Genomic DNA, 71,768 nt, shown 5'->3' with positions numbered 1-71,768 from the left:
AAAAACAGAAGGATCAGTTTATAGAATAGATGACAGTATCTTTTAGTCATAGACTCATAGTCTGAATCGTCAACCAACGGAGCAGATGAACTAAATAAGGAAATCACCACAGATAAAATAATTAGGAAATCTTCAACATATTTTATGTTACATTTATAATTTTAATTCCTAATACAGGACATACTCACTTACCTAAAAACTAACAGTCAACTAGTCCCCAGCAATTTCCAATACCAATGTAATTCAAAACTAATAAAATTTGCCTATATTTAACTGTTTTATACTTGTATATTTCTTCCCGTCACGTAAGTCCTATTATATAATCATACTCTTCTAAGATCCAATAAATGGATAATCTACTAAATTTTCGTTACTTCAGAGGTGATTCCATTTCTTCAGAAGTGGCTTCCAACAATCCTTCGAAGAAAGTAACTATGCTATTCTTCCAAGACAGCAACAATCATGCTTTTGAATACAGATGAATACACAGGTTTTTTGAAAAAGAACAGCCAAAAAACCAGAACTTGAACCTGGATGTTATTCTCAGTCTAGTGTATATATTCCATTTTCCAAGTATCCTAAATAAGTAGTGTATTATGACAAAGCTGGTGACCCTAAAATTAGTGGAAAAGAAGCAGATGAGAATATACTATGACCTGTGAATAAATTTAGGTTAAATCATGTAACACATCAAATTGAGGTGATGGGACATGTTAATATGAGGGAGTGGATTTCAATTCAAAGTTAGCACACCATATAATGTCCCTAAATCCATAAATGGGTGGATAAAAAGAGGTTGGAGGTTAAAGAGTGGTGATCAAAATAGATATTGGAGTAACATTAAGAAATTTACTAAGAGATTTTCATCACTTAATATGGTTTGTTATGGTGAATGAATAATGAGATTACTAAACAGCCTAAACTAAATAACTCCCCTCCATATATGGGAAATTGGTCAATTAATAGTTAGTTGGATTTCCCACCTCTAATGACCCCATTGTAATCAAAAGATGAGAATATGACATCTTCATCTCATCCATGATTTTTTATTCCAAATCCCACCAACCAAACATGGGAATTATCATTCTAGGATACCATTTGCTATTCCCATCTCTCTATTCCCACTAAAACAAACGGCCCAGGTAAGAAGTGCCTCGACAGGAATCAAGCCTATACAACCACAAAGGCTTGAAATTATATGCCCAAAACCTTTAACCTGGATGATGATAGGGTCTACTTATATACTGAAAAGGCACACTCCATCAGGCGCTTGCAACTAAATCTTATTCAAAGTGACTACGTCGTAAAGGAATGATGACAAGTCCACACTCAACAACAACGAAGGCTACGAAGCCTTAATCCCAAAAATGCATATACCTAATTAGCTTCGCAATAACATTGCACAGAAACTCTACCATCAGGAAAAACATCAATAAATAGAACCGATTACATTTCAAGTATCACTCCAAATTAGCAGAACAAGCCAAAGTTTCACCTACATTGTGGCCATGTGCATTCTTATATAGCCAATTATATTAGCTAAGCCAAATAAAAAAAATTCCAAGACTAGCTGAATCTCCAACATATCTTTTAATTTTCCATGCCAGGAAACTAGGAAGTTTCTTTGGTTCTTCCATAGCTTTCTAGGTATCAACTCGAGTTAGTCTATATCAACCTCAACAAAGATCATAATTAAATTGTAAATAACTCCACAAACTCATCGATTCCAGGCCATCTCCTAATAAAATAGAATCTTCATAAGGTCATTTTTTACCGTTCCATCATGCTTTTTATGTCTTCAAAACAATAATCTCCATAATCACTGTTCATGTTCAACAGCCAATTATCATACTAAAAATTGAATTCTAAGAAGTCAATACAACTAAGATTCTCCTTTAACCTCTCCTTTCTACTAAGCTGGTCTAATGCAAACCTGCTATCTGTCCATTGGACTGGAATGCTCAATCCGTCTATCATACGCCTGGTTTACCAACCAAATCCAGCCACTTACATGTCAAACATATCACAGTTTATCACATGCTCTAGCACTTACCTACTCATTTTGTACAACCTGTCATGACTTATGACCAGCAAGGATTCTTAGAATCTGAAAAGTATGTCAGATTATTCTATATACAACAGATGGGCCCAAAGTAATAGAATATTTCCCTTTCTTGATTTGACATCATAGTTTACCACATGATTACCATAGTTATCTTACACATCCGATATTCCAATGCTCTTAGCACAATTTTATACTTTAATAGGCGTAAAAGGTAACGAGAACATTTCAAATTAAAGCATAAGTTTTACTAGTGTAAATCATTGCTCCACAAAATTTGATCTCCATCAATTTCACCATCCTGAAACTCTAAATTTTAAATCACAAAGCACAAGATTCTTTATTGAATTTTTTTATTCATATTCAAACTTAAACAAAAAGCAATCAATGATACAGATTACTATCTAAAAAAAGGTTATAGTAACTGTTCATAGTAACTCACATATCATCAGAATCTTCAATAAGGCTAAAAAAAGGATGGGGTCTACAAATTTGCAGGTCAATCACTACACCAAACTATCTGTAATTTTTTACAATTACCTTCAAATTTCTCACAGTTTAACTGATAAATTCATCATATTCCAATAAACAAAACTTATCAACAAATCATTCTTCTTAATTTACACTCAAATGAACTTGAATAGTGTATATAACCCTCAAATCTGGCAAATTTACAATCCGATTGAGAGCAAATGATTACTGACACTACTAAATTGCATTCAAACAACAAATCCCAGAAAATTCAACATCAATTTCGCAACAAAATCAAGATAAAATCAAACATAAAATGATAAGAAGTTTCACCTGTGAGGCACAAGAGTGGCAGGAACACCATTTTGAAGCCGGATCTCAGCAGACTCAGCAGCATTAACAGAAGGAATGTTGGCATGTGTTGTCAGAAGAAGGTTCCGGTGAATCAAAAACCCAGTTCCAGAAGCTTCTCCGCCGCCACCGACGGAGCTTCCAGAGGCAGAAGAAGCTGAGGAAGCTGAAAGTTTCGCCATTGCTGAGCTTTTAGAAGTAAAAATGGCAGCTTTAAGTCTTTCAGACTTACCCCCACCATTGCAAAAACACCAAGATTCACTCAACACCCTCATTTTTAGCCAACTTTTCACCCAAAACTCAAAAAATTGAAATGGGGTTTTTGAGATACAATGTGGGGTAGACCTTCAAATTAAGGGTTAGATCCAAAGAATTTGGGGCATTTTGAGAAATGGGTAGTTCATCAAATTTTCTCTCTCATCCCCTTTTCAGCTCAAATTGGAGTTACTGGGATTAAAATGGAAAGAGAAAAGAAGAAAATTAATTTAAGGAAATAATCAGAATAAAGGGCAGCAGAATAATGGAATATTAGGGAATGTTTACAGTAGATAAAAATTGAAACTTTATTTTAAGTTTTCTGAAATTGATGGACAAAATATGAAAGGAAGACTGAAGAAAGGAGAAAGGGGATTGTGACCTTGATTGGATAGTGAAGGGTACCAACGTGAGTAGTGAAGAGTGAGACGTGCTATGAACTAAACTCAATTTTACATCGTTTTCTTTTAGATGTGTGGTAATTTGATAAAAATAGAAAAATATGAAAAATCTTGAGTGGAGCCATATTTTCCACTTTTTTTTAGTATATAGAAAACCGAAATGCAATATATTTATCATCACTCGGTCTTCTTGCCGACTGGAGGTATAGGAAGCTTGTTATTATCGATCAAATATTGGATGGCCTCCTTTAGCTTCCAACAGCTCTCAGTAGTATGACCCCTACCTTGATGGTACTTACAATGTGCATCTGGATTCCAACTAGGCAATCTCTTTTCAGGTGCGGGATCTTGAATAGGTCTAATGGGAGTAATGAGCCCCTTAGTATGGAGTCGATCGAAGGCAACATCATAGCTCATCCCAATAGGAGTGAATTCTTTCCTTAATTCTTTCTTAGATTCTTGGTTATTCATGGCTAAGACTTCATTGAGGTCAAAGGTACTAACATTGTTACTAGAGTGGGTGCTTTCAGAAGAAGAAGGATTGTCGTTCTTCTTTCCTTTCCAGCCACTGTGGTTACTATTGTTAGTAGCTTTTTGTTTTGCAAGGTCATCTTCAATCTCTATGCCTATGTCGTAGACTGCCTTGAAAGTGTTCAAGTTGTGTTGATATCTCAAATGCTTCGAATACTTCTCTTGTAAATTCTTGATAAACAACCTCACAGACTCATTCTCAGTAGGGACTTCAATCATATTAGCGGAAGTTTCCCTCCACTTGTTGAAAAAGGAAGTGAAACTTTCATTTTCTTTTTGTCTTAGCATCTCAAGCTGTCTATGGTCAGTTTCAACTTGAAGCATATATCTGTTTTTTTTTTTTTTTTTTTTTTAGTATAAAGCTAAGTATTTATTGATATTGAAGCATTTCATTTTCATATAACTAAGTTTTCCTCTATCATATATCTGTTTTAAACATGCTTTCTATTTCTTAAGGTGTAGAGTGAAATAAAGTGCTACCCTGAAAGACTGAAAAAAATCACTTTAATCCATCTTCTATAAAAGCAAAATCTTCTCCTCCTTCATACCATGACTCAATAAAAACAAAAATAAAACAATCTTCACACAAAGAACCACTATGATCAGCAAGCTCCGGCGGCACAACAAACGCGACGAAGTGAGCATCTAGAAGAAAAGTATTAAGTCACTTGCAGAACAAAGTATAGCTCCGGAAGAAGTACACCCGGCCCCTAAACTACACACTTTGAAGCCCCTAAACTACTTGATTAGCCCGCTCAAAGCGCCTGTGGAGTGAGTATAAGGGCCATCAAGCTCCAAAGTTGTTGCAATTTTAGTATTCCACCCTTCAATTCACCTAATTGCATTTAGGGTAAGTTTACAAATATAAAGTGAATTTGCTTTACTTCAACTATTTTTGATCTGCATGCTACTGTACAGACTACTACAACACAAAGTTATTTAACGCTTTTAATTTAATACTTGTAATTTTTATCTGATACATACTATTGCTAATTGTGTCCCACATATATGGCTTACAATCTTAGAATGGAATGCCAATATTTTTGTACGTACGTGTTTATTAAAAAGTATTATTATTATCATATCTTCATCATAACAATTATAATTAGGAAATTTTGCATTAAACCACCTTTTATAACCCTTTAATTGCAGGAAACCACCTTATAAAAAAAATTTCGCAAAAACACACCTTAATCGTAAATTTTTTTGCAATCACACACCTTTTCCCGGAAAATACCCATTGACCTTGTATTCCGGGGTTGACTCGACCACGTGCCTCGCACGTTACACCCTAAAACCACTAACCCTCCCTTTTCCGGCGGCCAACCAAATTCCCCACCCCACTGCCGGCGAAGGCGACCACCTCCCTACCTTAGTGCCGGCGTTCTTGCTCCCTTCCCTTTCCCCCAACCCACGAATTCTCTCTCCTCCTCTTCCACCTAACCACCATCACTTCCTTCACTCTCACCACCCGAACCCAAGATCCACCACCACCACTACCCACTTTCCTAAAGCGCCGCCCACAAATTCTCTCTCCTCCTCTTCCTCCTAAAGCGTCGTCGTTCGATTTATTGCCCAGACCCAAACTCCGTTGTTCGTCAACCGCCATGGATGTTGCACTTCATGAAGGTATGAGAATTGGGTTTAGGGCTTGAGGGTTGGGTTTAAGGACGGGAATTGGGAAAGGGAGGGGATGAGGTCGTCGGCGACGAAGGAGGGAGGTGGTCGCCGGCCACTGGAAGTGGGTGGCTGGGGAAAAGGGAGGGTTAGCGGTTTTAGGGCGTCTCATGGTCGAGTCAACCCCTGAAAACCAAGTCAATGGGTATTTTCCGGGAAAAGGTGTGTGATTGCAAAAATTTTTACGATTAGGTGTGCATTTTGCGAAAAAAATTTTATAAGGTGGTTTCTTGCAATTAAAGTGTTATAAAAGGTGGTTTAATGTAAAATTTCATTATTATTATTATTATTATTATTATTATTATTATTATTATTAGATGTTTTAATTTAAGGAGCTTCAAGATCTCTAAGTAAAGCTAAATGTATCAACGGAGTACTATAAAACGATGATAATATTTACTATTTTACTTCTAGCTCTTTTTCTATTCTTGAATTTTAAGTGATAAATCCAACCTTAAAGCCCAACGTGAACAACAAACAGGGCAAATTTTAATATGCACCATGGTGCATATTAAAATGTGTGCACCACCATTAATAAGAGGCCACGTGTTTTATAATTTGCCAGCACAATACCAACATTATTCTCTATCCCCATCATTTTCTCTCTCCTCTTTTCTCCTCCTCTCACACTTTCCTCATTTCTGATTTCTCTCTCCTCTTTCTTCTCTTTAAACTATTTTCTCTCTCTTAAATTCATTCATAATTTTGTTTTTGATTTAATTTTTTCATCACCATTGTTGTTCGCCATAGATCGAGATCCTTCATTTCTTCCTCTTACAATTCCTAATTTTTGATTTCTCTCTCCTCTATTTTTCTTTTTCTTAAATTCATTCATTAATTTTTTTTTTTGATTTAACTCCTTCATCACCATTGTTAATCTCTATACATTAATTAAAAAGTTCGTTTTCTTCAACCTTCAATTTGAAGCTTTGTTAATGGAGTTTTCCAATGAAATGAAGTTAAAAATGGCGGATTTGACGAGGAAGAGGTGTTTAAGACGACGGAGATGATCATTTTCCGATGAGATTCCTTAATCTAAATCACTATGGTTAGGTTTGAGTTTCGAAATATGTAGCTTTCATATTATTTTTTTTAGTGATATTTGTGTATTCTATTATGAACAGTTCTGTTTTTTGTTATATTTTGGTATTTTGAACCTTTTTAGTTAAAAATATGAACGTAGGACACGTTTCCTATAAATAAATATTTTTACAAACCTATATTTTTGGATTTATGAACATCTTAATTATAATTTTGAACAAGTGATACATTATTTCTGAACTTTTTTTTGAGATTTATGTATTTTGTAATCACTCTTTTTTTAAAAAAAATGGCATTCTGTACTTTATAAGGTGCAGAAGTTTTTGAAGGGTGTTCAGTGGTTTGTGGTTGGGGTTCAGAAGTTTTTGTAGGGAGTTCAGAGGTTTTTGTAGGGTGTTCAGTGGTTTGTGGTTGGGGTTTAGAAGTTTTTGTAGGGGGTTCAGAGGTTTTTGTAGGGTGTTCAGTGGTGTGTGGTTGGGGTTCAGAAGTTTTTGTAGAGGGTTCAGAGATTTTTGTAGGGTGTTCAGTGGTTTGTGGTTGGGGTTCAAAAGTTTTTGTAGGGGGGTCAGAGGTTTTTGTAGGGTGTGCAGTGGTTTGTGATTGGTGTTCAAAAATTTTTATAGGGGGTTCAGAGGTTTTTGTAGGGAGTTCATTGGTTTGTGATTAGGGTTCAGAAGTTTTTGTAGGGGGTTCAGAGGTTTTTGTAGGGTGTTCAGTGGTTTGTAGTTGGGGTTCAAAAGTTTTTGTATGGGGTTCAAAGGTTTTTGCTGGGGGTTCAATGATTTGTAGTTGGGGTTTAAAAGTATTTCGAAGGGGTTCAGAGGTTTTTGTAGGTTCAGAGGATTTTATAGGGTGTTCAGTGGTTTGTAATTGGGGTTCAAAAGTTTATATAAGGGGTTCAGAGGTTTTTGAGGTTTTTATGTTATCAGAAGTTTTTTGGGGCTTTTTTGTTGCTTCTATGGTCTTATAAGAAGTTTTTAGGGGCTTTTCTTTTGCTTCTTGTGCTTGATCTGAAGTTTCAAGTAGCTAATTTGAACAATAAATTACTTACACATCTTCATCCTCTTCTGTAGGAGTAGATAATTTAATTTTGATTTTCTACAAAAAAAAAATAATTCAATAAAAAAAAATCAAAAAGACAATTATACAGTAGAATATTGTTTCAATTTTATAATTTGTTCATTTTTTTAATGATGTTTTCGTGTGTTTTTCGTCTTTTGCCATGGTGGATTGCAGGTTTTAGAGAGAGAAAAATGGTGAGTGGAGAGAGAAAATACAAAAAGAAATAATTGAAGAAGGTTTTTAATTTATGAGAGGAGAGATAAATTTTTTAAAATGAAGTAAAAATAGATATGGCGGATAGAGAGGAGGAAAAGTTAGTTTTTTTTAAAACAAATTGAACTACATGTGGCCTTTTTCATCTGGGCTTTCTCTATTGGGTGCAAATTGGGCCTGGTGCACCTATTTCTAGGTGCACCATGGTGCACATAATACTAATTGAACAAACAAATAAATAAAATTTTTAATTATTAGTTTTAAGAGAAAATATAATTGTTGCGATTTAGCTATACAAAACTAATGGATAAAGAGTTACAATGAAAATTGAGAAGTTAATGGTTGAGTAGTACAACATGTTGTAATACACTGAGAGATTAGCATTTGGAGTTTTCCAACTCTCATTAACTCAAACATTCTATTATTAATAATATATATTGGTGACACTTTAAGAAAGTAAAAAATTCAGAATCAATTAATTGTATTAATTATTCAATTCATATATAGACTATGTAACATTGGCTTAGCTTACGACCTTACTAGACGGGATCTGTTCTATAGGCTCGTACCTTTGTATCCTTGAGTACAAATACATAGAACATTGGCTTAGCTTGTTTTACTTGATGCTCAAAGTTGTAATTTCTGACATTAATACTTTAAAAGGAACAAAGAGTTGCTCAAGTATTGTTTTACTTGATGGAGCAGTTTAGATGATGTTAATTCGGCATGGCTTAATTAATAATCTTAAATGTAACATTAACAATTTTGTACATGTTTTAAAGATAGACTTGAGTTTAGATGATAATTTTTCTACGATGTTTTAAAGAGTTTCTAATCTAAATCTAAAGCTAAAAGTAATATTTTACTACGTAAAAAGGATTATACGAAGTACTGTAGTATTTTGGCTAGTTTTGAAATGGATATATGCGGTGTTTAAGTAAATATTTTCATTTTGGTAAATAATTTCTCTAAATTAGTCACTTAATAAGTAAAAAAGTACAGTAATATGAATATTTATTTTCTTTATTATTTAAATTTTTAAAGAAAAATCATGCGTTGAAGCATAAGGGGAGGGGCCATTATTTCAAAACGATTATATATTCCTAATATTTGTAATTTTGTAGTAAATGCATGTACGTACCAAACAGGCAAACATCATTAACGTTAACCCATTAACCAAAAATTTGCTATTTTCCCCCCTGGTCACCTTCCTACATTTCCCTTTTTATAAACTCGTTATAACATATCTCATTATCGATGACAATGTTGGATGTTGACAAGTGGATTGGCTTTTTCTTTTTGATATAGCATGGGAGGATCAATCTATAAAAAAATATTTATTTTACCAACTTTCTCTTTTTTTTTGGTTCACTGAAAAAACCAAGTTAGGCCCTGTTCTCTTCACCTTAAAAAAAATAATATTAAGTAAAAATAATTTCAATTCAGTAAAAATAAGTACAGTTCAGTAAAAATAAGTTCAGTTCAGTAAAATTAATTTCAGTTCAGTAAACATAATTCAGTTCAGTAAAAATAAGTTCAGTTCAGTATATTTCAGTTTTCTTAAAGAAGAATTATAATAGATAATCAGTAAAAATAATTTCAGTTCAGCAAAAAAAATTTCAGTTCACTAAAATTAATTTAAGTTCAGTAAAAATAATTTCTATTCAGCAAAATTAAGGTGAAGAGAGCGGGGCCTTAGTACCTTTATTATTACATATTAATGGACAATTTGTCCATAGTTACATATGGAGCAATAACAGAAGGAAAAAAGTTTTCCCACACTTGTTCCGTTCCGAAAGGTACTAAACTAGCAAGGTGATGAACTACGCTATTACCACCCTTTGTACATGAGACCAATCCAAGAAACAAAATCAAAATCAACACAAAAAGAATAGACATTATCTAGAATGGAATCATGATTAGTGAGAAAAGTAATCGCTTTTGATAGACGAGAGAACCACTTCGCTATCCGATTTCACCGTACCACAACCTTCTTGTAACCATAGCGGCGCGCAAGCTTGATCCCAAAGTAGATGGCCTTACATACACTCAGCAATTACTGGTGACCTGTAACCTCACCATCAGCATTCCTTACCACCGCGCCCAAGCCAATCCAACCTTCATCCTTCAACTAACCAGGTGGGGGAGGGCGCCAATGCTTTGGGCTCTTTCTTTGGCATTTGCTGGCAGTACCATAGATGAGAGTAGTATATTTATCACAATCCTCCACTAACCTCTTCACTCTCTCGCAAACTACAAGGTGAGGCACCTCTCTATTGTTAAACACCGACCTTGTCGTTCCTCCTACTCCAAATGTACCACATTAGAGCCACCCCAACAAGGCATCTTTGAAATCAGCCAAAGGATCAACAACACGCAAATCAGAGCAGTCACATATACTTTCATTTGCAGTATGTTTCATTGTCGTCATCCATTTTATTTTCTTGTTTTTTCACTTTCAATGTTATCAAATATGCTTGATGTGAAATTATATGCTATAGTTTTATTTTGATAAATATATTATATAATCAATCTGAACTTCATTATTATAATGTTTTTCGGTTTATCTATGTTTAGCAAGGTTAAGCTAATTTAATCATGCAAGCTCTAATATTACAATTATTTTTTCTTCGTATTTTTCATTGCAGATCAATGACAATTATGACTCGTAAGACTATCATCAGCACGACGATAATGATAATTGCGCAGATATTGGCAAGCATGGTTATGCTGATGCTCAAATACGAAACTCAAAGAGGAAGCCAACTTAGAGTTATGGTTGCCTATCGCCTAATTTTGGCAACCACACTCTATCTGCCTGGTCTCTTACATGGATGGTTGCCGGACTAGCCTTCCTATGTGGATTTTTTGGGTATGTTTATCATTAATATTCAAAGAAATTGAACTTTAGTTGTATGGTTTATTAGTTTTATACAGAGAGTACTTCTAGTAAATTAAGGCCATGCATGTGTGTATGTACGTAGGACTTATCTAATATCTGTAATCATTTGTTGTTACTTGTTAATCATTGTTAAAGAAAATAAATTTGAATAAATTAAGAGGAATTGTGTTTAAACATCAAATATTGTATATTAAGAGGAAGATGTGATCATGTGAATGACTGATACTTCATTAAAGTTCGGATGATAAATTGTGTGAAAAAAAAAATAGTTCAGATGATAAAAACAATTGGAAATGTATTTCTACTTTATTGTATATATCACCAATCACCCATTAACTTTTGTATGTACTTGCAATAGTAATTACATTAGGATTACCTCTCCTGAGCAAATTAAATTGCACCTAATGTTTTTATCTTATCTTATAAAAAATGCATGCCAAAATAATGCTTACATTTTAGGAAACTTTGACTACAGAGCAAATTAAATGTTACTTACTCCACCTTTTTTTTGGGTATATAATTATAACAATGCAGTTGATAAAGACTAAGGGCCTGTTCACATTTACTTAATTTCAGTTCAGTTCAGTTCAGTTCAGCTCCAATCAGTTCAGTTCAGTTCAGTTCCAATCAGTTCAGTTCAGTTCAGCTCTTAATTTCCCTCTCACATAAAATATTCATTTCAGCTCAATTCAGTTCAGTTCAGTTCCAATCAGTTCAGTTCAGTTCAGTTCAGCTCCAATCAGTTCAGTTCAGCTTAATTCAGTAAATATGAACAGGCCCTAAATAGTCCTTTCAAAAAAAAAAAAAAAAAAAAGACTAAATAGTCACACGATGCCTATTAAGTTACTAGATCCCACATACACTCGAGAAGTCAAGAATGTGATTTTTTTTTTTTTTTTTTTTTTTGACGGCAAATATGATGTAGTGTTGGCATGTTACTGAAATACATTCCAAGTATATGGCAAATTAAAAGGCCATTGAACATGATTATAGGACATATTTTCTTAAATTTTTTATAACTACCTACATGTTGCTTTATTTTGTACTTTAAATTCTTCTTTTCCCAAATAACTAAAGATTTTTATATATATATATATATATATATATATATATATATATATATATATTTTTTTTACCACAAAAATTTTTTTTTGTTCCTTTCAATTGAAAACTGTGAATATTGTCCTCATGTGTATTGATTGTTGCGTACAAGCTTAGTTATTTTGTGATATTTGGATTTTTTTTTTTTTTTTTTTTTTTTTTTTTTTTTTTTTGAGAAGTATATTTGGATTGTTACATGTATATAAATTAGTTGAGGGTAGTGATGATAATTAATGGGTAGTTATGTCAACTTGATAGTGTAATGTAATGTATATTGGAAACCAAGTATGGTGCAGTGGTAGTCATTCCCTTTGTTATTTAAAATAAATAATTGTTTTCCTTTGCAACATAGTAAGTGTGAGGGGTTTTTATTCCATGCATTCACCTTGTTTCCATTTCTTAAGCTCATTCCCTTACCCTTAGTTAAGATAAAAATGGTCCACAGCTTTATTATGATCGATAGATTAATATTATACTTATATTAATTTGCAGCGTAGCAGTTAGCCAAAACTTAATAGTGGTTGGTTTACTACTATCTTCAGCAACAAAAATTGCAGCAATTTCAAACTTATTCCCAGCGATGACATTTATATTTGCCCTTATACTCAGGTATGTACTTATCACTCTTCTATTTCATTCATGTATTGTAATAAAGATAATTTTCTATAATTAGGGAAAATGATCTTTGTTAGCATACTAATATCAATATATTTAATTAATTGTTACTAAAAAAAAAATATTTAAACCACATTGTCTAAAGTGCTCAAAACCAATTATTACTTTTTAAATATCAGTTGTCATAATAATCATCAATTACATCAATCAATTACATAATACTAAAGGCGAAATTCAGAGGGACACTTGTCAACATATTATTAAAAGTTAACTCTCCAAAATTACTTGCAATAAAAATTCTTTGTTATAGAAAAAGAAGGTTTCTACAATTGTACCTAAATTATAACAATTACTTTGTACAAAATAAATTAAACTTCCTTAAATCAAATAACCCATTATAAATATTACATGTGTTTAATTATATTCTTTCGCATATTTCTAATTTTTAAAATTATATTTCATACTTTTTAATATTAGGTGAATCTATTCATAATTTTTATACTGTACCATTATTTTTGGTCAAATTTATTGTTGTTATAAATATTTAGTGAACGTGCATTGCACGAGGATTAATCTAATTACTAATTTACTACTTCCTCAGTCCCTAAATTACATTCCTACTTCTCTCTATTATCTGAGTAATCATTGCACGAGGAATAAATGTTAGAAGTAGGAATGTAATTTAGGGACGGATGGAGTATATACGATGTATTCTTATTTATCAATTTTATGGAGAAAAAATGAAAAAGACACGATGTTTATTGGGCTCTTCTTACTACTTAATAATTATCTCATTTTTGCACTTTATTTTATTTTCTACGAAATTGTTTAGTTAAAACTAGATTAAGCCCCATACAACGCATGATTTAACCAAATATTATTAAGATTTATACTATCTGTAGAGCAAAATTTTCTTACAAAATTATTCTCTTTATAAAATATACGATAAGATATTCATATTCTATACATTTTTTATAGTTTATTTAAGGTTGTATCGTACAATGTATGCATGTACTTATATATTTTGAAAGTAAAATTATGAATTTCTTAATAATAATAATAATAAAATAATAATAATAATAATAATAATAATACATGATTAATTGCTTGATTCTCTGTAAGTAATTACAAAAACGTTCTACTGAATTTGGTAGAGAGAATTGCATTGCATTCAAATTATTATTTTTTTCTAAGTATAAATAAATATATAAAGACAGAAATAAAATTTTATACTCCGTATTAAAGAAAGATATATAATGGTAAAGTAGGACAAAAAATATGATAGTGAAATAGATATTTATTTCCTAAAAAAATTTGGAAAAAGAAAAACAAAGAAATCACTAAAGAGTCTTGACGGGAAATCTTTTACTAGGGAGTTAACACGTGTCATGTATTATTCGGCTTTAGTATATAGTTTAGTTATAGATATGGAAACATTATTGATCATAACTTCTTAATCACATTTTTCCATAATTTATGATGCCCCTTTAAAATGGTGTGAACCAGCTTTTTAAAACCCCTAATCGCAATGTATATAATAGTGAATGAGAAGATGAAATCGTGACATAAGTTAGTGAAAAAATATGAGGGAGAGAAATCATATACATTAGTACTCTCTCTGTCCCTAAATAAAAAATTCTCTTTCTCTTTATTATATGAGTAATAAATGTTAGAAAGAGGTTTTGTATTAAGGGACGGAGGGAGTATTTAGTAATATGCTTTTAGTGATAATAAATGATAAAAATAAAATGTTGTAACCAATAGGTTGTAGGAAAAATTATCATTAATAATACTACTCAAGAGATTTTTTAAAACAAGACAACCTTATAATTATTCCTGAATATTCCAACCTTTGGGGGTGTTAACTTTAAACAAGTTAAAAAATATGTAACCTACTAAACCGTTTATCCTAACACATGTTGTAATGTAATTGGTCTAAATATTAGTTTTTTTTTTTTAATAATTAATGTAGGAATATGACTATCCTTGGCTATTCACATTACTTCACATAGTATATATACAAAGATCGTAGGTAAATGATGTCTAGGGAATCATTACACAATCATTAATAGCAGCCTAGGAAATAATATATGCATAGGCTAATACACCCCCGTAGTCGCAGCGGGAGGTAATCAAACGCTGAGGCTAGATCGAAAGTCTTCGAACAGAATTTGTGGCAGCCCCTTTGTGAATATGTCAGTGAGTTGACATCGAGAGGGAATGTGAAGAGCACGAACTTGACCACGGGTTACCTTTTCGCGTACTTAGTCGATGTCCATTTCAATGTATTTAGTACGTTGGTGTTGAACGGGGTTGCCTGTGAGGTACACCGCACACACTTACATTGTTGTAGTACACAACCGTGGCTTTCTTGATTGGGCAGCGAAGTTCGAGAAGAAGGTTGCGAAGCCAGCATTTACAGCAACCACATTAGTCACTCCACGATATTCGACCTCGACACTACTTGAGCGAGATAGTGTGGGTTGTCGCTTTGTAGACCAAGATATTAAGTTATTTCCAAGGAAGACACAATAGTCGGACGTGGAGCGCCTTGTATCTGGGCAGCCACCCCAGTCCGCATCTATTTAGGAAAGAAGACCCGCAAGTGAGGATGGATACAAGAGGAGACCGAGCATTAAAGTGCCTTGTAGGTACCTCAAGATGCGACGCAGAGCCTTCATATGGTGTTGGCGTGGGTCGTGCATGAAGAGACAAACTTGCTGCACAGTGTATGATATCTCTGCTTGAGTAAAATTCAGGTATTGCAGGGCACCTGCCAAGCTACGGTAAAGAGTGGCATTGAGTTTGGCCTTGGTGTCGACAGGGGTGGCGGAGGGCTTGCAAGAAGACATGTTAGCCCGAGCAATGATGTCTTTGGCATAAGATTGCTAAGATAAGAAGAGCCTATTGGAGTGATGAGTAACCGAGATTCCAAGAAAAGAGTTGAGCTTGCCTAGGTCCTTTATCGCAAATTCAGAATGTAATTGAGACATTATGGATTTGCAGAGAGTTTCGGAGGAGGACATGAGCATGATATCATCCACATAGAGAAGGATGTAGGCGACTGGGCGATGTGCTTGCCGTGGCAGTAAATGAAGAGTGAGTGGTCAGATTTGCTATGTATGAATCCAATTTTCGACACAAATGCGGCAAATCGTTGGTACCACGCACGAGGTGCCTGCTTGAGGCTATAGAGGGATTTCTTGAGTAGGCAAACGTGACCCGGTTTGTCTCGATCACGGATTCTGGGTGGTTGGTGCATGTATACGGTTTCCTCAATATCACCATTTAAGAATGCATTTTTCACGTCCATTTGATGAATGGACCAAGACTTGGAGAGAGCAATGCTAAGGACGGTGCGGATGGTAGTCGATTGGAATGGGCCGCGAGCTAAGAGAGGTGGGGGGACTATTTTATTGGGGAGATGTGGGTTGGGCCTCAACGTGAGGAAAGTGAGGAGGCTGGTTAGGAGTGGGATTTGAGTGGTTAATTGGCTGGATCGAGTTGTGGCACGGTTTGGGCCGTAATGGTTGGCTGAGTCTGATTTGGAGAGGATTGAGAGCTCATGTGGTGTAGAATAGTTGGGGAAAGGCCATGATCCAAAAAATCTTAAGTATTGGCAGTGGGTGTGTGAATTTTGGAAAGGGAAACTGTGTTTCATCATACATAACATGGCGGGGTATGAAAATTTTGTGAGTGGACATATCGTAGCATTTGTAACCTAAAAATACACAAGGGGTAAACCGAGCTTGGAGTTTGTGTATGGATGTAGAGGGGAAGAGAGAGTAGCAAAGGCAACCAAAAACTCGAAGCTAAGAGTAGGACGGGTACATTTGGTAGAGGACTTTTGTTGGTGAGTTGAGACCAATGGTTTTGGAGGGGAGGATGTTGTGTAAGTAGGTGGTCATTCATAAGGCATGGTGCTAAAAGGAGGGGGCATGGAGGAGTGAGCAAGGAGAGTACGTACGAGCCATGTTGTTGATGGTTCGAATTTTTCTTTCCGTCTTACCATTTTGGGGTGAGGTGTGAGGACATGAGAAACGGAATAGCATACTATTTTGTTCACAAAATAATCAAAAGGGACCATTGTCATATTCTTCCCATTATCACATTGAAAACATTTAACTTCCTTTTCAAATTGAGTTTTAGCATATGCACGAACTTGAAGGAAGTGTGAATGAACTTGAGATTTTTTGCATAAGGAAAATGTCCACAAAAAGTTACTAAAATCATCCAAAAATAACACATAATAGAGATGGCCGGCCGAACTCAATTTCGAGGATGTCCAAAGATCACTATGGACAATGTCAAATGGCAGAAAAGTGCTAGATTGAGATGAATAAAATGGTAGTTTAACATGTTTTTCAAGAGGACAAGAAGAACAAATAGTAGCGTTCGAAATTCTATTATAATCAACAAAATTGTTCCTCTTAAGAGAACACAAAATATTAGGACTGGGGTGCCCTAGTCTATCATGCCAAAGTGAGGAAGATACGGCAGCAAAGGTTGAGGGAGTAGTAGCTTGAGAGATGTCGGTGGAGATGGGATATAGGTCGTCGGAGCTATCACGTCGCATACGAGTTGTCCCGGTCAGAAGGTCCTTCACAGAAAAACCAAACGGGTCAAACTCAATAGAAATCCAATTGTCACTAGTGAACTTTAATTAGCTTAAGGGCATGAAGGACACCATTAAGGGAAAAGGAAGGATGAGGAGGGGGACGAGAAGCACAATTGACACCACGAATTGGAATGGCATGCCCATTACCAACAATAATATTTCGTTGATTGCTCAAAATTAAAATAAGAAGAGAGAGTACCTTGGTGAGAGGTCATGTGAAACGTGGCGCCGGTGTCCATGTATGACCTATCATCAGGTGGTGTGAGGGAGAGAGTGTGCATTGCCGCGTCGATGTCCTTTGGAGCATAATCAACAATTGATGGAGCTTGGGCAGAGAAGGCTTGTTGGCTTGTTGATGTGGGCGTGGGCCAAGGCCTCCCTGCTGACGAGGCCCAGTTGAGCGAGGCTAGGAAGTAGGGTAAGGGCAAGGTAGCATCGCCCATTGCTGCTGGTAAGAGTGTCCATTCGGTTTTCGGTTTGGATTTAGCCCAAATCCAATCCGATTCGAAATAAATTTCGGTTTTTAATTTTCAAATCCAATCCGATCCGAATTACTTACCAAATCCAATCCGATCCAATCCGAATTATAATTCGGTTATTTGGACCCAATCCGAAAATCCGAATTAAAATACGTCGCTAACTTTTTTAGGTCTAATGCGATTATAAAAATAAAATTACAATAATTAAATTTCAATTATTGAAAGTATAGTAGTACATGATTTATACAAGTATTGAAAACATAGGTTTACATGATTAATATTATATTAATATAATAATCATAAACATAGTTTTATATGTTTAACATTAATAATATTTTTTGAAAAATAACGCTTTCATAATTCGGTTATTTCGGTTTTTTGGATCCGAACAAGGTCATCCGATTCGATCCGATCCGAAAATCCGAATATTCAAAAAAATTCAATCTGATCCGATCCGATTTAAAGTTTGGATCCGATCCGAATTGATAATTTGGTTTGGATTGGATTGGATTTCGGTTTTTATCCGAATAACGGACACCCCTAGCTGCTGGGACCAAGTGGGGGGGTTGTTGTCACGGTGCCCAAGGAGCCCAGGGCTGCCAGTGTTGGTTGCTGCTGCCCTGTTGCTGGTTGTTGTGTGGCCCACCGCAGTTGTTGTTGTTGCGGCCCTTTCCACGGCCACCACCGCCACGGTTGCGGCCACCGCGACCATTCCCTCGATTGTTGCGATTTTGAGAGCGGTTACCATCCTGAACAGAGTGCGATTCCTCGTGAAATGAAGTGAAATTGTTTCCAGTAGCATAATGCGGCTCCGGTGGTGAGAGATTCGCTTGCGGCTTGAGTAGCATAACGAGATTCTTCCAAGGTAAGCATCGACCTTGCCTTGTAGAAGAAAGGCAGGGGGTCAATTTGTTGAATAATTGATGCAACACCATCGAAAGATCTAGGGAGACCACGAATTAGGGTGAAGAAGAGGCATTGATTATTCACCAGTGCTCTGACATTCGCGAGTTGGTCGACGACCATTTTGACATGTTGACAATAAGATGAGACAGAGGGATAATCTTTCATGTCAATGGCAGAGAATAAACCTTCCAATTGAACCGCACGGGAACTTTGTTGTCTTGGAAGATATCACGAAGTCTTTCCCATGCCTGTTGTGCTGTGGAATCAGGTTCCAAAATAGTTTAAAGGAGGTCGTGAGATATAGTTCCATATATCCATTGAAGCATAATTGCATCAAGACGGGACCGAAGAGTCGGGTCGGCAGGTTCTTCTTTGTCATCTAGTGGGAGGATGTGGTCGAGAACGCCGTAGGCCTGTGCGTGAATCTTGAATAATTCAGCCCAAGAGGAGTAGAGCACGTTTTTCATCTCCAATGTTATTAGGATAAGGCTTTTGATATTGTTCACCGCAATTGCAAGGTAAAAAGCAGGGGTTTTTGGTGGGTCAGAAGCCATGGCGGCGGGACAAAGAAGAGAAGAAGGTGAGAAGTCAAAGAGAAAAGAAGAGGATCTAAAATAGCCTGATACCATTTAGAAATATGATCCTTGGCTATTCACATTACTTCACAGTAAATATATACAAAGATCCTAGGTAAATGATGTCTAGAGAATCATTACACGATCATTAATAGCAGCCTAGGGAATAATATATACATAGACTAATAGTTAATTCCCAGCCACCTTAACTCCAATGATCACCACGCACCCAACCCTCTTCCCCAGCGAACCCCCCTCCCTCACTGAACCCCACTCATCCAACCCCCTCCCTGGTGAACACCATGACGCGAGCCCCCCTCCCTTGACGATGTGAGCCCCACCACGACGTAGGGGTAGGGGCGTTTGTTAAGGCAAGGGAAGATGGGAGGTTATTAGGGGCTGGAAAAGGGAAGGGGGTGGGTTTTGAGTTGCTCGGGTGGGTTTCATGAAGGGGCTTTAATATGGGGGAAGGGGTAGGATCAGAGCTCGTGGAGGGTAACGTGGAGGTTTTTGGGGCTTGTGAAGGGGTGTAATTTTTTGAAATAATCCCGCCCATATATTTATTTTAAAAAAGGTTGTCCAAGCCAATTCATTTAGCGGGTTAGGTTGGACGGGCTTAGTGAGTTGTCTTGTCCTTAATAACTTCTAAGTATATACCAGAAGCTGTATACTTAGGAGATGGTTAAAATAATCTATAATGAAATTACTCAAAACCTATGAATATAAAAATAATTATTAGGTTTTGTTTTGTTTTGTTTGATTTTTTCTAATGTTTGAAATACATAATTGTATAATTGAGATATTAAATAAATAGACAATGCATGAATACAAAACAAAAATTAGGGTTAAATTTTTGTCAAATACTTCTCTAATCTACAACACTGTATCAGTTACATCTCATATTGCTTTGACATCATTAGCTATGTGTTACTTATTACAATTAATTTGGAATCTTGTATCAATATTTTTATACAATAAAGCTTGTAAGTTTATTATTATGAGTTTCTTTTGATTAGGCGGGAGAATTTGAACATTCATAGTTGGCTTTGGAGATCTAAGTTAATAGGTGCGATTATATCCGTTGTTGGAGCTATGATCCTTGCCTTATGTAGCGGAATAGCTCTAGACTTTACACCACATGAGCTGCATGCACCCGAGGTTATCCACATATATCACAAGGGGCAAGAGCCACATGTTTTGAAATACCATGATTGTTTCGGTATCCTTGCAGCCATTGGTAGTTGTTTCTTTTTAGCGTTATCAAACATAATTGAGGTATAATAGTGTCTTATGCTTAGATGTAGTTAATTTTAACCCCTCTATAAATGGTAATTGTGTTTCTCACATGATTCAACATGTATTTTTCGATGAATATCGTAGGGAAAGTTATTGGAACGCTATCCAGATTCTGCGAGAGCTTTAGGACTAATTCTGGGAATCGGGGCGGTTCAATTTACTGTATATGCTGCAATTATGGATCAGAAGATGGAATATTGGCATATCGACTTCACCATTAAGAGCACTATGATGTTCTACTTAGTAAGATTTTAAATTTGATTCTTTTTTAAAATTTAAGTTACTAAATATGTTAATTTGATTTCTTAAAAAAAAAAAAAAAAAAATAACCTTTTTTATGATTAATCATCTAATTTAAATGTTTTTTTACTTTTCAGGCGATTATTTCTTCCAGTTTGATGATGATTCCGACCACATGGTGCATTGCGGAAAATGTTTCTTTTTTTACCGCAATGTTTAACCCAATTGCACTCATCATAATCGCTATAGTTAACCCATCTATGTTGAACGAGGACCTACATTTAGGAAGGTACATAGCTTTATAGCGTTTTTAGATTATATAAATTAAAAATTAAAAAAAAAAAAACAAATTTCTCATAATATTACGTTCATGTTTTTGCAGCTTGATAGGACTCATTGTAATCATCATCGGATTCTATCTTGTGATTTGGGGTAAGAAAGTTGATAACAATACTTCCCCACAAGATGAAGATGAGGAGAGGGCGTAAAAAAACATCATTTGTTTCGTGATATTTCAAGCCATTCCGAGTGTTGTGGGTGGCAAATAGGTTGTACTCTTTTCATGCTTTGCAATATTTAAGACATGGTAGAAGACTAGTAGTTCGACTATGTATGTGATCTACCCTAACTCTACTATAAGCATATGAATTGTATTTGGTGGTTTGTTGGTTGATCAAGTATATATCACTTGTATTAAGAAATCTGTACTAGACTTTGTAGGTACTAGATAGTAGTGACGTAGTGTAGTACTTTGTATGAAACGCAAGATACCTAGATAATTGTTACTTACACAAACATTGAGATATGTTCATTTATCTATGCTTTATTATTAAGCTCGGCTATTACTTACTTTAAACATTTTCCTACCAAATTATCCTTTAATTTTTCAAACTTGGTAGTTGAAGACGAGGTGGAGCCACATAATCGCAACACAATTATCATATTCGAAGACATTTTCTTCTGAAATTCATTAACAACATCATTGAAATTAGTTTAATTTTAACACAATTATCATATTCTAAGCCTAATTTTACTATCCAATTACAATTTCAAAAAAGCCCCAATTAATTTTGACTACCAAGAACCCTAATTTTTTTCCTTTGAATTTGGGGTTCATTTAATAAGTCATGTGCAATTTCAGTTACGCTAAACAATTGGAACATAATCACGATAAGAATTGCAAAAAAATACAAAATACATCATGGTCTGTTTGGGAATTGTCATTTCATTTCAAATCTTGGAATTGTCCCAATTAAGCTGTTTGGAAACTCAAAGCATTTGGAATTGAAATTGAATCAATTCCACATACTTATCAAAAATAGCTAACACCAAAGAATTTGAAATCCATCTTAAAAGTATGTCATTTCAATTCCAAGTGATGTCTATCTATTCACCTTCAACTTCTTCCTCTCCTCCATTTTTACCAGGTAAGCTATTCACATACTCTCTCTCCTCTCTTCTACCATATGAACGATCTCCTTCATAGCTCCATCGCTTGATCGCTTCAACCTTCGATGTCGGAAGAAACTAGGATTTCCACTTTCCGAAGAAGCAATGATGAGATGAACCTTAACCTTAATTTCACCGAAGAAGACGACAGTGACATACACATTCAGGAACAAGGAGAGATTGTTGAATCTCTTATTGGAGATGAAATTAAATTGGATTTTCAATTTTTTTATTGGAGTTCAATTGAAATGGATTTTCAATTTTTTTATTTTTACAATTAAAAATAAAATAAAATAATAGTACAACACTTTGTCGCCATTATTGAAGTGCCATTGGAGCTCTCAGTGTTGCATTCGAGTTTGTATTTTCGATCGCCATTGTTGAACTGTCGTTGGAGTTCTCGAAAGGGACGGCAATGTTGTTATCATTTAATTTTGTTTTTTTATTTATTATTATTTTATAAAAAATCAATTGAGAATCCAATTGTGAAATTAATACTCAAGTCTATCCAAACAATATAATGAATTTGAAATTCTAGAATTAAAATTCCAGCAATTTCCCAAACAACATATTTGGAATTAAAATACTAGAATTTCAAATCCAAGAATTGAAATGAATAATTTGAAATCAAATATTGATTCCCAAACACTGCCTCATGGAATTTGCGTACCTTCTTCTTATTTCTTGTTGAACAACCGACTTGATTCAAAGACCACAAATCTGGACGAATTTGATGTATGATAGTTAGGGATCCATCAAATTTAAGGATTTGGGAAGAAAATCGCATAAAACAAGCTCAATTACACCTTGATTTTGTAGAAAGGAAGAAGGTGGGTTGAAATAGAAAAGGAAATCGAGAGAAATTGGAGAAATTTTTAAAAAAGTATCCATTATTGTGGGCCCCACAGTCAGTTTCTGTCACCGGAGATAGGATTAGGTGGTAAAACAATTTATTTTTTTATGTGGTGGTAAAATAAATCTTATTTTTTTTTGGAGGTGGTAAATTCAATTAAGTGGTTATTTGAAGGTGGTAAAAGTCAAAATCTCCTTATATTAATAATTATGTTATAATTAACTTGATTTATCAATTATTTTTGACTAGTTCTTGAAATTTAACATGACTAGTTCTTGAAATTTAACACGCTTGACATAAGTAACCATAGATATGTAACGACAACTTAATTAATAATTTGTCTTTAATTTCATATATAAGAAGATTGCAGGGGTAGAGGAGAGTAGCAAAAACAAATCGGTACACAACAACTACACAAAGACTAATGCCTTGATTTTCTTGGTACTTGTATGTATTGTAAACCAAGCCTAAGTTTAATTGGGCGATTACCATGATTACCGTCACAATAATGTTCTTTCAACTCTACATTATTGTCCTCTTAAACCCTACTTAAATTCACATACCTGATCAGTTGTATGTAATAACTTAAAACTTTACAAAAACCTTAAGAAAGGAGGAAGAAAACAGTTCATAGTTTGATAAAATTGTGTTGATGTGTTACATGCATCTTGTCTTTCCGAGTATTTAAATTGATTTTACTGAATAGAATTGAAACAAGGTACAACACTCTTTAGCTCAAACTAGTAGGAAGTTTTCTAATTTAAAGATTTTATTTCATTTCACGCATAAGTATGAGATAATATAAAAATTAAAAATTATGAGTAATCTAACATATACTCCATATCAATTCACATGATATTTTCATGTATACAATATAATATATATTTCACGTAATTTGTTAATTTATAAATGATTTTAATTATTTAAAAAAATAATAAATTCGTCGTTGTTTGGTTCTTAACCTTCCATACAGTTTATAATGTATACATGTCTTTTTGTCCTGCCTAAATTTTAGATATAAACATTAATAGAATCATTATTATTAATTAAATTTTAACATTCACACACAAGTATGAGACATGGTAGCAGTTTGCTCTTTATAGCTTTTGCCTATCTCTTCTATTCTTAGTTTCTCACACTAGATATATCCGTATATTCCATGGCACTACGAAATAGAGATACAATTTTTTTTTTCAATATCCCAAAACAAAGTGAAATGAATGACGACCATTTTCATTTCTTGTTTACCGATAAACACAACCACCATGACTTTGCATTCATTTGTGGTTGTACATTTGGAAAAGTTCTTTCTCGAACATGTGTTTGTTTTGCTTTTCTCTTGATTTCTTTTCATGCTTTGCCTTGTTTGTATTATTATGAGAGTTATGGGTTAAACTCTTAGGATACCCTTACGAGAGCATCACTCGTCCTCTAGGGCGATCTAGGGGTTTAAATGGCTTGTCTTTAGTTGCTAAAATTGACCGTGATTCCTACGAAAGTGAGTTAGTGTATATTCTCATTAACATATCGGCTTTCGTCGCCATGACATGTAATTACCACTGGTCACCCAACTTGCACCACCTTGGGCCGCCATTTTTTCCCTAATATCTCGGAGCTTGGTAAAGGGTGGTACATACAAGTGCAATTGCTTTGACATTAAGTTCTCACTCGGATCAAATTGCATTTGGCCTGGGTAAGTTTACTAGCTAAAATGAATTTAAAGCTTTTAATAATTTTCATGTTTACTAGCTAATTCTATGTGTCCAACATATATGGCTTAAATAATAATCTTAAAATGCACTGCTACGTATTATAATTTTGTACATGTTTATTAAAATCTACTAATGTTATAAGGTATGAGTACTATTATTTCACGAATGATAGATCTTAATTTTGATGATAAATTTTCTAGGATATTTTAAAGAGTTTCTAAATCTAAAGCTAAAAAGTATTACTTTAAAAAGGATGATAGTAATTTAGCTAAGTTTGAAATGGATATATTGCCTTTAAGTTAATATTTTAGCTTGCGTATTTTCAAAACTTAGCCCCCATACCATTTAGTTTAAGATCCGCCATTGTGTATTATATACTATATGGTATATTAATTTCATATTGTAATTTGAATTATCATGTCGTAAGTGATTGATTGTTCTAAGCTACTAGAGTAGCTAGGCTAATGTACAGGATATCAGAACATTGTAGTCTTCCAAGCAATGTTGATCTTTGGTGTAGATTTCCGTAAGATCAGTACGTTGGGGGTAGAGGTCAGAACTATGTTCAGTGACCAATCCCTGCAAACAAGAAAGACAATGTCGCTGATTAAGTTACCAAGCTCATATTTGATCCATGTATACTGCTGGATCATTGATCATGATTTTAAAGCTTAAGCATTCATTTCTAATTTTCTAGTTCGATCGAGAAAATAAGATGCTCCTTTCCCATGTCGTAAAAAGCCCTTCACGAGTAGTTAGTAATTATATATGCATGCTGATGAGGCTTCAATAATCTTGAAATTGGCAGGTAGCTTGATCACAATTCACAAACTAGTAGTGTATTATTAAACCCTTCAAATCTTATTTTATTTGGGTAACTTTACTAAAGTGCATTTGCTTTACTAAACCCTTTGAATCTAATTGCACTTGGTTAAGTTAGGTTGATTTTTTTAAAAAAAAATTAGGATAAAAAATGGGCAAAAAGAAACATTCTTTACATAATTTGCAATACATTATACAAAAAGAATCCATAATTCTACTACATTTAAATTTATTATATTCAAAACTATCAAAATATTATTATGTTACAAATGGGAATGAAAATAGCTCCAAACATATAAATGCAAAACTATCAAAATAACAAATCACTATTTTGTAAAATTAAACAATTCTAAATTATTATTATTGATATTTTCTTCCTCATTCTCAATATTTTTATTTCTTTTAATGCTTCTTACAGGCAAAAAAATCTTCAAAATATAATTTTACAAATCTTCCTTATTAACTAATAGTACAAATTTGTCTTACACAAATTAATAAAATTTATTTCTCATACATTTCAATCTTTCAATATTATTTTACAATTATCATATTTTCATAACACATCAATCGTTACATACTTACATCATTTGTTTTCAAAAAAAAAAAAATACTTACATCATTTTATATCTAACAAATCTTTTATAATCCATTATTTTGATCAAAATTTGTCAATAATATTTTAGATATTTTTTTTGTTTATAGAAACTAATTATAATGATGATTTAATAATGGCTATTAAAATTACCGTGCATGGCACGAGAAACTGACCTAGTAGGCATTTTATAAGTCCATTTTTGCAAGAAACAACCTTTTAAAAATTTTCAAGTAAATTCATACCTTTAACTAGTAATTTTCTTTTGCGAGATGAATCCTTAACTTGTATTCCGACCATTAACAAATTTTCCGGCGCTGATTGGAATGTACAGGTCACATGCTTCTTCTTGTTTATCCTATTTCTTCTTTGCTTTCTTCCATTTCTTCTTTGAATTTCACTGTTGATTGAATTTGTGAATCAGATAAGGGACGAAAAACATTTAAATAAAGAAAGAAGGTGTGTATAGAGCAAAAAAAAAGAAGCATGTGAATTGCACGCTAAAGTCAACGCCGAAACGCGTTGGTCAAACGCCAAAATACAAGTTAATTTAAGGTTTCATCTTGCAGGAAAAAAAATTGTTTAAGGTTTAAATTTGCTAGAAATTTTTATAAGATTGTTTCTCGTAAAAACTAATTTTGCCAAATTTACCTTAAATAAAAATTTACATTAATTAGAGCACCAAAAATTTGCCAAATTTTGAAATAGTAAAAACATAGGTGACCTGCACCTAGCCATCGACTCACTCACAACCCAACATTTTGGTTAATGGTCAAGCACCTAAATACTCAAATCTGAAACCAACCCAACTTAAAATCGACGGGAGACTTTATGAATGTTTTTTTTTTTGGTGGTATTATACTCAAACCTGAAACTAACCAAACTCAAAAATAACTATCAATTGAGATATCTTTGTCAAAACTTCCCCTTAAAACTAATACTCAATGCGGAGACTTCATGATTTTTTTTTTGGACAAACCCGAAACTAAATACTCAAAACCGAAACTAGCCCAACTTAAAATTAGTGATCAATTAGACTTTATGATTATGAATATTTAAACCCAAAAGTCCGAAACTAATGCAACTTAAAATTAGTTATCAGCTTATTAATGCCCGAGCCATACTCGGATTTTTCGAAATACGTAGTTGGAATATTTTTATGCATAATATGGTAAATATATTTTGTATGTTGATTTACTTAGTTCTTTTTTTTTTATTCGGTCAAATTGAACATAGGATTATATATGTTAAAATTGAAAATTTCTAGCCTATCTTTTACCCTTATAAAATTAACGTTTAGTTATTGATCACTCTTAAATTTCAAGCTTTATAACTAACTTGAAATTATTTATTTTTTAATGAAAAAAACCCAAAAAAAAAAAAAACAATGTTTTTAGGGGAAATTTTTTTTATGTGGTGTTGATATGTGTAATCTAAGAATATTCCTGAGGATTACTTTAGTATAATATATAAACTAGTGTGCGGTCCGGGCGTTGCACCGGGTTACCACTTTGATTAAATTGTTTATATATGAAATATGTTATCATCCATTATGTATGTTATGTATAAATGTTAAACATAATGTTACTAATTAACAAAGAGTATAAAAAGCAATTTTTAATACTATATTGTTTGAGAAATGTTGGTTTTATTCCTCTTAATTTTTTTCAAACTGCTTATCCAGTTTTTTTCTTAGGGCCTGTTCACATTTACTGAACTGAGTTGAACTGAACTGAACTAATTGGAGCTTAACTGAACTGAATTGAATTGATTAGAGCTGAACTGAACTGAATTGAGCTGAAATAAATATTTTATGAGAGAGGGAAATTAAGAGCTGAACTGAACTGAATTGATTGGAGCTGAACTGAACTGAACACTGAAATTAAGTAAATGTGAACAGACCCTTAATTGGTGTGTGTCATTTATAGTTATATTTATTTGTGTATATGACATGAATTATTATTAGCTAATATGGTAAAGAGTTAGACCTTGTATCCTCAAGGTAGGTTTAGTGTTCAAAACCCATCAAATGCTTTTTTTTTTTGTCAATTTTGAAGGGGCTTCCATCGGATTTCACCGGTGGAAAGCCCCAATCTTTATTTTCTTGTAAGTTTTTAAAATTTGTTTCTTAAGTTACAATAATGCCTCCCTCGAAAGAAAGAGTTTATCTCCTTCGAAAGACAAAAGGTTTTTTCGATCTCCTTCGAAAGACAAGGCTTTTCGGACTCTTTCGAAAGACAAGGTTTTATTTGTCTTTAACTTGGTCTCTGGTTGTGCGGCGCTACTATTGATTATGGCTCGGATTTGGGTTGCGGAATCAACACAAGAATTTTCTTTCTCACAAAATTGCGAAGCGGCGACGGATCCACTCAAAAAGTTGTATGAGACGATGAACCGAGAATGTGCTGAATTGTTATATTTATGTATTTGGATTCTTAGCCCTCCCTGATTAATTCTCGTTTGATTTTGTTAAATTTGTTTTCATTATCGTTAATTGTGAATTGTAGATGCCATGTGGCTATCATGAAAAAAAAAAACTAATGATCAAATGTCAATTCAAAGACTTTATGAATTATTTATTTATTTTTTGGTGGTGTTATAAAAGTGAAAGTAATAAATCAATTGAGATATCTGTGTCAAAAATTTCCCATTGATCGATCCTTATTCTCTCTTTCCCCATCACCCCCAAACCCCTCACTCATCTCATCAATGACGCACACCGCCGTAGCCACCGCTGGCGGCGGCGGCGGAAGCGACGTCGAAGCAGGCTTCGCAAAGCTACAAGGCGAAGATTTCGAGTACTATATGCAAACCTACTCCATCATCCTCGGCAGAAACTCGAAGAAATCCACCGTCGACGTCGATTTAGCCTCCTTAGGCGGCGGAATGAACATCTCTCGCCACCACGCTAGAATCTTCTACGACTTCCAACGGCGTCGTTTTGCCCTAGAAGTTCTCGGCAAAAATGGGTGTCTTGTTGAAGGGGTTCTTCATCTTCCTGGTAATGCTCCGGTGAAGCTTGACTCGCAGGATCTTCTTCAGATCGGTGATAAGGAATTCTACTTTTTGTTGCCTGTTAGGAATATTCTTGGTGGGTCCGCTGCTCCACGTCATCATGTGTATAATAGCCCTCTTCCGCCGCCGGCTGTTCCGGCGAGGAATTCTGGGTATGGTGCTGGTGGTGGTGGTGGAGGTGGGGGGAGTCGGAAGGGGAGGATGAAGGAGTATTTTGCGGCGGGTGCGGCGGCGGATGAGTATGAGGAGGAGGATGGTGGAGGGAGAGAGGAGGGTGTTGGGTTGTCGAAGAAGATAAGGAGGTATGGTGATGGTAGCGGAGGCGGGGGCGGGCATGATAATTATGGGTATGGTGGTGGTAGTGGTGGCAAAGGTGGGCTTTCTGGAACCCTTGGTCAGTAATTTGTTCCCCTTCCTTTGTATTTGAATAAGAATGGTTGATTATGCAAATTTACTGCAACTTTTATTGGACTTGATTGTTTAAATGATTGGTTTTATTGATGTGATTGTATGAAATTGAAATTGAAATTGAAATTGGAATTGATGGAATTGCTAATGATGGGATGTTATTGGTGTTGTATGATTTAATTTGATTTTTAGTTGAATGATTATGTTTATGTAGTTGCTGAGGTTTCTTCTATGGTGAATGTATGCTGAATTACTGATAAGTTAAGGATGAATGGGTTTCATTGCACTAGCGAGAGTGTAAAGGTTGTGACTTGTGAGTCTAGAAAGTCGAGGAAGGGTCTAATTAAGTGTTGTATTGGGCTTTGACTAGGAAGGGCATGGAATGTCTGTTGCAAAGAGGATTAGGAGTTTATTTAACTTGATATTGGGTTGTTGGGTTAGGGTTATTAAGTCGAGAAGAAGTTGTGATGAAGGCAATGAATGGAATGATTTAGCAGTCCCTACATAATTCATCTTGTGTCTTATTTGTTTTTAGGCTGGACTATGTGGTGGATGTTGGGTCTGTGCTATGCTGTTGTGATGGTATATGTTTGAGAGATCTATGATTCTCTTTTGTGTATATAGGATGCATTGCGTCTAGTAATTGACCACATTTCATATCTTCGGTTGTGTACAGTTTGTTGATGATCACTAGATTTTGAATTCTTTGGATTTAATTTTGTTGTGTGGATTATTAGTTATGTGCCAATTGTGCCTAGAATCACTTCTCAGTTTCTCTTGCCTTGTGTTTGACTTTGTTAAGCTCTACTTCGTCACCATGTCTGACTATTTTCTCTCTTTCGCCCTTCCCTTCTCATTCTCTTTCGTTGTATACTGTTGACAAATCTTCAAGCAGCATCTCTCTCCTGTATTCCTTTTGTGTCAATTGTGTTTTACCAGTTTCCCGCTTCTTATTTAGTTTCTTTTATCCCCTTTCCTATGTTCTTGGTCTCTCTTAGGTAGCATGTGCTTCTTTGAGTTTCTTCTCTCCTTTCTTCTATCTTTGGCTGTTAGCATTGGATCTATACTCCATCTTCCATGTTGAGGTTATCAATAGAAGTCTAGTGTTTGCTTTAGATGTGAGAGTTGGTGCTTGGGGTCAAGAATCTTAGATTGTGGCATATGACTATGGAGATGAATTGATTTGACAGTTTTAAACCTTGATTGTTAAAGTGGGGATTATTATCATGGTTTAGGATGACCCTTTTCATCATTCCTCATTAAAACACCAAATTTTCGGTAGTTAAAGTTGTGTCTCAGTTTCCCAGACCACCATGAACTCTAAATCTCGGTCAGCTATTTGACTTCATTTATTTGTTGCCGACTTGGTTGGAAGGAGTTAGGGTGCACAGGTACAAAGAGTAGAAGAGTGGGATCATGGAGAGGTTAACGAGGTAGAGGGAGACCGAAAATGACTTGGTTGGAAGTAGTTAGGAAGGATATGAAGCACATGGATTTGCAGGAAGATTTTTGTGGATTATACAGAATAATCACTTTTGGTTCATGAGCTGATCCCACTTATAGGATTAAAGCTTTGATTGATTGATTGACTGACTAACTTGTTGTCTACTTGCCTAGCTTTACTGATTTAGTCATGAGGTATATAAGATGTTAGCAATGTATTTTTTTGACCAATAATCTGCCATAGTATTTTATTGCCATTGCGGACGACACCCATGTTTTTAGCATCTTTTGTCATGTCTCGAAATTGCCTCAGTCAGTTTTAACTTGTGTCTATGGGACTTTGTGATTCCGGCTGTAATTCCATCTGATACTGGATCAGAGATAAGAATTCGTGGAGTGTTTGGCTAGGTGTTCCCAACCATTGTATCTTGATTTTTGTATTTTGAGAGCTAGTATCCTGACATTTTCTGATTCCCTAAACATGTATATTCTCATAGAACCACGACATTGTTTAAATTGCTTTGAACATTGACAATTTTTGTTTTCACTTAAGCTGCATTTCTTATCTATTGTAGTAGCGCTGCGCTGCACCTTTTTTCTTTATTAAAGTCTACCTGATCTTTTGTTTTTGAAGAAGACATACTGTGGAATACTTCCACCTAGGTTCATTGCCTTTTTATGTCAATCCTTTTCTTATTCCTTTTAGAAATTGTATATCTGGACTCTAGTGTATATAAAACCTTCTATGTACTTTGCCTGTAGAAGGAAGTAGTGGTGAATTGTGATGGTTGACTATAAGAGCTTATGAAGTTTTTATAGGTGTACTCTTTTTATATAAAGTTGAGGTTTGACTTGACCCGGACATCTTGAATCTTTTGCTTATTGACTAGAACATTCAACCTTAATCTGGTGTGTTGGAAAGTTCTATGTAGTTTCATGTCAATGTTTACCAAATTATTCAGGATTTTAAATAAAAAATGTCTGAATTTATCTTTATGAGTTTGCTGTCTATATGGACCACTAATGGAAATGGTGGTATTGTGTGACTAGTGCCGTAGTGCGCTTTGCTTTTGAGTTGAGTTTTCGAGAAAAATCATTTATTATACCTTTTATAAAGTCTAAAAATTTATTGTCCTGCCCTATTTTTCTTAGCCTTCATATTAATTTATATTATATTAACTTTGAACTTACTTTAACTTATTAGACCTTATTAAAACTTAATTGAATTTAATTTGTTCTTGGTTAACTGGTACCCTTATCAACCCTTATTAGAACTTTTTTTTCCTACTGAACTTATGAGATTTGAAATAATTTAAGGTGAACAAAAAAGGGCCTAAATCTTTACGACTTTTATACATTAAAAAAATTTCTTACAACATGGACAATAAGCTGGAAATATTTTTGCTCTATATTGTTGTATAGGATAAATTAATCAACATTTATGCGTATAGGAAATGAATATTGCCCTAACCTTGAATGAAAAAAATCTGACGTACACCAAGATGTGTGATATAATGAAGACTAAAAGCTGCTCTTTGACTTGCTGGTTTTGTGTAAAAAAAAAAAAAAAAAAAAAAAGACTTGCTGGTTTAGGTTGAAACTAGTAATTGGAAGGTTTGGTCTATCTTGGATATTTTTGGCAGTATTTTTATGCAAATGTATACAAAATAACACTATCTAGTAGATTTTCTTAATGTTTATTTTCTAAATATGTAATTTTATCAATGCCCAATAAAAGATACTTTGTATATCTTTTGATAAGTGATCAGAGATTTAAAGTTCTAGTCAAATCTGATTTTGACAAAAAATTGTAATAAGGTTTTGAAATAATTGAAAGAACAAGCTTTAAATGAAATTGACACAAAAATTTTGGCCCACACCTATGTAGAAGCCAAAGAGTATCTATTAACAAGTACAAGTGAACATACTGAACTGATTTGCTCAGGTCCATGAATTACAGTCCTTCTAATTTATGAATTTGTCACAGCTGTTACTTGTAATCTTTTATTTTTTTTTTATTTAAATTTTTTTTCCCCCCCACAAATCTTTTACTTCCTCTGATGTTTTACTTGCAACATATGTCTTCGGCACATATTTTAAGGAAGATATTAGAGGTGATATTAAATCACATTCAGAAAGAAGGGTTGGATCATTAAGTTTTTAAGTTAATTTATTTAAGTTTTCCATTGACCTTCTATAATTCCTTACATAAAGTCATAAACTATGTGTCACGAGGGTATTTTGCAAGTAAGAAAATATGGAGGAAGTATTTATATAACCTAAATATTTTTCTTTTTCACAAAATCAACAGTATCATCTTTTTTGTGTGTCAATAGTTCAATACTATATACTTTTTCCGTTTTATTTGCATCACTTTCTGAAAACGGAAGTTTTAAATTAGATGCATCACTTTCCTTTTTAGTTAATAAACTCTTTATTTCTCTCCTATCACACGAGTCCATTTTTTATTCTCTCTATTTTTCTCATCTCCAAAAGTTGCCTAGGAATCCGCAATTTGCAAAGTGATGCAACTAAAAAATACAGTGGAAATATATGAACTTGCATCATTGATTAATAGAGTTTTTAAACATAGATGTATATTGGAAATGAAATGCAGAATGACGCATTAACATGTCAATGTGTCATATCAATCAATCAATCAAAGCCTTAATCCCAAAAGTGGGGTCGGCTAACATGAACCAAATTTGATTATTCCGTGTAGTCATCAACATAAATCTTTCTCCTCCATCCCTTACGATCCAAAACTTCATCCTCACGTAAATCCATGCACTTCATATCCTTCCTCACTCCTTCCAACCAAGTCATCTTTGGTCTCCCTCTTCCTCGTTTAATCCCTCCATGGTCCCACTCTTCCACTCTTCGCACCGGTGCACCCTCGGGTCTCCGTCTTACATGTCCAAACCAACGCAGCCGATTTTCCCTTAATTTATCTACAATGCCCGCCACACCTACTTTCTTGCGAATAACCTCATTTCTGATTCTATCTCTTAAAGTGTTTCCACACATCCACCTTAACATGCGCATTTCCGTAACCTCCATCTTTTTAATATGCTCTTTCTTAGAAGCCCAACATTCTGTACCATAGAGCAACACTGGTCTTATGGCAGTCCTGTAGAATTTTCCCTTCAACTTTAAGGGAATGCTGCGGTCGCATAACACTCCCGTGGCCGCTCTCCATTTAAGCCACCCTGACTTAATCCTGTGGGTCACGTCTTGATCAATGTCACCATTCTTCTGGATGATCGACCCTAGGTACTTAAAACATTCACTCATGGTCAAATCCTTTCCATCCAAACTCACCACTTCATTGCTTGTCCCCCTCTGAGTGCCAAAACGACATACCAAATATTCAGTCTTACTCCGACTTAGCTTAAACCCTCTAGATTCCAACCTTTGCCTCCATTGCTCCAACTTGACATTAACCCCATCCTTAGTCTCATCCACCAAAACGATATCATCTGCGAACAGCATACACCATGGAACCTCATCTTGAATTGGTCTAGTTAATTCATCTAGAACCGTTGCAAAAAGAAAAGGGCTTAATGCAGACCCTTGATGCAATCCGATTGTAATAGGGAAATCTTTTGTCAACCCTCCGCATGTCCTCACATTTGTTGACACATCCCGATACATATCCTTAACTAGGTCTACATACCTTCGTGGGATACCTTTCTTCAACATTGCCCACCAAAGTATCTCTCTTGGCACCTTGTCATATGCCTTCTCTAAATCAATAAAGACCATATGAAGATCTTTCTTCTTTACCCTATAAAACTCCATCATTTGTCTTATCAAATGGATTGCCTCCATAGTAGATCTCCCAGGCATAAAACCAAATTGGTTATCTGAAATGCTTGTGCATGCCCTCAACCTTTGTTCAATCACCCTTTCCCACAACTTCATAGTATGGCTCATAAGCTTAATTCCTCGATAGTTAGAACAATCTTGAGCGTCTCCTTTGTTTTTATAAACCGGGACCAAGGTGCTCTTCCTCCAATCTTGTGGGATCCTTGTAGCCGTCCATATCTTGTTGAAAAGGTTTGTTAACCAATCAATACCAATCTTACCCAAACACCTCCACACCTCTATCGGTACCCCATCAGGGCCAACCGCCTTCTTAGGTTTCATCTTCCTCAGTGCAATCTCCACCTCTACTCTCCTAATCCTTCGCACATACTCCATGTTGATTTCTTCATCACTCATAGAGGTATCTCCTATCACAACTCCATTACTTCCATTAAACAATTCATCGAAGTACCCCTTCCACCTATCCTTGATGTCCTCCTCTTGCACTAGGACCATTTGGTTCTTATCTTTGACACACTTCACCATGCCAATATCCTTCCTTGCCTCTTGTCTTCTCTTTGCCATCTTATAAATGATCCTTTCTCCCTCCTTGGAATCAAGCTTTTCATAAACCTCCTGATATGCCTTTTCTTTTGCTTGGCGAACAGCTGCCTTTGCCTTACTCTTAGCCTCCTTATACGCTGCAAAGGTTTCATCACTCCTACATTTTCCTAAGGCTTGATAGCATTCCCTTTTTTGCTTAATTACTGCTTTCACCTCTTCATTCCACCACGAAGTATCTCTCTGTACCGAAGTTCTTCCCCTTACTTCCCCTAAGACCTCTTTGGCCACTCTTAGGAAACAGTTCTTCATTCGTAACCAGGTCATGTCCGGATCCACCTCTCCATCCCAATCCGCTTCTTCAATTACCTTTTCTGTAAAAACCTTAGCTTTTGCATCCCTTAGGGTCCACCATCTTATCCTTGGTTCTTCTTGTCTAACTTTTTTCTTCGCCTTCTCTTTCAGACGAATAGTCATTACCAATAGCCGGTGTTGGGTGACCACACTCTCCCCTGGGATAACCTTACAGTTTATGCAACTTTGTCTATCTATGCTCCTTGTGAGCAGGAAGTCTATTTGAGTTGCATTTGCTCCATTCCGAAAAGTTATCAAGTGTGAATCCCTCTTCTTAAACCAAGTATTAGCCAAAATTAAATCATATGATTGGGCAAAATCCATAATAGCTTCACCACCGGCGTCCCTCTGCCCATACCCAAAGCCTCCATGGACACTCTCATAGCCATCTCGGCTCGCCCCAACGTGCCCATTTAGATCCCCTCCAATATATAACTTCTCTGAGTGGTGGACACCCTGCACCACCTCGTCTAGGTCCTCCCAAAATTGTCGTTTCTCTTCTGCATCTAAACCCACTTGGGGAGAATATGCCATAATATACTCTTCGGGGATCAGAAGACATGCTGGGGTAGCATGCTGATTACAGTTATTTCGTCAAGTTCTTGACCCTGTAGTGCACTAAGGTGGTCATTATTATAGATGAATAATATACATAAAAGAGCCAAAGCAATCTGAGGTATGTGGTGGAGCTACATTGCTTACACTCCTTCATCCTTACTTGTAAAACATTTCAGGATAAGACATAAGGGGAGATAGGTTTGCAGAATTAAAGTCCATTTACATGTAAAGATCTAAAATTTTCAAGTTGATTTCTTGTTAGCAAATTTGGACATTGGAATCAGCAATTTTTTTCTTTTCTTTTTTTTTTTCTTTTTTTTTTTCCTTTTTTTTTTTTGGGAATACTCCTACTGTCCTACTCAACTTTAAAGGTCTGAATCCCATACCTATTTGATCAAATGCTTTTATTGATTTTGATACTTTTGCTTGGCTTCAAAAGTTCAAAGTGTTAGGATTAGCAAAAATGAAACACTATAGGATAATAGGAAACTAAATACTATGTATATTACTTGTAATCCTATCCCTTCTCCATAAAAAATATAAAAAGAATAAAATTCTAAACTAGATATAGAAAACATAGGGATAATGGAAAACTAAATAATATCTCAGTCTAGCTATAATTAATCAAGAACTTTAATGCCAGAGTCCTAAACCGATTGTACGATGATTTGGAAACAACTAGACAAATTTGTGCAAATTGGCTAGCATGCTCCTAGTAGCTTCCTGCAGGCTTCTGCCTCCTATCTCTATGAACATGTACAAGAGTGCACGGATGTGCAGCCTGTAATGTGCCTTTTATTGGTCAATGTTATTCTTTCACAACCTAAACCTGGAGCTCACCTCATGTCTTTGGCCTCCACTAACTGTGTTGGACTTTTGGCTTGTCATGTTAAACACAAATGGTCTAAAATCTCACACTTATTCCAATGTTGGCTACAAACCTTGTGAACATGTCTAATTGATTATGTGAGCTATAAGAATGACTATAAACCATGAAGGGCATGAACCATGGCCACTTGTGCTTGATGACCCTTAAAAGAGAGTTTAGATGTACGATCAGAATTTTTTTTCTTCAAAAAAGAAAACTCTTATTTTTTAGACAGAAAAAGCTATTGAAAAAATTTCAAGGATTGCCTTGGGGCTTTTGTTAGCCATAAAGATGGATACTACATTACTACATTGTGGATCATTAGCTTGTACAAATGACAGTCACTTTTTGGATGATGTAAGAGAGGAGCATGAGCATTTGGCTTTTAAGATTCACCCCTCCCCCTCCCCCCCCCCCCCCCCCACCCCCACCCCCCCCCCCCCACCCCCACCCCCACTTCCACTTCCAACTTTTTATCTCTATTATATAAGCCAAGACATAGGGTTGTGGTGTCCCCTATGTGAAGACCAAAATGCCCCTCTTGCTAAAATAAAGAAAGTAGTATTAATATTGAGCTTCATATGCATCAGCACAAAAAATATTAATTATGATCACTCACTACCATATTGTTAATTGGGATACCAAGCTCAACTACCTACCTTCACCCTTCGATAATTTACGAATTATTTTATCTAATATAGTAACTTATGTATTTTTTCCTCATAGTATTCATGTCTATGGAGTAAAATCAAACAAGTATTAGATACTTATTATCAATACAGTAAATATTAAAATTATCAAGTTATTGCGCGCATTGTGTGCATATAGTTTATGATTTGAATACACACATTGAAACAAATCTCCCCCCAAAAGTATATATTACTAAAAGTATAGTCTATACTATTGAAGACCTACAAATAACTGAATTAGTGTTACCTAATTTGCTAGTATGCAATTTAATATGGAATGCAATTTCCTACGTATTTTGGTAAGTTGGGCCAAATATTACCAATACGCATAATCCACCTTATCCGGTTTCACACTTCACAAGGGGTAGGGGCAATTTAGGTAAAACAGCTTCAAATTGTATGTTTTAAATAAAAATCTGACCTATTATGTTTTTATCTTCCTAAATGCTTAAATAACAGAAGTGAATATGATCCGTGTAGTAATTGTGATTTGTGATGCAGCTTTTGGAAAATAAAACTTGCTTAACCATTAAATATTTATTTAACCTTCTTGGAATCCATACTTAATAAGATTCTTGTAGGATCCACACATATATGGATATAACAAACACACTTCCAAAAGAGAAAGATTATGGATATGGGAGGACTGTCTGGGCTTGTGTCGATGTGTCTAGAGCAGGGTCCCTATGTCTTGAACTTTTTTGTTCAAGGATTGGATTCTCGGATAGCACCTGTATAGGATCTTTATTTCCATGTCAAAGTAACATAGACTGTCAGAGCAACAACAGGACAGAGCCTAGTTTGAAATGAGGACTGTTCCATTGTTATCTCTACCATATTAGTTGGTACATTATAAGTTCTGTCAAATGATTATGAATTAAAATCGGCTGTTGTCTTAGGAGGCTACTTTGGACTCAACAGAATTTTGGTACCATGCATGTTACTGTTGTGTCCCTGAAAATATGTTGGATAATGTCTAAGATGCTTTAAGCTTATGTTATCATTCTATGGATACCCTGAAACCATGGTCATGTTAAATTAATGAGGTGTGGGATGGGCTGTAATAAATCTCGTATGCAAGTAGGATGCAGTATCTTTTGTTGAACTTTCCATTTTTGAGTGACTCTCTGATACTAGTGTTGTACATTTACTTGTTTCACTACCGTGCATCACTGCACCCTATCCATTTTTTCATATCTAGTTAGTCATTTTCCATCCAATCAATGAATCTTTGCTTTTTAGGAAGCTAGTATCCCATGTGAAACTTTGTGTTACTTATTGTATGGATCATCAGTGTTAAATATATGCAACTGATTCCACCTATTGGACATAGGCATTGTTTCATTTGATTTCTCTTCCATATGTTGTTTCTTTTATTTATCTCCTTGAAGTGTTTGTTTTATTACTGATGGTCTTTATATCACAGAAAAGAAATCTGATGGAAGATCAAGAGTTAATCCTGAAGCTGATAATCAACAACTAATGCAATTGGAAGAGAAAGATGTAGTATCATCTGTAGCTACAGTGTTGTCTGATCTGTGTGGTCCTGGTGAATGGATGCCCATGGAGAAACTTCATACTGAGGTTAGTTCTTGTACAAATATTGAAATACCTCATTGTTTGAATAATCAGTAAGTTTGAATGTTTTTATATTCTTAGGACTTATTGGATTCTTTTATCATAAATGTTTTTCTTTACTTGCTTTGTACTCAGCACAGTATCAATATGATATGCCAATGTAGGAAGTCAGAATTTTAAGGCCTCTGTTTTGGCAGAAAACCTTTTCCTAGAAAATGATATCTCCATTTTCCTTTGTTTGTTTTGTTATAGGGTGGAAAACAATTTTCTCATAGGTAGAAAGTTGCTTATTAAAGAAGGAAAACCATTTTCATTTGGAAAATTTAACAAGAATAATCCAACCTTTGCTATGTTCTCTCAAATAATCCAACCTTTCGATTAACCTTGAATAATCCTAAGTTTGCTATTTATTTTCTCTCAGCAACCCTAGCAGTCACCCTACCCTTTACAACCGGTTACCATCCACGTGGCATTTTCTAATTGGTCAATTTTTAAATTTTTAACTTAAAAACATTATTTTTAATTCTAAATTTTTTTTAAAAAAAATCTCTTCTTCCAGTCTTCCTCCATCCTGCTTGTTTCTCTCTCCTCTCCTGTCCTCCATTATCACCCACCAACACCACTCAACACACTATCCACAACCACCACCAACACCACCGCCTACAACCCACAACACAACCGCAATCAACATCCACAACATCAACCCACAACTTGCGACAGCGCCACTAACAACACCATAAGCAACTATCACCCGCAACACCAATTACCCACCTTGGTGCGCCAGAAGCCCGCTCACACCCACCCATGACAACCAACAAGAAAACAACCCCAACCCCTGCTTATTACTGCCCCATAATTGAAGGCATATGCCCCAATTCAGCCCCATATTCAATTGAGTGAGAGAGAGAAGAAAAGGAAATCAAATAAGATTGATGAGGGAGGTAGTAAGTGGAGTTGGATGAGGGAGGGGAGAGGGTGGCGGGAAGGTTCAGGGAGATGTGTTTGTGGTTTCGAGGTCTGGGAATGTGGGGCTGGTGGTTTTGGGGTATGGGTAGGGTTGGGCTGGTGGTTTCGGCTAAAGTGGGATTGGGTGGTTTCGAGCCTATGTAGGAATGGGGGAAGGGCTTCGGGTTTGGGTGGGGGTGAGGTAAGTGATGGCAGAGGTGGGGGTGGCTGAAAATTCAGGTAGACGGGTGGTAGTGATGGTGGCTGAAATTCTGAAATGGAGTTGAAGAGGGAAGAAGGAAGAAGGAAAAAGGAAGGGGAAAATTAAGAGGGGAAAAAGTTACATGAAGTTCAGGTAACTGGTCAAATAGGCTCGGTATGAGAAAATAAGTAGTAAACTTAGGATTATAAGTTAATTGAAAGGTTGGATTATCTAGGGAGAACGAGGCAAAGGTTGGATTATACTTGCTAAATTTTCCTTTTCATTTTGTTAAGAAGGCATGCTAGATTTTCCTCTTTACTCCACTTCACTATTTTCTCTCCTCTATCCTTCCCCTCCCTTATACTTCCATTTACTTTATTTTTCTTAAGTTTTCCTACATTTAAACAAACAAAGGAAAATCTTTTTCATAATTATGCTTTCTTTTGAAAACTGTTTTCTGTAGAATATCTCTAAAAAATGTTTTCCATCAAAACAAACGGAGCCTAAGATAATAAATGATTTTCTTTACTTGCATTTAGGTTCATTCTTGTGCATTTCTGCAGAATTGTAAATGGTGCAATAACATCTTGATTAACTTTTTTGGATGTCATATGTCTGCAGTGTACGAGTCTAGATGTATGTATATGGTCTAATGGATTACTTGAGCTAAGTATGTATTTCGTAAGTGGTAGGGCCAATCTTATGTTTCACAATCCAGTAAACCTTTTTTTTTTATTGGGAGTTGTCATTATGCAGTTTTTACACTAATACTTTTAAAACAATTCATAAACATCACTATCTTTCTTTGCTTCTTTCTCTTCAATAATGAGAAAAATGAATTTCTATATTTTATGTTACAATCTTAGATCACATTTATTATAAATTTTTATTAACCTTCAACCTCATGATCAGTAAACCCACTCACCATTTAGTATATTTTCATTTGCCAATTGCCACCACTAGTCAAAAAAGTCTACAAAGAACCTAGGCATTGCTCCAAAAAAAAAACACTAGTTTATCTAAATACTCATTGATTTCCTTATACTTGCAGTTCTTTCTCTCTCTTTTCTTTTGATGTCATTTTGATGAGCTATTTTGTCTGTGCACTTGGCAGAATTAATCTTTTTTCATACGGGGTACTTCTGTACGAATTAAGTCAGTGTCTTTCCATTGATCATCCTTGTTGCACCCCTGGTTCAAGCACTACTATTGACTTCAGTTGTTTAGTTTGACATGGGTCTCATCAGAAGTTCAATTATGACCAAGATAATAATCTCTACAATGTTTTTACTCTTCATAAATTATAAAATAAGCATAGCAGGGCTTATTAGTATGACTGTATGAGTAAACATTAGCCTGGCAGAATTCTTAAGTTTTGCAAACAAGAGAAGCAAAAAAGGATTAGAAGAAACGTCTTGTATTATATAATTTAAAATTTCAACGTCATAGCTGGATTTGAGAATTCTCAATGGCTCATAATACATGGGACTTGGCAGCTTTGATAAGCATTGCAAGCAAAGATGCAAGTGTTTGTGTGCGGGTGTGCATAGAGAGGGGCTTTGGGGGAGGTTTAGTCTGTGTATAAGCAGCAATTAGACATTTTGAGGGATATTTGCATAACTATTCTTAGGTTTCAAGCAATTGTTTTTTTTTTTTGGGTTGCTGATCATCATCTGATTCATCTCATATTGTCTTCTTCTCAAATTACCTTTCCCTCCCACCTCAGTCTTTTTCCTAATGATAGGAATTAGTATTTTACAGTTGTGCTGGAGTTTCAGTTATTTACTGTGTAGTAAATATGATTTCCATCCTGTATCATATATTTTTTTTGAAGTAGGTTATGGGCGTATGGCATATGTTGTTTGTTTGTCAAATTAATGTTGTGTACTATTTTATGCAGCTAATGGAGCAATATGGTAGTGTTTGGCATCATACCCGTGTAAGGAGGTATCTTACATCTGAGGACTTTACAAGTCCAGATTCTAAACCATGGGATGGCTTGCTGACGTTGCTGAGAAAATATCCAGAACATTTTGTCATCAATACGCGATCCAAGAACCGTGTAACATTGGAGTTTGTTTCTCTCGTTTCTCTTCTTTCCTGAGATTGTTTAGCATTAGGCAAATCCATGTGTATCCTAGTTAGATCCAAATTAGCTGGTTGGCTCATACATAAACCACGTACGCGAAAGTTGATAGTGTTTGTGTTTAAACTGCTTTCGCTGCTTTGGCTATGTTTGAGAACTGAGAATCTAGCCTTTCATCACCTGCAGCATTACCGCCAAGATACTTTGCTTAGTGTATAAAGAAGTTTCAGCAGGAAATGTCAAGTGACAGAAGCAACTGCTTGTGGTGGGATACAGTTTAATAGTTGCCAATTGGCTCTAATCAATTAATCAGAGTTAAGATTGCTAATTTATCATCAACATGTAAACTTGTAGGTTGTGTTGAAGTACAGTAATGCCCTTGGGTCGGGGGGTTGGGTCGGGGGCTAAATTACGATCATTCTTTTTTTGATTTAACTTGTTTTTCCTTCCGTCCCACTGTATTTCCTTAATTTAGATTTGGACCTGTATAATCCTGCTCAAAACAGGTAAGTTCATCTGTCAATCTTTCATTATTCTTTTAGCATCCATCGAAAGTCGAAGCCTCATTGAAAGGTTGAAACATACTGTATTCTCGTACGAGCGAGGAATGTTTACCTTTAAGTTTAATTTCAGCTTTAGTCACTTCAATTTGCTTAAATGTCATCATGAAATCCTCATTAAACCTGCATGAAAACCCCTTCAGTTTGATAAATTCTTGTGTTTAGTGAAGGAGCTGCAAAGCGAAAACAAAAGTTGCTCAAATTGACCATGCCAATTATTTCAGTTGCTTAAGAATTGATGGGCGGTATCATCAAATTGTTACAAAAACTATTATCATCACTTATGCAAGTCTTGCAAATTCTAGGGTTTCCTATATCATCAATTCATAACTGTGCATATCATATAATTAGTGTCATTGAGAATTAGGGGTTAAAATATGATAAGTATTGTTAACTATACATATCATATAATTTGTGTAATAAAATTTGTAATTTGTTTATAAACAAAACTTATTAAATCACTCAACTCTAATAATATAATTTTGTGAAATCGATTGAACGAATTGTCTTATGACTCAGTGGTTTTAAGATTCTTAACATGTTTTTTGTGTTTAAATTCTTGGATACTCTTTGGACTCTTCGAAGGTAAAGAAACAGCCCACATTTTCTAATTCTTTCAAAGAAGTAAAGTAGAACACTGATGGGCTACTATTTCTTGTAAACCAAAACTGATGATTTTTTTTTTTCGTTTTAGTGTAAGACAAAACCGGTTTGTAAAATTATATTGTGCTATTCAAGCGAAATTGCATATTGCGGATAATATAATATTTCCTGAGCGTATGAAACATAATGAGAATATTTGCCAAGTCAATCGACATTTTTACCAATGCTCTTTAAAAATACAATTTTGAATACTCCTTAGCCAATAGAGCATTCAAAATATGATATTAAAAAATAAATAAATAAAATAAAATAAAATAAAAAAATTAAATTCATTGAAATTTTGAAAATAAATAATAATAATAAATCTTATTTTACTGTTTATTAAATCTCTAGTTTAGCTTTGGCCCATTTGGTGGCAAAATGGGACTCGAGGGGTTGCGATGAACTCGTTTGTTGTGGTCCTTTCCCTCAAAAATTTAATATATTTCCTGTCAGGTTTGTTCAATAAAAAAAAAAAAAAAAAAAAAATTTTTTTTTTTTTTTTTTTTTTGGAGGAAGTTTAGCTTCTTAACTTAGCCGGGGTTTGTAACCTAAAAATGATCGTTCATTTACAAGCCGTTAGGCTATACCGCAATACACAGAAAAATACAGAAATAGCGTTTTCTCTTTATTCAGTTCATCGTCTTCTTCAATTCTAAGGTAAGATATTTATGTTGCTTTTACTCATCGAAATTAAGTCTCAATTCTACGTTTAATACTTAATTTAATTCAAATTAGGGTTCTTCTAAAGTGGATTACTGAAATGCTAGAATTTTTCTGATTCATATTCTTAGGCTAGAAGAATTAATTTGATGTTTGATTTTAATTTATGATTAATGTATTTGTCTTGAATGATTGGTGACAATTCTAGTTAAAATCCAAATCTGCAGTGATTTTTGAACATATTTGTTTATGGTTGAATGGGCAAGGATCTTTAGCCGAATTTTTATGTATTCTGCAGAATTTCTTGCATTAATAATGCTTAGTTGAGATTCTTAGTACAGTGGTGCATCAAACAATGATAATGTATAATGGTTATGTTGATTAATTTGGTTAATTTTCAATGATATTGTATGGTTCATATTAAAATCTAGATCTGCAATGGTTTTTGAATGAACTCTGTGTGGTTGTATCATTCCTATGAACAAAAGTTTGTTGCCGATTTTTAATGTTTATGATGGAGGTTTGATGGCGTCTTATTCCTTGGCCAACAGTCCCAACACAGGATGTCTTGCATCCTATTCCTTACAGCTTTTAATTTTATGAAGAAATTGTTTTTGACCACCTAATGATTATGACATGTTCGTTGAGTAATTTTTAGAAGCTGCCAAATGATGAAATATACATACTGCGCAAGGGCTTTGAACTCGTCTTTTGATGAGGCTATGTAAAGAAAAATGACTATATTCTCTGATGGCAGTGACAAAATTTCCTGATTTTATCTCAAAAGGATGGTGATAAGAATTTGATGTGTATGAACTTATAATTGGATGCTCTTTATTGATTCGTGTGATTTAATTCATTTAAGCTATTAATTATATATTTGTCTGTTCAGGTTTAGACTAGAAGCTTGATGAGTGATTTGGGAGAATAATCATCGTATACTGCTCAAAGAATATTAAGAAATCTTGTGAAATTGGCTAATTGGAACCCTTAAAATTTGGATTTCTGTGTAAGAATTTATTTCACATGAGGACTTAACTAATAAAAAACAAAAACCTTTATTATATTTCACCACCTGAGCATTAGACATCAACAATATCATTAAAAATGAAGAATTTAAGAAACATGGTTTGGAATTTGTGTTGCTTGAAAATTTTGCATAGATTTATAGGTTGCAGTGCTATTTTCAGGAGATGGGTCATTAGGTTTGATCTGAAATGTTCAATTGTTGCATAGTATATGATCATTCGATTTGAATTTATGATTGCCACGAAGAGTTCATAAAATAAGTTCGGATTTGTGTTGCTTAAATTTTTGCAGTTTTTATACTGCTGTTAATGCTGCAAGGCTTGAGGCTGAGCATAATGTTATAGATTCTTTTGATGTTTGCATTGTTTCTATGACAAAGTGAGGTTTCTGTACTTTTGTTCAATTATAAGGATGAGGCTCATCTTAAGAATGTTGATAATAGTGGATGAGATATTGTCCCACATTGGTGAAGAGGAGAGAATATTACCACTTTGTAGCCTTAGAGGTACATATTGAGCTGCCAAATGATGATATCTGAACATTGCGCATGGGCTTTGAGTTCATTTCTTAAAATGGCATGAAAATTTGTTAGAATCTGATGGCAGCGGTTTATTTGATTTTTGACAATAATTAGCGTCGAGCCATTTTGCTGTTTATTTTCGACTATATCATGTCCTGTGTATTTTGGCTTGCCTATCTTAATTACTATATGTCTTTTTCCCTCGGTCCTGTATTAACTTACCTGTGATATCCTATATTTACTGATTAGAATCAGTGATTGTTTTTCTTTGGGATCTCATTTGGAATTGTAATTTGTAAGAGGGTTGCTAACTTGCTATACTTCGTGGATGTAGGAATGTAATCCAATCTGCTAAGATTTTTGTAGAACTTAACACAATCTGAGCTGCCAAATGATGATATCTGAACATTGCGCAAGGGCTTTGAGTTCATTTCTTAAAATGACCATGAAAATTTGTTAGGATCTGATGGCAGCAGTTCATTAAGTTGTGTTTATATTAAGCACCAAGTGGTGTATCTCTTGTCTTATGCACTGTGGCTTGCTTATCTGAATGAGTAAATGTCTTTTTATCCTATATCCTTCTATATCAATCTGAATTACAAATCCCTCTATCTAATGAGTGGGGATCAACTGTTCATATGACTGCCCTCCCCTCTTTCAGTACATAGGATTTTTTTTTCCCTATTGAATAAAGTGTATTAAAGGTTTTGTTTATATTGTTGGACATTGCTGCAATTCTGGATTAATGATTCTTAATTGATTTATTATCTACTGAGTGAAATTAGCTGCCAATTTGAATCCCCCCCCCCCCTTTCCCTCTTTCTCTCTCTTGAAAAAAAAGGACATATTATAATGGTTTCATCTACTGAGTGAAATTAGCTCTCCATGGTGATTCATTTTTCAGGACTTGGCATTTTCTTTTAAATAAATGAAGCATATTGTGAAGATTTTGTCTATACTGGTGGCCATTGCTGCATTCTGGATTGGTCTCCTTCATACATCAATAGTTCCACAAAGCCAGACTTGGCTGGTGCGTCTCCACATTTACGGATTTACCTGTTCTATGTGTGGATGTTTTGTCTTTTATATGACTGCCTTTTGATGATTGCACTTTTACAAGGTTTATACTTGTCTCAATTATCATTTCTTTCTGCTTTTCAGCTGCCTTTATACTTGATTATATCACTGGCATGCTATGGCCTATTGATGGTTGGCATCGGTTTGATGCGCTTTCCAACCTGCCCCCAAGAAGCAGTGTTGCTACAGCAGGTATCTTTAAACTCCTCTTTCATTTTTTGTTTTCTTGATTCTGGCCTAAATGTGAGCAAGGCTTTTCAGTCCTTATTTTGCATTTAAAATGGACGTGGGATGGGGGTAGAGACTAGAGAAGGAACTCTTATATGAGAATTTCAAAGGGGACTGGAGTTTTCTAAACTTGAAATTGCTGAGGGCAGGAGCTCATTTATCTTGATAGCGTTTTATGAGAAAAGATATCTATTCTTTTTGTTGGAAATGCAATGGTTATTTTTATTTGAGGAAACTAACAATTTGGTTGGATAGCAAGATATGAGGGATGGATTTTATTTAATAGCTCTCCCCTTCTCCCAACCTTAACATCAAAATTCATCTCTTCCAAAATATCTAGATGCTGCATACTGCTGTCCGGCTTTGAAGTTATGGTATAGATCTAACCATGAATTTTTTTTTTTTTTTCTACAAAACCTTTTCAATTCACTTAATAGGTACAGTTGCATTGTACAGTAATTACTTGGAAACAAAAGTACAAAACCGCCTTTGTTTTCTAGATGCTTCTTGACTACCGGATGCTCTCAGTATAACTTAATCTTGCCACTGGTATACACTTGGAATTTTTCCCAACAAGAGCTTCGCTTATAGAGGCAACCTTAGAAAAAAGTACTCTTAGGAATTACAGCTTTGTTCAAGATTTTGCATGGAATTTAATATTTAAATGTATGGGAAGTAACGAAAGGCTAGAAGAGGCGTATGACAAAGTTTTTAGCAATAAGGATACTTCTCATAATGTCATTATTATGAAAATGCTGCGGCTTGTTGAGGATTATAACAAGTATTATAAGTATAATGTCATTATTATGAAAATGCTGCAGCTTGTTGAGGATTATAACAAGTATTACAAGTATAATGTCATTATTATGAAAATGCTGCAGCTTGGTGAGGATTATAAAAAGTATAATAAGAAGATTTATGGGGGTGTTGTGAAGGGGAAGCGCAAGAACCTGGCGTATGGGCAGCTCCTCCCAGTGGGCTGATCAAAGTCAATTGCGACGCATCCCTCAAGGATGGTGGCTGGGTTGTGCTTGCTGCAGTGGCGAGGGATCACTTGGGTGCTGTAAAATTTGCAAGCTGAAGATGGCTGAGAGGTTGTTGGTCCCCTGAGATTGCTAAATGTGAAGCTATCCTTTTTGCAGTTCGTTTGGCTTGTGAATATGGCATCAAGGATCTTATTCTTGAATCTGACAGTTGCTTCATAATCTCACAACTTGCCAAAGGCTCTATTGTCCTTTCGGATTCAGAGAATCTGGTTGAAGATGTTTTGGATGTCTGTTCTTCCTTCACCTTTATTTCTTGGTCCTATGTCAACCGAGAGGGCAACTTGGCTGCGCATCATTTAGCCCTTTTAGGGCCTTCAGCTTGTCAAGAATCATGGATTAATAATTGTCCTAGTGAGATATATCCTTATGTGCACATGGACAATTTGTACGCAAATTAATGGATGATTATTTAATAAAAAATAAAGGCTGGAAGAAATTCGGGTATTTCTAGCCTGTACTTTGAAAGTATGATGAGGGAGGATACTATGCCTATGGTAGTAGCGAACCATATCAATGATATCATGCATGTTATTATACTTGTTTTTTTTTTTGGACGAAAGTTATTATACTTGTTTTCATAGCTAGAAATTGCAAATTCAAGTCTGTATTGAAGTATTGCATCTGCCAAAGTGCCAAGTCCCTCATTTGCTGTCATTGTAACTTACGTTGCTGTCCTTTTTTTTTTTCTTAGGATGTCATCGAAGCGAAGAACTTCTTGAGGAAAAAAGGAGTTGACATTGGCTCTGATTGATCAGTTTACGCAATATCCGGCAATTTGGGAAGGGAAAGTTTGTTTTGAAAAAGGGTCTAGTTGCAGAATCAATACTAATTATAATTAGACACAAGCTTGATGTGAAACACGGACAAATCTGATTTGCTAGTTAACCTTGGTTTAGGGCTGTTTGTATTTTTTTAGCCTCTCATTTAAAAACTGATTCATTTTTTGTTGTCTTCTAAAACCCTTTTGAATTGGGTTTTGTGTGTAAACAAATGTGTCAATCAACAGTGACAATAATTTTGAAACAAGTGGTGTATGTAACTTTTAAAAACTAGCTAAATCTTGATAATGATAGTTATGATACTGAACAAATTCTATATTGTTTCTATATTAATTCTGTTGTCCTCGTCAACATTTGCAAGTAAATGTGTAAATGCAAGTAACTGTGGAGGGTTCGGTAAGATCGTGGAAATCTAAATTGTGTTTTGCTTAGGTTGTGTTTTGCTATGGTCTGTTTCGATTTGGTCAGTCGAGTGACACCTGCAAAATTTTTATACAAGTTAAAGATAAAAACGCTAATTGAATTAGTAATTAATTTTAACCTATCACAATGTGACACGAACCTAGTAATTGAATTATCAATATATCAAGTAAAACCAATATTTATTCGCAAAAAAAAAAAAAAAAAAAAAAAAAAAGTAAAACCAATTATTCAATTCTAACCAATCACAATATGACATAAGTCTAATTTAACAAATTAACAATTTTTAAAAAATATCTGTCAAAAGTCATTTTATTTTGAAATAATTAAAAAACGCAAGTACTAAATGCAGTACAAAATAACCTAAATGCAGAAATTAATTAATGATAGAAATATAATAAAATGACTTAAATAGCCTTTTTCAAAATGAAGAAATTGATTATAAATTGATTCGCCATTTATAATCAATATTATTATTAATTAATGTTTGATCCTTACGATTAAACATACTGCCGAATTCTAACGAGAACCAATTTATATACCGCCGAAGCCGCAAATTATTGCATCAAGCCTAAAGGGAGAGGCGAAGCAGCGGAAGAAGAGAGAGAAAGAAGAACAAACATGATTATTCCTGTTCGCTGCTTCACCTGCGGCAAGGTTACGTCTTTCTCTTTGCGCCTTCTTCTTTTTCTAGGGTTTTAATTGATGACCAATTTTTGATTTAGGGTTTTTCTTAAACCCTAATTTATTTTAATTTTTTTATTAATTTTGGGCTGAATGTTAATGTTTTTCAGGTGATCGGAAACAAATGGGACACTTACCTTGACCTTCTTCAAGCTGATTACACTGAAGGGTATTTTTTTTAATTTGTCTTCCCACTTTCTATTTTAACTGGGTTAATTTCTGCTTAAACAGTTAGTAATTGTACTTGTATTAGTTTTGAGTTTATTTTTTTGCAAATTTGGGTATGATTTGGAATGGGTTATTGTGTTTACGGTATTGAAACTTCGCATTCATCTTTTGCATTGGTTTTGAATGTTATTTAGGCTACTTGTTCGAATAATTAAGCTTTTATTGATGGAATTATGTGTGTGAAAGAATGCTGCTTTTTTTTTTTTTTTTTTTTTTTTTTGGCTTTGTTGTTATTGTTCAACTCTTTGGCTCCAAAATTTGAATGGGGCGTGCTATGTAACCGGATTGTTATAAAAATCTTGTTAGAATATAGGTATTGTGAAGAAGCTGGTTCCGGTCTTACTGGATAAGAGCTGAATCCCGAATTATGGATGATATACTAGTCAAGAACCTCCTTGCTTTTGATGAACTATTTTTTCCACTATTATATAGTATGACTATCTAATTTCTGCTCATTATCTTGTAAGTTTTGTTTGGGTGGTTGCGATGTTACCACTTTCAAATCATTCTTTCCTTGATTCTTCTATCAGCAACCCCCTCTTTTCCAAATGTGCGTTTATTGCATGTTTTGGAGACTGAGGCTTGAAAATGTAATAATTGTTGTATGCTAACATAGTCTTGTTGGTTTACCAAGTTAAGGCTAGGCTGCTTAGTTCCTTGTATGAGCATACTAAGAAGGCTTGGAAAATTGGATGAGCCCAAAGAACATATTTATCTCTTTGTGTCTGTCTTGTGATCTTGGGGAGAGGTGAGCCGTGAGCTTAGAGACATGGTTGTTGATATAATCATATAGGCTTCATGTAGTCTTGTGATTTGACAATATTCTTGTAATCTTGTATTGCCGTTCTGTTTCTTATACAAAATCCTGCATGATTTGAAGTTCCCATAGAGGTTTAAACTCATAGTTCTTTAATAGTACAGAGTATTGGTTGCAAATAACAGAGTTTGCTGACTGCATTGCATTTGCACAGGGATGCCCTTGATGCTTTGGGGCTGGTCCGCTATTGTTGCAGGAGGATGCTCATGACCCATGTTGATTTGATTGAGAAGCTCTTGAACTACAACAGTAATTTCCTTATTTTCCCTTGCTCACACATGCCTTTACACTTACGCGCTCAGAGCACTTTCATGTATATATCTGCATACCATGAGGCATGTGCATTCTAAGGGCTTGTTTATATGCAGATGTAAACTCACAAAGTAATCTGATGAAATATTTGGTTTGGACTTTTAAGTGTTCTAAAATTAATAACAATGGGTGGATCATAATTTATTGGTTTGTTGTCTTAGAGCATAAGAAAACTCCTTTTGGTTTAGTTGTGCAATTGTCTCTATCTGTGGTCTATTTGTATTGAGTTGTTGTAAGAGGTCATCTTATCCTCAATCTTCTCATTGACACGGATCTTAATTTCGATTGGCAACCTTACAGAAAATTTTAGACACGGTGTTTGTTTGATAGTATGTGCTTGTTTGAAGCTAGAGTTGTGTAAAATTTAAACTTATTTCTGTGGAAAATGGAAATCCATCTCATATATTTGATGAAATTATCAAATACTCTTTCTATTCCTACGTCAACTCGTCAAGTGTGCAAAAAAGACTTCAGAGTTTAGACTTGCTGTGTTGTAGAAGATAGTATCATTTTTCCATGACCTGATATGACCCCCTTCCTTTGGTTAGGGTAAGTTTAAGCTGTTGGATAAGGTGTCACATTGCCCTATTTTGTTTCTGCTAGTCAACACCTGAGTATTAGTGTCACCTGTCACACTGTCACTCAACCCATAGTTGTTTTATCAGTAATTTGTTTTGGGTAATATTTCATTTACAAGTTATCTAACCTGGATTGTTTCTTGCAGCTCTTGACAAGTCTGATACTAGTTGATCAAGCTTGTGGAGGCAGTGGTAGAAGAAATGAAGAACGTTCATCTTTTGTTAAATAGTAGTATCAAGGTGAATTTGGTGGGTTAGACCAGAGTTACAAAAATTGTAATGATATGGTACTCGACTATGAATATAATCCTGGTCTGTTTTTATGAACTATTGGCCATCTACTAAATTGAGAAATGCTTGTCATGCTCTGTAGTTTTTTAAGAATTGATTTCTAACAACCTCACCCAAGTTGATGATGTGTCTCTTCTTTGTTTGGGTGCTTCTTTGTTTGGGTGCTTCTTTGTTTGGGTGGTGCAAATTCATCTATATTTATCCTAGTTAGTTTGTAGAACTCACAATGGACATTCCCCCTACCTCCAAAATCCTTCCTTTTACTTCATGGCAGTGAGGGCATCCACCTTGCCATCAAACCCTAATGCAGTAATGCTTTACTCTTGGGAGTAAATTGTAAACAAATTTCTTAACTATATGAACTCTTGGAGTTGGGATAATACCAAACCGTGATAACATGAGCAATTTAATTATAAGACTCGTAATTAGAGTTGGCAATCTTTGACATAATATCACAACACTATACGAACATAAATCAAATTAACTGATATCATAAGTAGTTTTTAATGTATACGGTGAACAACCTGAAATGGACATAGTAGCATATACGAACACAACTTGTTTACCCTTTTGCTAGCTCGAATCATAAGTCATCGCAAATATGTAAGCCATACATTTGCCCCCCTTTTTTTAGCTAGCGTAGCTATGTTATGATTTTCTCTGCTACCTAAATCTCGGCATTAGAGGAAATTGAAATTTGCTTATTGTAATGAGAAATTGAGAACTCGAATGATGTCCAGATCGTTAGAATCAACTAGGTCACTATCACTATGAAAATTTTCAAACCCAAAAGGAGAACGAACTTATGTTTTGAAAGAGCTTTCTTCAATCTCTTTTACATGAACATATAAACAAAAGAAAATTTCAAGTTATGAGAACAACCCTTGGCCTTTCTTGACATAATTCCACTTTGCCTCTTCGTGGTTTCAATAGAGACGAAGCTAGAAACCATAAATTATTAGAGGCGAGTGCATTACTTATTCTATTTTTTTATACTAGTACTTCATCCATTTCTAAATAATTTGACGCTGTTAAACTTTGCACACATGCTAATGTACTTACACAAAGTCTTATATGTGGCTAGTCACACGATGTGACCATCCATCATCATAAGGGTTACTTCGTTAGTGTTATAGGGGTTACTCGTTCAGTTTTACAGGGGTTACTTTGTCAGTGTTATAAAGGTTACTTTGGGGTGTCAGTCAGTATTACAAGGGGTTACTGAGTAAGTGTTATAGAGGTTACTTTGTTCTTTAACAAGTGGCCACATGGTGTGCCAGCCGCACACAAGATGCACTGATGTACTTATTTGATCCAGACATATATAATTAAATATTAGTAAAAAAATGTAAAAAAAATTGACATGTATATCTATTTAACCACTTTTTTTTGTTAAAAAAAATAAATAAATAAATAAAAGACTACTATTTAACCATATATGAACCTAAAAAACAGTGGTCAAAATAGTGAAAGAAATTAGACATATGGAAATATAAAATGTTTCAAAATCACTTGCTTCATCGTTTTATAAGGAGATCTTCCACTCAATTAGTCACTTAATTCACTTTGCTTTTTCTCTGTTTATTTCATTAACATGTTTGCAAAAACTCAGTTACCAGAAAGTTGATGTACAAAATTCGGTAATTTATTGGAAGCCCTCAAATTTGCAAGGCGAAATCACAAATCTCAGTATCATCTTTGCATAGGGTGTTCATCCAGGTTTGTTCTCTTGTTCCTCCCTCTTTATTTAATCATTGGATAGAAAAATTAACCTCATTTTCTGGTTTGATTTTCGTTTATTGGATGTGGGTTTTTTCAGCTAGTTTATTAGTTTTTCAAGATGCAATCTTTAGGTTTTGCACTCTTGATTTTGTTTTTTGATGTTTGTTTTACTTGATTATGATATTGGAATCGTAAAAGTAATATAGTGATATATAGATATGATGCTTAATACTGGGAAATTGTAGCAATTAATTCCTCCTTTATTAGAGCTTTTATGTGGGTAATTTGCATTTTTGGACAATTATTCTGAAAAACCAAAAACTTGAATCAGAGGGAAGTGTTTTACCCTTTGTTTGGCTTTATAGCTTATGCTGGTCCTTTTATGGTTGAGGGTGGAGGAGATTATTGATCCCATGAGGAACACATAGAATAGAGGTGCACTGTGGAATTGAGCCCAGTTGCGATTATTCGATGGGCTCGTTTTCGAGCAATATTGGACATTTCATGTTCTTATTTGTTTGTTTGATTGCTGTACCTGTACCAGGAGTTTTTTGTTCTGCAGAACTTGCTGAAAAGTTATTTTAGACATTGTTTTTGTACTTAATAGTTTAATAGGTGTCCGTTATATCTTTTTCTCCGCATTGTTGATGAAAATCTCTGTAATTCATTTGGCAGTGTGATTGGAAACTCAGTTGAAAGTCTCCCCTATGGCCCTATTGTTCACAATGGGATAGTTGTGGATATGATTGGCCGGAGTTTGCAAGCTAATAATCTTGATATGGTTGGATGTGTGGTTTGATGTTGATGATAAGGCATGAAATTCTAAACTTTATTCTAGGGGTGAAGCTATCAAAGCATCCTAGATAATTGATACTCCCTCTTTCATAAGTAGTTTTGACATTGTCCCAATCCCTCGCGAGTTAATATATGGCATAGAAATATCCTTCACATTAGTTATGTCAATTTTAACAATTCACTATCACATAATTTAAGTAGTGGCCTTTTGGGAAATCTAATGATAAACCAATACCATATTAGGAATGGCGACAACTTTTTCCTAACATTCTCAAAAACTACTAAATTCTCGATTGAGTGGGTAGGTTTAAGTGCTTAGGTTGAGAGAACTAAAGAAGCAAAACACCTAATGTCTTTAGATGTTTTCTTGAACGGATTTTCAAGATGTTTAAGTCAATCACCTTCATCTTGTATTAAGATCTCACCGAACCTTATTTTTCAAGGATCTCCACCTCTTTGTTAGTTGCATTTCAGGATCTTAAGGCTCCATCACGTCATAATATATGTTGTGATTTAACAGATTTAATGTGAGTGTGTGTGTATGTTAGTGAGTGTGTTTTTTCTTTTTTGGGATAAAAGTTCAGCATTATATTGAATGTGGTGCTTAAAATCATACAATGCCTATATGTCTATGAGGCCATAGGTACCCATAGCCCAAGTAGACAATCCTGAAATGTTTTAAAATGGAGCCTAAAAAATTTGCTTGCTGTAGTCATGTAGTTGTCTCTACATATTGCCTGAGCTTTAGTTGATTTGATCTGTTTGAGCAGTTAAGAGTTCACTTTTATGTAGGAAATCAGAATCTGGGTGTTTAATGGTGGTTGGTGGATGCTGTTCATAAATTGTGATGGTATTTTTAGAACATATGTTTACTTTTAAATGCAAATTAGGCTAGAGTACCGTTCTCTATTCATATTTAAATTGAATGAATGGTGAAGAAATAGTAGTTTCATGTTTTAAATTTTGTATCACAAGCCTAAGTCAGGCTTCTGCATCATTTGACTACTATTTGGATCGATTAAATATGAAGTTCGGGTAATAGAAACATTGGTTTCTTAATGCTTCATGTGCGCTTTAGGCCCAGTTTAGGGCATATCTCATTCATTTAAGTGATACCAAATTACTAACTGGGTTCAATTGTTGCATTTAAAGTTTCCTATCTCATTCATCTGTACTCAGCCACCTTAGTCCTTAGTAGTACTACTCCTGGTATGAATAATTTTGCAAACTGGATAGCAATTGATTAAGCACAGTAGCACACCTATGGAATATCCTGTTTTACCTCTCCACAGAAAATGAGTCTTCGGTGGTGTTGGGATGTTGTGATATTGATGTATACACAACTAGGAAGCCTATTATATCTAACTGACCAACGTGACTGATATCATCACCTACCTTATCTTATGTAGATGAAAGAATGGTAAACGAAAGATAGAATTAGGAGCGTAGGATAGCACACATATAAAAATAAAAAGCAACATGACTGATTTTTTTTTTTTTTTTTAATAATTATGATAATTATTATTATTGTGTCATGTAATATAGGTAAGCTTCTAATAAATAAAAATAATGAAAGATAGAATTAGGAGTTAAAGATAGCACACATTTAAAAGTGTCATTGAAGCTAAGCAAAATTCTATATCCAGAGACTCAAGTATAGGGATTACGTGGTAACTCCAATTCTTTCACATTAGATAAATTCTGTTAAAATATTTGTATTTGAGGGTCTGTTGAATGCCCTTCTTTTGTTTTCCCTACCTATTAAAAGCATCAAAATTTGAAACAATTTTACGCTTATCAATGTATATTTTATTTGCTCTGGCATTCGGCTGCTATACTTTTTTCTCATAAGGTTTCTGCTTTGTAAGTTTAGGTGCTTTTTACAGTGGATATCAGTTTTCTAATCTAGATAGCAATCCCATGGCTGTTTCTCCACTGTCTGGATTTCGTATAGCACCAAATCTTAATCGACACTATTTTTCTCCCTGTTGACAGATTTATAGAAGGTATTGGAGTTAAATTTAGGGCTCTGTGCTCTGCAAGACTTGCATACATTGCTTTTATAATTGAAGACTGTCCATTCTACATGTTAGCTTGTTTTATAGGAAGCAAATCATGGATATGTTCCACAATACTGCCAGCAGACAGCTATCACAAATGTTTTTAGCAATTTGCTTCTTTCACACTTCTGAATATTTTCTAGCCATCACTATTCATGGGAAAAGGAACGTGACCCTCAAGTCTCTCTTGATAAGCAAGCATTACATACTTGCCATGCTTTTCTCACTGGTAGAATATTTGGTCGAATATTCATTCTTTCCTGGGTTAAAGGAATTTTGGTGGTTAAGCAACTTGGGTCTTGTGTTGGTTGTGATTGGTGAAATCATACGCAAAATGGCGATATTGACAGCTGGAAGGTCCTTCACACACCTCATCAAAATACAGCATGAAGAGCATCATAAACTGATAACCCATGGCATCTATCGTTTTGTACGCCATCCTGGGTATACTGGCTTTCTTATTTGGTCAGTGGGTACTCAAATTATTCTCATTAACCCCATATCAACCATAGCATTTGCCTTAGTAGTTTGGCGTTTCTTTGCTGGACGGATACCGTATGAAGAGAATTATTTGAGGTGCTTTTTTGGAAATAAGTATGGTCAATATGCACAGAGGGTACCTTCAGGCATACCGTTTGTGAAATAGTCTACTGTGGTTGTTGAGATAACATTCATTCCCGAGCTGATGTGCAGCATGCTGACATTTGAGCGGCTTGACAGGATGGTAATTGAGCTTTAGACTTGATTCATTTTGCCACCTCCTGTTTGAACTGTTTTAAAGCATGGTCTTACTACTCAAGCCAATGGTACATTCAGAATGTCACATAAGAGCATGCTGTAAAAACTGATGAAAGTGGCAATCACGACTGTAGGATAGGTGATGTAGTTGCATTTGTAATCTGACTGTAGTCATTATTTTTACTTTAGCTATGTTGATGAAGTACTGTCTTGAAGCTGAAGTTGCATTTGCTGCTGTACGAATCTTCGTATCCAGCTCTTTGTTAACAGTTAATACAGTGAGTTAGTGATCTGTAGCAGAAAGCAGTCTCTGCATCTGTTTGTGCTGGTCTGCTCTTCATCTGTTGTGGTAGTAAAATAGATTAATTACAATCATTTGATTTTTTTTCCGCTGCTTTTGGATGTTTAACTGCTTTTTCATAATTGCTAGTTCGAGTGAAACAAACTAAATAACCCATTGCAATTAACACATTGTAATCTACCCCTTTTGTCATCCTTGTTTTCTCTGCGGGCGTTCTCATCTGTTTGCTTTTGCCCTTCACACTCCCCCTTTTGCTCTCCATTTTCAGGGAGAAGTGGCATGAAAAAATAAATAAATAAAAGTATTTGCTATTAGGGCCAAAAGTGAAATTGTAATTGAATATCAATTTTGAATATACGGAACATCTACTAACTGTGTGAGGTGAGCTAGATACATTTGAATTAACAAAAATGCTAATAAATCTGATGTTAGTCTATGACTAATCACTGTATAGACTCGCTAAACTAGAGCTATGCATCACTATCTGCTTGGCAGCAGATGTAAGTTAATCGAGAGAAGTATTCGACAAATGCTTAGCCTAGATCTGCTTCATCAGAGTCTGAAGATCCCTCTGCTCGTAGTTCGCCTTCATCAGAGTTTTGCAATAAAGGTGTTGCCTTTCCGGTGACCCACCCTCTTCTAGTTTCTGAAACATTCATTCATTTACACAGGTTATCAGATACAATATATGACTTAGACGTAGAAAAAAAAAGAACAAACAACTTTAAGCCCCAAATCATGAAGATTGTTACTTTTGTTACTTATATAGCACTGCGTGTCAAGCAAACTAAGATGCTGCTTCCCCTCATTTGTGAGCTCGAAATTGGCTCTCTCCCACACATAAATGCAGCTCTGCACATAAACAAGGATGCCTAAAGTCTTTAAAATTGACACTTAATATATTTTTTTTTATTTTTTTTTTACAAATACTATAAATTTATTTTGATATAGTATTACTATTTTTTTTTTCTTTTGATGACTACTAAATTAATAATAAGGTAGTTATTGAATAATTTTGAAAAGTATAAACAACAATGTAGGAAGTTTTTTTTTTCTAAAGGAAAATTGTAAAACTTATTATGTTAGCGCGTTTTTTGTGCGCTGCAACACATCAGTGTATGGTAACTGGAAGGAAAAAGGAGTAACCCCTATTATATTGACAGGGTAATCCCTTATTATACTTTTTAGTAGCCCTGATATAACAGAGTAACCCCTAAAACACTAATTAACAAAGTAACCCCTATTATTAACTAAATGACCTCTATAACCGTAACGGAGTACCCCTTTATAGCACTAATCGAGTAACTCCATAAAGTGGCTAGCCACATATAAAAGGTAGTGAACTTATGGGGCTATTTTATTTAAAAAATAAATAAATAAAATGCCTATAATTTTAAAAATTGAAGTTTTCAACAGTCGTGCTAAAAAGTTAGGAAATAAAAACTGCAATTATGATGTAAATTTCTTTCAATATTGGGTTAAAAAAAAAAAAAATAGTGTGTATACTAATTTTTTATACTAATTCTAGTTAAGTAAAGTGGGTAGTTTATATACTAATTTTTTTTAAAAAAGTGCAATTATATATGGAGACATATGTACCGTTGTATTGTAAAATAGTAAAAGTGGAAGTGGATTTTTTTTTTTTTTTTTTTTTTTTTTTTTTTTTTTTTTTTGAGAAGTAGAAGTTATTGAAAAAAGAAAAGAAAAAACATAGTGCACACAATTAAAGGATTGAGGTTTTGGAGTGATGTGGTGAGAAGTTGGGAAAACATCTCTTAAATAGATAATTTGTGGTGGGCCAAATGAGGGTATATTTTGCTGGGTTAGTGTGACCCAATTAATTATTTCTAAAAAGTGTTCGTATATTGAATAATTAATGGAGAATTATGGAAAAATCTAGAATTGGCAAATAGTCTCGAAGATTCTAGATTTATGTGGCAATTTAAAGAGCATGTGTGTAAAATTTTCCACACACTTCTTCCACCCCATATACATTACCTATAAATAGTGGCATTGGGCATTATTTGGAGTATGTATTCATCTACATATCCTCCAATACTCTGATATATACTATACACACTATGAGTGTCCCTCCATATAAAAAAATTTACCTACATATGTCCACTCTCTTTGTGAGTTCTTATAGAGAGAGTGTTCTTGTTCTCTCCTATTTTCATATAGTGGATTATTTTGGTGCTCGTTGTTCATGGATTTTTTTTTTTTAAAATAATATTTCCTTGAGTGTTCATTTTTTCATTACTTGTCTTGCCATTATCTTTATCCTAATAATTTTCTAAATCTCTATCTCTTTAATTTGCTTCTGTTATGCACCTACCAAACCCTAACATATTTGCATTATAAAAATAAATCGTCAAAAATGGAATAAAATAATACCTCATCTAACACATCACAAAATCCATATCTAAAATAAATTCTAGTACTTCTTTGGTGACGTGAAGAGATCTAGTAATGAGCTATTCATCATCATTTAATACGACTAGTTCAACCTAATTAAAATGAGCATATATTTTCCTTCATTTCTAACCTCGTAAGATATCAAAATGGAAGTTTATGGAGGCTTGTAGATGATTTTGTACCATTTAGAGATCTAAGTAGCCACTAATATTATATTTGCATTATACTTGAAATGTTTATATGATCCACATATAAATGGACAAATTTTTCTTGTGAGTGTAGCTTGTCCACGTTTACTGATGCTTGACACTTCTTATTTTAAAAGTAAACATCTGTCATGACGGCACATTGCTCTTCACTATGTCTTCATATTTTGTAGTGCTGCTTTTGTCGTTTCACTGCAGACAAACCTATATTAGGTTGAGTATCCAACTCTTTTTGATAATTTGAACCAACAATACTATGATGAACTTTAGATAGCAAGAAACATTAATGATTCCGGCTCCATTTCCTCCAATGAATCACTTTCCTAATAAAAAAAGCAACATCCATATATTACACGCCAGCTTGATTGTATTTTGTAAGTTTTTTTTTTCCTACTTGTTAGAAACATTATGATCAGATAAAGAGATTGTCGTAAGTCATTGCATAACATATATCCTCCTCTAGACGCGTAAATTCAGATCATTGAAATGTAATGGGATACACACTGCCTGAGTTTGAGCTGTAGGTAGCATTTTGTGAGGAGGGTAACCCGTCATTGAGGATCTCATTTCCTCTACACCCTTGGCCCTTTAAAATCCCTCTATGCCCTTGGCCCTTAATTAAAATCCTAGCACTATACTTTTTAAAAGTGTATTAGGAATTAAATATCTGACTGTTTAGGAAATCGTGCCAATGTTAATTAGAGTTAAAGTGATCAACATTGGCACGGCCCGATCTGGCCCGAAATTAGGGCTGGTTTGGACAAGCATAAAAACAGTTTTAAAGTTAAAAAGCCCAAACCTGGCCCGAAAAAACCTTAAAAGCTCGCTTTGGCCTGACAAGCCCATTACTATTTTTGCGGGTTTGGGCACGAGGAATTGTCCTAAGGCCCAGCCCGATTTTTTATCACCTCTAAATTAGAGATGAGTCAATCATTACCTTTTTTTTTTTTCTATATAAGAGTCGCCAATGAGTTTTAGCATGAATCATAAGTTTATATTCTAAAATAGCATGAATCATAAGCTTACCCATGTCTAAATTGGTCTACTAAGTGAGGATACTAGGACAACGTTCTCTTTAAGAATCCCAATCCTATACAGCACTAGTGCAGTCTCTAATAGCTCTTCCTTTTCACAATTTCATTGCCAAATAATATATGCAACGCGAAATTAGTTGATTTATTTACAAACATTAATCACAAAAAGTCTATATTGCAACGAATGTCCTTATTCCTTATTGTAGAGAACAATAAATAAACAAGATTCGCCTTGACTTATTAGGTGATTAAACAATCAATTAATTTATTTGATTCTAGTCTTAAATTAACGAAATATTATTATGTGATAAATTAATTAGATTTTATTTAAAGTGATTAAACAACACTAATTTAATCAAATGTGATTGATTTAAGTGCTCATGAAACTAATCGTTCTTCTTTGTTTGCTAAATCTCCGTTTTATGTGTTTATGGAATTTTCTCCTTCTTTGTACCTCCAAGGACTTCAATGGAATAAATTAAGGTTAAAGAGTATTTGGGAAAAGAGGGGAAAAGTAGTATGATAGTAAGATAACTTGAGAGATTAGGGATCTCAAAATGCTAGGGTTTTTATTTTGATTTTTCTGTCGTGATTATGTCTAACGAAGACCCCTATTTACAGGCATAGGAATCTAAGTTTAGGTTTTAGTGTCGCGGCGTCAAGGATGTGCGCAAGTCTCAAAGTATCGTTAGACTGGTTGTCGCGCGCAACATTGGAAATAAATAGTTAAATATGTATGAGCATGTTTTAGGCCTAATTAGTAATCAGACAAGGCTCCAAAATAATTTGGTAGTATAGCAGGTCTTGAACAACTATTACGTAAATAAATAGTTAGTGACCTTAATACTATCCTTGTGGACCTTGTTTGTTGGACAGGGTCAATATTTTAAATGCATGTTTGTAGGTAGTTGAGTAGGCCAAGGTAATTTCAAATTGGGCCTGCATCTTCACTTAACGAATGAGAATACTAGAGTGGGTTTTTTTTTTTTTTTTTGAAATAGGGATGCATTAATTAGTTAATAAGTGTATTACAAGCAATATTCGCTGGGACATCACCAGTCAAAGGGGGCAAACTAGTTTCAGAGTTAGAGTTAAGATTACAAAGATTTAAATCCCTCTCAAAAGCTTCAATACAGACAGGTGGTGGATGGTGCAAAATACATAATTCGTTCAGGCGATTCATATTGCTGCGTGCATCCCTTGCAAGAACATCAGCTACTGCATTGCTCTCCCTCTTCTCAAAGAGCATATCCAGATGGAGGTCCATTCTTAGGTCCCTGCATTTTAATAGTAGTGAAGGTGCATTAGCCAAACAAGCATTGGAATTGATATCATCAATTGCCCTCTTTGCATCAGAAACTAGAATGACATTCGGCCAATTTTCATTTTTGATCAATGTCAGACCCAACTCGATTGCTTTTAGTTCAGCTTCATGGCTAGAAGGGAGGTATCCTTTCCAATTAATACCAACCATCCAAGAACCCCTGCTGTCTCTACACACCACTGCACAACCCGATTCTTTGGTGGAAGCAACAAAGGAAGCATCACAATTGATTTTTAGAAAATTATGAGGGGGAGGAGACCAGTGTATTGGATTGGGCTTTAGACTTTCTTTATTACACTTCGTAGAGAAGTAGAACTCCGAAGCAGCCCAAATACACTGGGAGATTGCAGAAGAAAGAGGGGTGTTTGATTTGGAGAAGAGCCAGGCATTTCGCCTTAACCATAAATGCCACAGGATAAAGCAAAACAAGACATTCCAAGGGATCGAATAGGAGGTGATTGAGTCTAACTTCAGATTATAGGACAGCCAGTCAAGCCAAGAGTCGTTACTAGAGAAGAGAGAAGGGCTAATGATAGAGTTCCAAAACTCAGATGCTCGAGCACAATGGATAAAAATATGAGAACAAGTCTCATCCTCACTAGGACAGAACTGACATTTAGGGGAGATATTTTGAATTTTCTTAAAAAGGTTAAATCTGTGAGGAATTCTCTCCCATGCTAGGAGCCAAAGAAAGGACTTGATTTTTGGCAAAGTACTCATTTTCCAAATTAGATCCCAGCTGAAGGGTGGAGTATGATTGTTGTCAAGAGAAAGAATTGCAAGTTTGGCTTTTTGTGAGTCAAATTTACCCTTTATGGTCCAAGTAGAGAAATGAGAATCATTGCTTGAATTGAAGAAAAGTGATTGTATGTGTTCAAGCAACTGATCCGATAGAGGGAAGGTGATCCTTTCCTCCATCTGATTTTTGGAACAAGAGTGGATAACAGCAAGAGGAAGGGCTAAAGAGCTGAGATTAACAGGTCCACACAAAAAATCACGAAGAGAGGAATGCATCAACCATTTATCCTCCCAAAGACTAATATTCGAGCCATCACCAACATCCCAAACAATACTCTCTTTGAAAAAGGGCCAAGCCTTACCCAAACCTTTCCAAATGAAAGATCCCTTGGAAAAGGAGGTTGGATTGGGCTTTATATCAATATAGATCTCCTTAAGCAGCTGGGCGGCCCATCCTTTATTATTATAAATGGACCAGCACAATTTAGCAAGGGAGATGGAATTAAGGTGGTGATGCTTGGTGAAGCCCAACCCACCCATTTCTTTGGGCTTACAAACCTTATCCCAAGACACCCAAGTTATCTTTTTCTGCTGAGATGAGCTACCCCAAAGAAAATTCGAGCAAATGGAGTCCAATTTCGAATGTAAAAATCTTGGGATCCAAATAGATTGCATAAAGTATCTAGGGATGGCTTGAAGGGTGGATTGGATGAGAATTTGTCTTCCCGCTTTGGATAAAGACTTACTCTTCCAATTAGCTAACTTGGCACCTAACTTATCCACCAAAACTTGGAGATTTCTTTTGGATGGCTTTTTTGATGAGAGTGGAAAACCTAGGTATTTACCTAGATCCGAGGTCGCGGTTATGTTTAGCTCTTGTTCAAACTCATCAATCATGGATTGAGGGGTGTTGGGAGAAAAAAGGATTGAGCTTTTTTGGTCATTCATTTTTTGGCCGGAGAGGGAGAAGAATGAAGAGAGGGTAGAGGCCAAGGTTTTTAGAGTTTTTTTGTCGGTTTGTCCAAAGAGTAGGACATCGTCCGCAAACAAAAGGTGAGAGATGTTTGTTTTCCCCCCTCTAAACCGGAAAGGACTCCAATTCTTACTATCACATTCCTTATGGATCATTCTTGAAAAATATTCCATACAAATGATGAATAAATAAGGGGAGAGAGGGTCCCCTTGGCGCAAGCCTCTTGAAGGATTGAAGGATTTGGAAAGATGGCCATTTATTAAAATGGAAGAGGAAACGGAAGTGACACAACTCATAATGAGATCAATTGTGTCAAGGGAAAATTTGAAGTAGTGGAGGCAAAATTTTATGAAGGGCCACTCAAGCCTATCATAGGCTTTTTCAAGGTCGATTTTCAAAGCAAAAGTACCTTTTCTCCCTTTCTTTTTTCTACCCATGGAATACACAATTTCCGAAGCAATTATGAAATTTATTTCCGTACCCCGACCGGGGAGGAAACTATTTTGATTTGGGGAAATAATAGAATTTAGGTGAGGCCTAATTCTATTAACCAAGATTTTTGAAACAAATTTGTAACAACAATTGACAAGGCTTATGGGCCTATAACTCGTTATTTTGGTTGGATTTTGGACTTTTGGGATTAGGCAAATGATCGTTTTGTTGAGAGCAACAGGGACGGTTTTTGAGAGGAAAATAGAAGAAATAAGGTTGAAACAATCCAAGTGAATTGTGTCCCAAAATTTTTGGAAGAAGAGAGCATGGAAACCGTCTTCTCCCGGAGCTTTAAAAGGTCCAATTGAAAACACGGCTTCCCTCAATTCAGGAATGGATGGGAGGTGGGCACAAGAGATAGATTCTTGAGTGGTGGGGATAGAAGACAAAGGAAGGTCATCAGAATTAAAGAGGGTGGAAAAATGATTCACAATATGATCATGGATTTGGATAGGATCCACAATCCAATCACCAACATCATTTTTTAGAGAGGTGATTCTATTCCTCTTTTTTCGGATTGTCGAAGATAGGTGAAAAAATTTTGTATTTTTATCACCCTCAATTAGCCAATCCGTTCTTGCTCTAGTCGCCCAATAGACCTCTTCTTGATCAAGGAGTTTATTAAGCTCCTCCGTTAAGGAGATTTCCAAATCAAAAAGCCTAGTATTGAAGGGGTTGTTTTGAAAAGCGATTTGGGCCCCTTCAATTCTGGCCCTGATTCTTCTAATCTGTTTTTGCATCGACGCATAATTCATCGAGGCCCAATCAGACAAGGACTTGGAAAAATCCTTAAGCTTAGCAGGAAGAGGAGATTGGATTATAGCCCATTGCGAGATTACGAAAGGTTCAAATGCCAGATCAGAAATCCACATTGGTTCGAACCGAAAAGGTTTTTGACCCGGCATTTGAATTACTTTATCAAGAGAAAGAAGCAATGGGTTATGATCCGACGACAATCTTGGCAAATTTTGGACAACCGCTTCTTGGAACAATTGAATCCAAGACGGAGTAGCCCAAAATCTGTCAAGCCTTTCAAAAATCGGAGAATTTTTTCTCTTATTGAACCAAGTGAATTTATGACCGGTATAACCCAAGTCCAACAAATTACACAAGTCCATTGTGTCTTTATATGCTCGCATTTGATCCACGGGGTGAGGATTCCCTCCCCATTTCTCGTGAGCAAAACAAATGTCATTAAAGTCGCCACATACCAGTCATGGAAGGTTAATAGTTGGCGCCAAATTTATTAATTCCCCCCACAATTCTAGTCTACTTTTAAAGCAAGTACTAGCATAAATGACAGAAATAAAAAAGGGGGCTTTGTTAGCTACCTGAATTACCGCATGAATGAATCTCCTGTCTTTGGAGACAGTGGTAAGGGAGTTGACACCACTATTCCACAGAATGAGAATTCCGCCAGAAAGGCCAACAGGATCAACAACTTCAAACGAATTGAACGGCAAATTCTCAATCAATTCTTCAACACCCGATTTCTTAACCTTGGTTTCAGTAAGGATTACGATCTCCGGATCATGGTCCTTCAGGAGTTGCCGGAAATTCTTCTTGAAAGTCCGGCGAGCGATTCCCCTAGCATTCCATAAAAGAATCGACATTCCCGCTTTCATTATAGTGGGTTATTAAGTCCATTTATTTGAGTAACTTCTTAATCTAAACATAGCTAAGTGGAGTTTTGTTGCTAGGAATGCATTGTAGAAATAGACAACTAACGCCCTTGACTAGCTAGGTTGTGTAACTTCTTGTTTTGACATTTCAAACAAGTGAAACAACATGTAAGCTTTTCTACAGGCATCCATACACCAGTGCTCAATATGTTAGATTCTGTAGTCTTTTGTACAAGTAACGGTTTTTGTTACTTTACTCATTAATTAAACAGAATCGAGTTTCCACCACAATATTATATTAAAAAAAATAGAAAAATGAAAAAAATTAAACCAAACCAAACACCCCCTAATAAAGGAATTCAAGTAGAATGAATTACAGAACACAACTTTCATTGGCTCATTGCCATAATAGTAATTTTCATGATATCGTTCACCTAATTGGATGTGTGTATTCTAGCTGCTGAACTAAAACAGAGGAATTTTGATGTTATGGTACTGTAATAGATTAATTACATTTATTTAATTTTTATTTGCTGGTTTTGGATGTTTATATCCTTTTTCATAATTGCTAATTCAAGGAAATACAAAGTAAAAACCAATAGAGCAAAATCCAAATGCTTTTCTGCCCTTTTTGTGTGCTCCTGTTTTCTTTGCAGGCGCTATCGTCTGTTTGCTTTTGCATATCACACTCCCAATTTTGCTCTCCATTTCCAAGGAGAAGAAATGGGTACATGAAAAAAATATATTTTGTTAATTAGAGCCAAAAGTTCAACATCTTCTGAAAGCCTGAAACTGAACTACTAATTGTGTGAAGTGAGCTAAATACATTTGAATCAACAAAAAATGCTAATAAATCTGATGTAACTATGTAAGTCTATCACTGTATAGAAACACTTAACTAGAGCTATGCATAACTATCTGCTCGGCAGCTGATGTAAGTGCTATATCGCCTCTAACAGAGGCTTTGCTAAATTTAAAGCTGACTAATTCGAGAATATTTGTCTGACAAATACTTTGCCACGAATCTACAAAAAATGCATTCAGGAGTCTAGATTTGCATCATCAGAAGCTGAGGATCCATATACTACTTGTTCACCTTCATCAGAATTCTGCAATAAAGGTGTTGTCTTTTCGGTGACCCGTCCTCTTCTAGTTTCTGAAACATTTATTTACACAGCTTATCAAAAACAATATATGACTTAAAAGTAGAAAAAAAAACCCCAAATCATGAAGATTGTTACTTTTGTTACTTATAGCACTGCGTGTCATTGCCAAAAATTCAGGCCATTTAAGCTTTCTTAGTTGCTGTTTCTCCTCTTCTGCGAGCTCGAAATTGGGCTCTCTCCCACACATAAATGCAGCTCTGCACAGAAACATGGATGCCTTACTCTTTAAAACTGACACTTTAGTTAAGGCAACATGAAAGCTAATGTAAGAATGAGACAACAGGTAGATTTAGGAAATAAGGAGCCGTTAATTAATCACCCAATAATTCAAGTGGCTATTAAAATATAGGTAAGTTGTGGTGGGCAAATGATGGTACATTTATAAAAATAAATTGTCAAAAATGGAATAAAATAATAATCATTCTACACATCACAAAATCATTATCTAAAAGACATACTATTATTTCTATTGTACACCAACCATCGATCCAATGATACCGCATTATATACATTGCTGAAGATATCAATACACAATTACTTGAAAATTAATTAGAGTGCACAACCTTTAGAATTACACCTATTTTGAGGTGAAGAGATCAAGTAATGAACTATTCGTCATCGTCATTTATACAACAAGTTAAGTGATCATATATTTTCATTTACTTCTATTCAAATATAGATGTCAAAATGGAAGTTTATAGAAACTTGTAGATGATTCTATACCATTTAGACATCTAAAAAGCCATGAAATTATACCTTGTATTTGCATAATACTTGTAATGCTTAAAGGATCAATATATATGCACAAACCTGTCATACAAATGGGCAGCTTCTTCTTGCGAACTAACTGTCCCTAGATGAATTTGTATCTTGTCAACCTTTATTGCTGCTTGCCACTTCTTATTCTTAAAGTAAACTCCTGTCATAGCACATTGCTCTTCACTATGTATTCGCCTTCTGCGGTGTTGCTTTCGTCGTTTCACTTCTATCTCTATAAATCACAATATGTTATTTACTCATTAGTCACAATAACGATTACTTAGATATAGCCAGTACATGTATCTTTTATGGTTGTTATAATCCTTTTATAATAAGTTTGTAGAATGCAGACAAACCTATAGTAGTAGGTTGAGTATCTAGCTCTTTTGACAAATTTGAAGCAACATTACTTGATTGAATATGCTGGTCTTTGGAAGAGCCGGAATCATTAACTGTTATCGGCTCCATTTCCAATGGATCACTCCCCTAATAAAATATTGCAACATACATATATTACACACCTTAACATAATTGTATCTTGCAAGTTCTTTTGCTATATATGACCAAGTAAACGAGTTAGTCATATGTCATTATATAACTTACATTCTCAGCACGTAAATTCAGATCATTGAAAGTAATGGGATACACACTGCCAGAATTTGAACTGTATGTAGCATTTTCAGAGGCATTATCATCTTGTAACACAGGGAATGGAGCCACATTTGAATTCTCTGCGCCGCCTGCAGCAATGTCACACAATTTATACTTGGTGTTAGTTGAAGGCAACACAAACCAACATATCAATAAGTGTACGTGTGTCGAAAATTTGAAATCACATAAGCTCTATACAATCATACCAGTACAAAGTCCCAAGAGTCTGCGCCTTCGTAAGCTCACCATAGTTTCTCGGTGAAGTATGGCAATATAGTTGAGAGAATTACCTTTAGCAATTTAAAAGGAATTAACATTATCAGAACAATTCAAGGCACAAAACAACACAAATAGATGCCAAATTCAAAGCCATATTTCGGCTTGCAACCTTAACACAAAGACATGACAGTCCAATGTATAGGACCAGCATAGTAGTGCCTTTTCTTTTCAACCCTTTTCCCCCTTTTCCAAACGAAATCAGTTAGTTAATCAGCATGATATGTAAAATTGTAAACTATAAGAGCAATTCTCGGGCGAATTCGAGCTAACGAATGATTTCACATATGAACCTTTAACAATACAGTATATGATCAGATTCATAGGGCAGCCAAATGTAAAACATGACCTCATTCATTCTTCCACAAAATAGGGAAAGTACAATTATATACCAAGTAAAAGAACCAAAGTAAATCAGAATTGATGTAAGGTAAATAAACAATCAATTACGAGTACATCAAAATCGAGCACGAAACAACGGAAACAAAAAGGTTCCTATAGGTTTATTTTTCCATGAACAAAATATTTCCACCTAAACAAGAAAAAAGTGGATTTCAAAGAAAAAGACGTAACCCCTTTTTTGATTTTATTCTAAGTCTTCCCTAAGTCAAGCTAGGCTAACCTACCACCTTTGTCACATTGAAAAAACAGAGAAATTAATCCAAAAGCCCAGAATCACAATCAAATGCAGAGTATATGATCAAATTACACAAAAACTAAACAATTTGGTAATTCTTGACGCAAAATATAATCACATTAATCATTAAAAACATTAATAGATATCATAATAAGCTAAAAATCATATAATCATTAAACCAATTTACTCCATACCAGTCAAAGGATTAAGGGTTGTAGGGTTGTGAAATATATTTTGTAATTAAGCGAATTAGGAAGAAAAAAAAAATTGTGGAAGGTGGTAAAGGGTAATAAAGAGGGAAAAAATAAGTTGTTGAGGGTCGATCATGCAATCTACCACCTTCCACCCTCTCTGCTATAAAAGATTTCCCCTTATCGTCGCGGCATTCGGGTTTATACTCTGTTTAAGGAGAGGAGGAGGGTGGTTTGGCGGCGGTTGTGGGGGGTGGTTGAGGAGGCGGCGAGAGAAAGAGGAGGCGCGCGCAAACACACCCACACAAACAATGTGTGAGAAAAGAGTGTGGTGGGACTCTTTATTTTTATGGGAGAGGTTGATGAATGAGAGAATGAGAAGGTTGGACGTATGTATATTACTATGTTAGGGTAGTATGTATGCTTCTATAAGCCCACAATAAAATAATTAAAAGAAAAAAGAAAAAAAAAAAGTGTATTTTAAGGTGATTTTATTTATATGACCAATTTTACCCTTGAAATTATTATGTAATTACCTATTATGGAAAGATTTGAGGACCAAATTAAAGGGGAGTTTTTGGTATATTGCCATGCAAAGTTATTTATTGCCCATATCTTTTGGTATTGTATCATCTTACTATTGGTTATCTTGTATATTAAAGGACTTACCAAATTTATTATGGGAATATTTAATGGGAAGGATGGGATTCATTGTGCACTTTTTGTGTGGTTTCCAAAATTTGACAAGTATCCAAATTATTCAATCATGATCAAGTTCAATTTTCTTTGATAGAGGCAATTTTTTTGGTAGAACGTAGCATCTTTTATATTTATGGAAAGTAGGTCTTGTTTAGTGGATTGTGGCTTAGGGACTGTTCTGATTGACCGAACTGAACGGAATATTTTATGAGAGAAGAAAATTAAGAACTGAACTGAACTAAATTTATTGGATTTGAACTGAAGTGGACTAAAGTGAAAATAATCTAAAGAGAACAGACTCTTAGTGGGTGTTATTGATAATATTCCATATTTTGTTTCACTTCTAAAGAGTAATTT

General features: G+C 34.9%; 5 protein-coding genes and 1 pseudogene across 9 annotated transcripts in view; 4 read left to right on the top strand and 2 right to left on the bottom strand.

Annotated features, from left to right (window-relative positions):
- LOC145618044 (uncharacterized) overlaps positions 1 to 3,540 on the bottom strand; it is a 5,282-nt gene extending 1,742 nt beyond the window's left edge. The window contains exon 1 of the mRNA XM_081672822.1: positions 2,867 to 3,540. Within this exon, the coding sequence (XP_081528948.1) occupies positions 2,867 to 3,159 (293 nt within the window). The 5' untranslated portion in view covers positions 3,160 to 3,540. The remainder of the gene's footprint in view (positions 1 to 2,866) is intronic.
- Positions 3,541 to 20,352: 16,812 nt separating this feature from the next.
- Positions 20,353 to 21,284, top strand: LOC145616769 (WAT1-related protein At1g25270-like). The gene is made up of 4 exons (XM_081671498.1): positions 20,353 to 20,535; positions 20,641 to 20,799; positions 20,934 to 21,085; positions 21,179 to 21,284. The coding sequence occupies exons 1-4, from the start codon at positions 20,353 to 20,355 to the stop codon at positions 21,282 to 21,284; spliced, it is 600 nt and encodes a 199-aa protein (XP_081527624.1).
- A 7,584-nt stretch (positions 21,285 to 28,868) lies between these two features.
- Positions 28,869 to 43,308, top strand: LOC145618056 (FHA domain-containing protein FHA2-like). 3 transcript variants are annotated; one of them, XM_081672836.1, is made up of 3 exons: positions 28,869 to 29,612; positions 39,354 to 39,511; positions 42,553 to 43,308. In XM_081672836.1, the coding sequence occupies exons 1-3, from the start codon at positions 28,934 to 28,936 to the stop codon at positions 42,754 to 42,756; spliced, it is 1,041 nt and encodes a 346-aa protein (XP_081528962.1). In that variant the 5' UTR covers positions 28,869 to 28,933; the 3' UTR covers positions 42,757 to 43,308. The 3 variants fall into 3 exon arrangements, with proteins under 3 accessions (XP_081528962.1, XP_081528961.1, XP_081528963.1); XM_081672835.1 differs by having other exon boundaries at positions 28,869 to 29,633; positions 42,553 to 43,306; XM_081672837.1 differs by lacking the exon at positions 42,553 to 43,308 and adding an exon at positions 41,767 to 42,441 and having other exon boundaries at positions 28,869 to 29,633.
- Positions 43,309 to 44,459: 1,151 nt separating this feature from the next.
- Positions 44,460 to 49,587, top strand: LOC145617903 (dolichol-phosphate mannose synthase subunit 3-like). 2 transcript variants are annotated; one of them, XM_081672665.1, is made up of 4 exons: positions 44,460 to 44,600; positions 47,057 to 47,182; positions 47,314 to 47,421; positions 49,195 to 49,587. In XM_081672665.1, the coding sequence occupies exons 2-4, from the start codon at positions 47,081 to 47,083 to the stop codon at positions 49,252 to 49,254; spliced, it is 270 nt and encodes an 89-aa protein (XP_081528791.1). In that variant the 5' UTR covers positions 44,460 to 44,600; positions 47,057 to 47,080; the 3' UTR covers positions 49,255 to 49,587. The 2 variants fall into 2 exon arrangements, with proteins under 2 accessions (XP_081528791.1, XP_081528790.1); XM_081672664.1 differs by lacking the exon at positions 49,195 to 49,587 and adding an exon at positions 48,339 to 48,990.
- Positions 49,588 to 54,118: 4,531 nt separating this feature from the next.
- On the top strand, positions 54,119 to 58,287 carry LOC145618200 (protein-S-isoprenylcysteine O-methyltransferase B pseudogene; annotated as a pseudogene). The gene is made up of 2 exons (XR_014107869.1): positions 54,119 to 54,331; positions 57,125 to 58,287. The product of XR_014107869.1 is annotated as a protein-S-isoprenylcysteine O-methyltransferase B pseudogene (transcript).
- A 9,119-nt stretch (positions 58,288 to 67,406) lies between these two features.
- Positions 67,407 to 71,206, bottom strand: LOC145617682 (ethylene-responsive transcription factor-like protein At4g13040). The gene is made up of 7 exons (XM_081672416.1): positions 70,716 to 71,206; positions 69,815 to 69,898; positions 69,561 to 69,697; positions 69,314 to 69,443; positions 69,009 to 69,189; positions 68,274 to 68,395; positions 67,407 to 68,188 (listed from the first exon to the last, which is right to left on the bottom strand). The coding sequence occupies exons 2-7, from the start codon at positions 69,855 to 69,857 to the stop codon at positions 68,073 to 68,075; spliced, it is 729 nt and encodes a 242-aa protein (XP_081528542.1). The 5' UTR covers positions 69,858 to 69,898; positions 70,716 to 71,206; the 3' UTR covers positions 67,407 to 68,072.
- Between the last annotated feature and the right edge of the window lie 562 nt (positions 71,207 to 71,768).

This window comes from Chenopodium album, chromosome 26, assembly GCF_948465745.1.
Source record: "Chenopodium album chromosome 26, dcCheAlbu1.1, whole genome shotgun sequence".
NCBI lineage: Eukaryota > Viridiplantae > Streptophyta > Magnoliopsida > Caryophyllales > Amaranthaceae > Chenopodium > Chenopodium album.
The sequence above is the reverse complement of the archived record's forward strand: the minus strand, read 5'-3'. Positions and strand labels throughout refer to the sequence as shown.

Bases quoted from the DNA above. Each gene is read 5' to 3' on its own strand.
- LOC145617682 (XM_081672416.1), bottom strand. From the start codon at position 69,857: ATGGTGAGCTTACGAAGGCGCAGACTCTTGGGACTTTGTACTG. The intron at 69,698-69,814 runs GTATGATTGTAT...ACATTGCTGCAG, and splicing joins ACTCTTGGGACTTTGTACTG to GCGGCGCAGAGAATTCAAAT. The intron at 69,444-69,560 runs GTAAGTTATATA...ATATTTTATTAG, and splicing joins TGAATTTACGTGCTGAGAAT to GGGAGTGATCCATTGGAAAT.
- LOC145618056 (XM_081672835.1), top strand. From the start codon at position 28,934: ATGACGCACACCGCCGTAGCCACCGCTGGCGGCGGCGGCGGAAGCGAC. The intron at 29,634-39,353 runs GTCAGTAATTTG...TTTATATCACAG, and splicing joins TGGGCTTTCTGGAACCCTTG to AAAAGAAATCTGATGGAAGA. The intron at 39,512-42,552 runs GTTAGTTCTTGT...TATTTTATGCAG, and splicing joins TGGAGAAACTTCATACTGAG to CTAATGGAGCAATATGGTAG.
- LOC145617903 (XM_081672664.1), top strand. From the start codon at position 47,081: ATGAAGCATATTGTGAAGATTTTGTCTATACTGGTGGCCATTGCTGCA. The intron at 47,183-47,313 runs GTGCGTCTCCAC...TCTGCTTTTCAG, and splicing joins CACAAAGCCAGACTTGGCTG to CTGCCTTTATACTTGATTAT. The intron at 47,422-48,338 runs GTATCTTTAAAC...AAAATGCTGCAG, and splicing joins AAGCAGTGTTGCTACAGCAG to CTTGGTGAGGATTATAAAAA.
- LOC145616769 (XM_081671498.1), top strand. From the start codon at position 20,353: ATGATCCTTGCCTTATGTAGCGGAATAGCTCTAGACTTTACACCACAT. The intron at 20,536-20,640 runs GTATAATAGTGT...TGAATATCGTAG, and splicing joins CGTTATCAAACATAATTGAG to GGAAAGTTATTGGAACGCTA. The intron at 20,800-20,933 runs GTAAGATTTTAA...TTTACTTTTCAG, and splicing joins GCACTATGATGTTCTACTTA to GCGATTATTTCTTCCAGTTT.